Source organism: Salvia splendens, chromosome 9 (genome assembly GCF_004379255.2).
Source record: "Salvia splendens isolate huo1 chromosome 9, SspV2, whole genome shotgun sequence".
Classification (NCBI taxonomy): domain Eukaryota; kingdom Viridiplantae; phylum Streptophyta; class Magnoliopsida; order Lamiales; family Lamiaceae; genus Salvia; species Salvia splendens.
Genome location: NC_056040.1, coordinates 21,180,571 through 21,252,659, shown reverse-complemented (window position 1 = coordinate 21,252,659; position 72,089 = coordinate 21,180,571). Strand labels below are relative to the sequence as shown.

General features: G+C 39.8%; 3 protein-coding genes and 1 long non-coding RNA gene across 4 annotated transcripts; 3 read left to right on the top strand and 1 right to left on the bottom strand.

Moving 5' to 3' along the window:
* The first annotated feature begins 39,050 nt into the window (after positions 1 to 39,050).
* On the top strand, positions 39,051 to 39,496 carry LOC121747836. Its single transcript, XR_006039356.1, has 2 exons — positions 39,051 to 39,165; positions 39,240 to 39,496. It is a non-coding gene; the product is annotated as an uncharacterized LOC121747836 (long non-coding RNA).
* A 1,166-nt stretch (positions 39,497 to 40,662) lies between these two features.
* Positions 40,663 to 44,584, top strand: LOC121749289. Its single transcript, XM_042143873.1, has 6 exons — positions 40,663 to 41,092; positions 41,202 to 41,257; positions 41,345 to 42,025; positions 42,131 to 42,279; positions 43,153 to 43,315; positions 43,445 to 44,584. The coding sequence occupies exons 1-6, from the start codon at positions 40,663 to 40,665 to the stop codon at positions 44,582 to 44,584; spliced, it is 2,619 nt and encodes an 872-aa protein (XP_041999807.1).
* An 18,357-nt stretch (positions 44,585 to 62,941) lies between these two features.
* On the bottom strand, positions 62,942 to 65,009 carry LOC121749288. Its single transcript, XM_042143872.1, has 6 exons — positions 64,797 to 65,009; positions 64,605 to 64,699; positions 64,159 to 64,313; positions 63,877 to 64,021; positions 63,576 to 63,709; positions 62,942 to 63,342 (listed from the first exon to the last, which is right to left on the bottom strand). The coding sequence occupies exons 1-6, from the start codon at positions 65,007 to 65,009 to the stop codon at positions 62,942 to 62,944; spliced, it is 1,143 nt and encodes a 380-aa protein (XP_041999806.1).
* Positions 65,010 to 68,427: 3,418 nt separating this feature from the next.
* LOC121749558 (zinc finger CCCH domain-containing protein 20-like) lies at positions 68,428 to 69,897 on the top strand. The gene has a single exon (XM_042144125.1). It carries the CDS (start codon positions 68,594 to 68,596, stop codon positions 69,554 to 69,556), a length of 963 nt encoding a protein of 320 aa, XP_042000059.1. The 5' UTR covers positions 68,428 to 68,593; the 3' UTR covers positions 69,557 to 69,897.
* The last annotated feature ends 2,192 nt before the right edge of the window (positions 69,898 to 72,089 follow it).

The window sequence follows — 72,089 nt, the reverse complement described above, 5'->3', positions numbered from 1 at the left end:
AATTTTTTTATGTTTTCAAATATGTCATGCAAAATTATAAAAAAAAACATTAAGATTAAAGGCAAATCCTACATTACTAATTAATTTTTTTTTACAAGAGTTAGAAATAAAAAACAAGTTCAGTAAATCCTACATTACTAATCCTTCATTCCCAGCTTGCGGCGCAGATCATCGATCATCCACTTGAGGTATTCGGCTTTGCACGGGTCCTCGCACTGCATGAGGGCGTGGTGCGTGTCCAACAACGTCCTCCGGTTGGCGGCCGCCACCAACTCCGCATAGGCATGTCCCGCAGCCGAAGTCGGGGTCAGGGTCGGGGTCGGGTCCGGGGCAGCGGCCTGTGAGGATGTCGCCTTCGCCTTGCCCTTGTTCTTGGCAGCCTTGACGCCAATGGGATGCCGGGAGGACATCGGTGCGCTAGAACTCTCTTCCTCGTACATCGGCTGGTTGAGATCCATCGGAGGTGCGCCGCTGTCGCTGCTCGTATAATCACCGGCGACGATGTTCTTCGTTCGCTTCGCTGCAGCCGATAGAGGCATAATCCCTCCTTGGAACTTCTGCTTATCCTTCAAGAGGAGCCAGGAGTTGTAATGCTTGAAATCACCGCACAAAGAAATGTACGACGCAAGCGCTTTATCGCACACATCAGTCAAACTCTCGCCACTAACATGCTCCCTCAAGCACTTCTCGTACTCCACCGAGAACAAATTGACCTGCTTCTTCACCTGATCCCAGTGCTTGCGGAGCTGCTCCCTATGGGGCTTGTAGGCGGCCACCGGCTTGGCCTTGTTATAGCGATCAGCGATGCGCTCCCAGTATGCGATTTGCTTTTGGTTGTTGGCAAACACCGGGTCCTCTGAAATATCCATCCAACACCTAACCAAGACGATGGTTTCATCCGGGTTATAGTTCGTCCTCCCTGGGGCGAACTCTTCATTCTTCTCCGAAGGCGGCAACTTTTGGGCCCTTTACCTGTTCCGCTTCTTCTTGGTGGCGGAGCCCGAGGCGGCGGTGCGGCGGGGTGGGGTGTGGGCACGGGTGGGAGACAGCTCCATGTCTGACAGCCCGTACGAATCCGTACTGAAATCAGGATCGTACTGGGTGTTGGAGTCAAAGGGCCGGCATTTATCAGGGTCTGTACCCGGCCACCGTGCACCACCAATGAACATCGGACTATTCAGACTTGGGTAATCACTGGGATTCATTTTTAGTGTATGGAAGAGTGAGAATGGAAAAGTGGAGTGAATGGAAGAGTGAAGTTGGGGTGTATATATACAATAAATTTTGAAGAATAAAAAAAATAAAAAAGGAAAACGCGTTGCATCGTCCGCGTGACCCGCAGTGGGGCGGACGATACCGCGGACGATGCGTGGTCGAAGCCCTATCGTCCGCGGATGAAGCATAGGGCGCGGACGATGGATGTGCCATCGTCCGCATGGCTGCAGATCGGGCGGACTATCGTCCGCCCCACTGTAGATGCCCTTAAGTTACAAAACAATTCTACATAAAATCCCGTGCTGATTCCCAAATGTTTCATTTGAAATGGGACGGAGAAAGTACTATATAGTAAAGTACGAAAAAATAGTTCATTTGAAAATATTATATATAAAGTAGGGCTGACAATTTTTGACACGACAAGAAAAAGCACGAAATTAATGGGTTTGGGTAAGAGCTTATTGGGTTCGTGTCCTTATCGGGTCGACCCATTAAGGACACGAAAAATTCGTGTCGTGTTCGTGTCGGGTTCGTGTTATCCGTTAACAATACGTGTTCGTGTCGTGTTTGTGTCGGGTTCGTGTTATCCGTTAACAAATAATATTTTAATATTATTAATTCTTATTATTTTCATTTTTCAATATTTATTAAATTGACTCTCATAGTCTCATATGGTCATATCTCATTTAAATCATTTAAATATTTAATCACTTTCCAATACGTGTTGTTATCGTGTCGTGTTGACCCGAAGTGGTTCGTGTCGTTAATGGGTTCGTGTCGTGTTCGGGTCTGAGGGTAGCGGGTCGTGTTCGTGTTTGAGATTTTCTTAACAGGTCGTGTTCGTGTTTGTTGTTATCGTGTTCGTGTCGTTATCGTGTCGACACGATAACGACCCGACACGCACGATTTGCCACCCCTAATAAAGTGCAACTTTCGAACTGTAATTACTGAAGTTAATTTAAAATCCACCCCAAAGTTAAACATTTAGTTCAACAAAACAAGAAATTGTAGAGCAATGGGCCACCAATGATGTACTGTTACACATAGCCCATTTCAGCCTTCAAATAACACCCAAAATGTGAAATGTGAAATGTGAAATTTGTGATGTGTGATAACACTGTAAATTTTTTTTAAAGTTAATGGAAACTTGCATAAATTATATACAGTGGCCAGTGGGCATTGGGTAAATCTATGTTGTGTGTAATAATAATACCACTACAAATTATATTTTAGATGTAATAATAATATTATAAATTATATTTTCAAAATTAAATATATTTTGAATACTTTATTGCTAGAATTAAAATATAATCAAGAGTTCACCATATTCCCAATCAATCTATGATATCCTTCACTTTGAACTAAATAGTCATTTTAAAATGAACGATTTGGTAAGGACGTGGACAATAGTTTAGCCCCATTGAATAAATGCCCAATCGAATAAATACTATGGGCTTAATAGTAAATTTTTAAGACACATTTGCTGGGCTTCTAATATTAAATATCATGAAATCAAAGTCCAAGCTTATTCGATCAATCAATCTCGTTCCTATCGCCACGTACAAATCTTAACATATATGCCTAAGTCTTTGTCAAGCTATTTTTAATTTAATGTTTATGTCTAAAGGTATATTTACAGCTATGTCATCAACCGTAATATTTATAGAAATGTTTCGTCACAAAAGTTTCGAAGGCGACAAGTAATCATTTAAATTATAAAACTTCTCGAAACATTCATCAGACATCTATCCGTGTCCTAAATAATTTATATGTTTTCAAGGGTGTAGCAATAAACTGATATGGTGGGGCCCTTGAAACGGGATAAAATTAATTAAGGGATAAATGTATAATAAATGTTTCGAGAAGTTTTATTATTTAAATGAATATTTGTATTCTTGAAACTTATGTGAAATCTAGATACGTATTTAAAAACAACTACGCTTTTCTTTAATTTTTATAAGTCAAACCATTTTTATAACTTACAGGTACGAGATAGTAAGATGACTTGTCAAAAATTACTCCACTTTTTGTTTTACAAAAAAATTTAATCTAATTGGATTGTATATCTATTTTTCTCATTGCATCTGAAGTTTTAGTGTCCAGTCTTGGATTGCAAAAGAAAACTATATGCTATGGTGTCACATTTTAATGTTATTTAAGTTTGTAGGATATATAGATTCGATGTCAACTTAATATTGTGTTCTTGTAGCTAGGATCCTATATTTAACTAAATCAACACAAAATGGGTCATGTTTTATTTAAAAAATGATAATGGACTGGATTATGGTCAGTCATATAATGTGACCATGTAGCATCATCACAATTGTACAAATTGATTATAATAATTTTGAATTTGAATTTGAATTTCACGGTGTTAAATGTGAATAAATCCCTATGATGCAGAGATATCCCTATCCACACTGACATTCAACGATCATAATCTATCTTCTTGTCAAAGTCACTTTGCATTTTGTCAAAACTGTCATCAACTTTTTTCATGCCCCAAAATTGAGGGGAAGTTTGAAAAATGAAATCATAGAGATTGTGATTTGTTATAAATGGCATTGTATCAGTAAACCAATTCACTATATCAATTTATAAAGTCGCCTTCTATTAATTTTGTGATTATGATTGTGATTTATTCTCTAAGAATTTTGTGTTTCTATATATAAACAACATTCTAAATTAATTTTAAGTTGATATTCATAAATTTAAATTTCATTTGCTTCCCAGGCAATACGACAAATAATTTTTTACATTTTGTATTTTAAGTTGCTCTACCCCAACTTTTCTTTATGTACAAGTGCTAACATTATTTACTGCCAAACTAGAGATAGCATAGAGCCACAATATCTTGTTTTTTACACAGATCGAATTTCTTTTACAACTAAAATGCATATTTTTGTGAACACAATCAATAGCTGATGCGCTGTGAGACTCTGCTTATCAAGACGCAACATTCTAAAAAGTAAAAACCATCCCAGCGCATATTTATTTGAATATTCAGAGAATAGTTGATAAAAATTAGTACTAAAATTTTGTAGTTTTGAATGATACCAATAGTTCCATGTTAGCCTGTACTTGAATTTGAAGTATGCTCTGTTATAAATGGAAATGCACGAAAATATATTAAAACTAACCCAAATAGATCAATCCCATATATCAAATCAAATTTGTACGTATTTTGGACTGATTCATTTGTTTGGAAAACTAGTACAGCATCAATTTTTGGGATGGGGTTTGTTTAATCCAAGGGTGGCTACGTGTTTTTAAAAAGTTTGAGATTATTTTTAGTGCAAGAAATGTTTCTACAAGGGATAAATGTATGTCTACTTTATTAGTGTATTATTTTTTATAAAAATATTATTAAGTGTGAATGAAGCTAAAAATAAAAAACTACTACTACTTTTATTACCTTAAAATGTAAACATTATTATGTGGATGTAGCAAAATGGTAATAAGAGTATTTTCATTTTGGAGGAAGTACAAAGATGAAAAAAATAGTGTTTCTAGACAAGATCTCAATATATGAAGACAGCCATTTTCGTGCAAGGTTTATAACATTTTTCGGTTAAGGCCATCCGCAATGGGCGGACGATGGCACGCCCGATGGCGCGCATCGTCCGCGCCATCGATCGTCCGCGCCCATTGCGGATACGGACGATAGGTCGCGGACGATCGTCGCGGCCGATACTAAGGGCGCGGAGGATGGCGCGCCCGATGCCTATCGTCCGCGCCATTGCGGAGGCGGCGGACGATGGGCGCTGACGATGACACACATTTTACTTAAAAAAATGCGTTTGCTGGGATTCGAACCCGGGTCTATTGCTTGGAAGGCAATAATTCTTACCATTGGGCTACAAGCATTAGTTGAGATAACTTGAAAAATAAATAATTTTCTATTATATCTTGAAATTAATCATCTTAATAAATTTGTTTAATTTAATTAAACTCTATTATATATTAAAAGACGTCATTATCAAAATTCATATGCATTATAAATAATCCGGACTTGTTTAATTCAATTTATTTATCATATTTGAAATATTATATACGTATATATTCGTATTGTAATAAAATTTTATTCAAAGTAAATTCGCATTGTAATATATTAATTTTTTTAAATTCGCACTGTAATGTATTAATTTTTATAAATGAAATGAAGTTTTTTTAATTCTTATTGTAATGTATTAATTTTTTTAAATTCGTATGTGTTTTTAAATATTAAAAAAAATGATGATGTGGCGCGCCATAGGGCGCGCCTTAGGGCGCGCCTTAGGGCGCCCCACTGCAGGTGGGGAGGTAGGAGGATAAAACTGCTGACGTGGCGCGCCATAGGGCGCGCCTTAGGGCGCGCCTTAGGGCGCGCCTTAGGGCGCCCCATTGCTAATGCCCTAAAAATATGAGTTCTGTAGCCTAGTAGTACTAATTAAAATGACAAACCTAACCTTGATCACTCATCTAATCAGTAAAAAATATATAAAAAAAAAATTAAATAGGTATGGGCAAACTTCTTAAACGAGGTCCATGCATCTATTTGCTTTTGAAAATGGATCACACTTTATTTTCTTCTGAAATTGAGAATGAGTAACACACTTCAGTAAATTACACAAAACACATTTAATTTATAATGATCATTAATGCTGAGTCGTTTCGTCCAACTTTGAGTCATTTCCATTTTTATGCAAAATCTACTCTACATCTATTTTAGTTTGTTTGTTTTCTTTCTTATTTTATTTTCATCAATCATCTACTTTATTTAAATTCTATTTAAGTCACTAGATCGGACTCGAACCTACATAACGGAATTGCGTCTCTTATAATAATGGGGTTGCCATTGAATCTAACAATCCTCTTATTCTCCAAATCAAAAAACAAAAGAAAAGAAAAAGAAAAGAAAAGAAAAGAAAATAAAAAATAGTATTGTCATGTCATGGGCTCGTGGCCGTCTCTAACATCCGCTTTCACTGCGCATTTTCGTATTTAACCTTATCCTATACTATTAACTAGACACTTTAGTGCACGCGTAACTTTTACCTTACCCTTTGAGAAAAATATTATTAAATTTGCAATTTTATATAATATCAAAGAAAAAATGATATAAATGCTTTAAAATCAACGTATATAGTGCGAGATATGTAATGTAACCATATATTTTCCATTACTCATGTGCCATATGTAACCATAATTAAAATTTACGTAAGAGTGCGAGATATTTGTAACTATATTTTGGCCAATCGGGGAGAGCGTGCCTAGCTTTTACTTTTTCATGACTAATATATAATAGTATTCACTAAATTTTGTTAGTGGCATGGTTGATTTTCTGAGGTTCTGGTGGAAGTTTATGATTTCTTTGATTGAACGGGAAGTTCATTATAATTACTTTAGCTGATTACACTATTATATAAATCAAATTAAATTACCTAACTTCATTTCTATAAAGATATTATTGAACATTTTACTATCAGTAAACATACATAGATAACCAGAAATCCAGAATAGATTGCGACATGCCATGTTATGATACAATAATACTACATACCAAGAAAACTTCCAGAATACTTTTTCTTTTTTTAAAAAATATCTTCTTTAAGATATTTGAGGCATATATATAGTATAATACTAGTATTACTTAGGTTGACCTGAAAGCCTTGTTACACTTAGGTTTGTGCTCACAATTTGGATTTCGAATTTAGGTTCAGATTTTCTTCTTTAAACACACTATGTACTATGAAATAGGAGCTATCTAAGTTGGACATTATTGAAAATGGCCACACATTATTTGTTTGTTTATTGGATTTCACTATCAGTCGAAACTGCCCCAAGATTTTCCAAATCCCACCAACGTAGACAGATCCCTAGTCATTTGATATGACTTCTTGGTGATGGTGATTATGACAATATATTATGGGTTAAATTTTATCACTGGACAATTTAAAGTATAAGAAATCACGCCATGGCTTAGAATTTCATCATATTCTCTTGCTATCTTAGTCAAGATAGAAAATAACCCACTACAAAAAGTAATCCTTCAGTATCGATCCTGTTACAATTACTAATTTACCATTAGAAAGATTTAGAGATGTTAATGTGTGGTTGTAGCTGAAATGAATATATAAGTTTGATATTGTCCGTTTTGAATTAAGTTTGTTCGCATGGATTTGTTTTTGGATCATTATTCAAAGACCTAAAACTAATTGAAGTTGAACAACCCTTATATATAGCTTCTGTTGATTATTGGACTTCATGTTGGGCTGTTACTTAAATATTGGTTTGGGCTGATTTTATTTGAAGCCTACTGGATTTAAATATGGCCCAATCTCTTTGTGGCCCGTCTCATTTTAATCCAACCCTAGACTTCATCGATGGCCGCCACGTGTGCACCTCCACGAGGATCGTGAGTGTGAGTCGTTGGATGAGATGTGTGTTTATTTGTTGAGTTGTGTACTCACCTCTTTCTCACTCTCTCTCATTCCAACCGCTAGACTCACTCTCTCTCTTGTGATTTTCTCTGCCTTCTCTCTACTCTCTCTCTCATCTTTTCGGCGGTTATCGCCAGTCATCTTCTCCGATCTTCTGGTTCTACCAATGATTCTCGGTTCTAGAGAGATCCTTCGGTTTAGACTTTGAGTTAGGCTACCTCTTCGGTATCCTACTCTGATCTAGGGTTAGATCTTGACGTGGTGTTAGATCTGGTTGTGATTGGAGATATTTTTGAGGGTTTTGGTGTCGTGAGGTAGATACTCAAGTGTTTTGTGAAGGTCCGCGCGTGAGAAGGTCGTGGTGTGCGGTAGTCGGTGAAACTTAGGGTTTTCTGGTCTCTGATGGTTAATCTGTTCGACGGTTTCTCCTTTGTGACTTTCGGTTGAGATTTGGGGAGGTCCGAGGCCTGGTGCAGTCATTGCTGTGACCTGAGCCATATCCTTCAATCTCTTTTTTTCTTGTGTTCTTTTGTCTAGTATTAGACTCTGCGGAGTCCTGTGTTGTTATACTAATCACTCTATCTTAGTGTGCAGGTTCCTATTGGCGAGAGTTTGATTCCAGATCGGTTAAGGATCTAGAATTAGCTAGGGTTCCAATTAGGGTTTAAAATCTGTAATAGATAGTTAGTTAGAGTACTAGATTCTTTGTAATCTTGTATTGATCTTTGTACTTGGCTTGTTCTTACTGAGATTAGCCATCTCAATGTTGACCTAATACAAAAGAGATCCCGGTAATTAATGAATCCCGAGTGATCTGATCCCTACAGTGGTATCAGAGGCACGAGGGGATCACTTGGGCACGCCGGGTCACAAATTAAAGGAGGTGGGCTCTTCAGAGTAAAGCTCGGCCTCCGGAATAGGCCCTGAGGTAAGACGGATACACCTTAACGAAGGGTATCCGCTCTGGTAAATTGGCTTGAACCCTAAAACTTTTACAGCTTTCTAGTTTAGATGTGGGGAGTTGTTTCTGGTAGATGCCACTGGCCGTGGCTTAGGACTTCTGTGCTCTGTGTTTTCTGCTTGTTTCTTGGTGCTTTACAGCTTTTTGCTTCCGTTATTGCTTTCTGAGTGCTTGCTTGTGTTCAAACTGTGTATCCCAGAACTTATTTTCTGTGTCTTGAGTGAATTACCTATCCACCATGTGCCTTAACCGCCTTGAATGACCCCATGCGCCCCATACATTGGGTGATTGTGAACTGGGAAATCCTCTTGCCGCGGTACACGTGAAAGATAGGGAGGAACTCATTTTGGACTTGATTCCTGTGTCTGGGATCACTTTAAATTGTCTCATGTGTGTGCGTGTGCGCCTTGCTGTAAGTTGCTTCTGTGATTCTTGCATGAAAAATCCCTGCATAACTGTTCTAAGTGGACTCTCTGATTGTTTTGTGTTTAAGTCCACAATATGTGCTAGCAGGGTTGCTTGTTGTGCCTTCTGTGTTGTTGGTTCTTTTGTGTGTAAAAATCTCTCTCAAAATGTCTCAGCCTGTTGACATTGTTCCCTTCAATGGGAAAAATGATTTTGTTGTTTGGAAACAAAAAATGAAATGTGTGTTAATTCAACATAAAGTTTTTAGATCAGTAGAAGGAACTATTCCTGATACTGAATCTGCTGAGAAAGTGACTGAAATGAATGAGTTAGCTAGGTCTACAATCATTCTCAACCTTTTTGATTCTGTGATTAGAAAGGTTAGGATTGAGTCTGCTTCTGAGATGTGGACTAAGCTGGATACTATGTTTACTGAAACCTCTATATCATCCAAGATGTATCTTCTTTAAAAACTTTTTAAATTCAAACTGGATCTTTCAAAGGACATAGATGATAATATTACAGATTTCAAAAACTTGTCCAATATATTAAAAGGTTTGGGGACAAAACCATTTATGAGTATACCAACATAGTCCTCATGAATGCTATCTCTGATACTTATATTGATGTTAAGGCAACTATAAAGTATGGCAGGGATAGTACCCCTCTAGACCTTATAATCAGTTCTTTAAAATCAAATGAATTGGAAATTAAGGAAAACCTGAAGGGGTTGGCAGCGGAAGCGTGCAACATTTAATGATCACATAAATTTGATCTATTTAGCAGATTATTTAGACAAATTCTATTCGCATAATTATCACATGTATCATGCTCATAACTTGAATTAAAACATGCTTTAGCATATAAAATCCCTAAAACATGCTTACTACGAAATTAGCCAATTTACCTCGTTGATTCAATCAAGAATCGATGATGGCTTGCTCCGTCTCCACGTGAAGATCTTCAATACTCGACCTTGGATCTTCTGACTGGTGTCCCAGACTATACGCTGATATTTGTGTGGGCAAATCTCACCAACGTACTAGGACTTGAATAACGAAGACAGAACTCAGCTCACGGAGGAGGCAAAATTTTGAGCTCTCTCTTTCTTAGAGGGGTACGAAAATTTGATAGAGTAATAATGTGTATTTTCTGTCTCCTTTATTCTCCTATTTATATTAAGTCACATATTGAGCCCAGTCAGAGATCTAAGGAAGAATTTGGAACATGCCTCACCCAATTAGCTTTTTACCAATTAAATTGAACCCACAATTTAATATAAGCTTATATTGGAATATTACAAGCAGCCACTACAGAAGTAATATTGCACTGCCTTCCAAATCCAAAATTACAAGTATCCCGGGTTTCCTGTAATTGCATTTAATTTATTTCTCGCGCTTAAGATAAAAACATCCATTAATTAATTATTGTCTGCTATGGACTTAATTAATTAACATATTTTAATCTCCAAAAGAGGACTTAGCAAAAAACTCTTATTTATTATTCATGGAGTAATTAAACTCCAACTAGCTAGGTTCCGAATAATAAAACCTTGTTTCGAGCTCCTCTTGTGGATGTTATCAAACGAGACTCCCCTCGCGCACGATTCAACGTAATAGCAATCCTAGCACCGCTAGATAATGATCGCCACTACCCAATATACCTGGATCGTTGGGTGACGAAAAACCCACACCTTTGGTAAGTCAAAGTAGTAGATACTCAATATCTTATGCTCAATGCTAACGTACATTGATTAAGAAATTAATTGTCAAGACCTCGTCTTTCAGTAGATAGCATAAAGACTCGTCTTGCTGTTAGATCCATTCAGTGCTATACCACACCAACGTCATCTTATTTCAATAAGGCTTAGAAATAATCGGACTGACATTGCAACCTTTCACGATAGGTAGTCTAGGCCTATCTAGGTTGTGAAATTCTTATTTTTCTTTGTTTAGAACTGATCGTGTTACCTTAAATTAGACGACGCCCACAACCGGTCTACTAAACCAAAGACTTAAACTTTGTTACGTTTGCTTATACATTTAAATATGCAATAAACAACCATTAAATGTAAAACATAACAACATTATGACAAAAAATAATCTGTTGCATTTATTGGAAAATAATAATTAGAGTTTTACAGTATCCAATCACTCGAAAGGTGATTTATAGTATACAAAACCCTAACAAAACCTGGATATTAAGTCTTCTCAAACTAAGGCTCTAAACGTTAGAGGAAGGTCTAAATCTAGGGGGATGGAAAGAACTCTGATGGGAATGGTAAGAAGCATGGTAGAGGCAGGTCTAGATCTAAGAGCAAAGACTTTAAATCAAGAAGAAAATGTTTTAATTGTGGGGAAGTTGGCCATCATAAAGCTGAATGGTAAGTCCACAATAATAACAACCAAATTGAGTCTGTTGCCAATCTAGCTACTGAGAATGGTTCTAATGGGGTTTGCTTTATGAGCCATGATCTGCTGTCTGTTAATACTGCCTCTGATTTGTTCTTTACCCAAAACAACTGGCTAATTGATTCTGGATACACCTTTCATATCTCTCATTTCAAAACTGCTTTCTCAAGTTTCAAACCTGTTGAAAATGCTTTTGTGTCTATGGCAAATGACAAGAAGTGTCAAATTCTTGGCACTAGTACTATGTGTTTGAAGTTTGAAAATGGTTATGTGCTTACTTTGAATAATGTGAGATATGTGCCAGATCTGAGTTATAACTTGGTTTCCTGTTCCTGCCTTGAATCTGATGGTTTTGAGGGTAAGTGGGGGCAAGGGGTTATGAAGATCTGTAAAGATGTTATGTGCCTATTTAGAGCTGTTAAGAAGTGTAATCTCTACGTGTGTTCTGCTCAGTCTGTGGTCAGTGCTGGTAATTCTGCTAATGTGGTCAAGGTTGATAAAACCATGTTGTGTCATAATAGTCTTGGTCATATGAGTGAAAAGGGTCTAAATATTTTGAAGAAAAATGAGCTTTTATGTGAAAATGAGTTTCAAAATAGTCTTCCTTTTTGTGATACTTGTGTTTTGGGCAAACAATATAGAGTCTCCTTCCCTACATTCAGTACTGAACACATCAGTACTAGTGTGTCAAAGTATCTCCACATGGATGTGTGGGGTCCAACCTCTGTTTCTACTCATTCAGGGTCTCTATATTTCTTGTCTGTTGTTGATGATTTTTCCAGAAATGTGTGGTGTTTCCTTTTGAAACAAAAGTCTGAGGTCTTTGAAAAGTTTTTAACTTGGAAAAATCTTGTTGAAAATCAAATTGGAAAAACCATTAAAGCTATTAGGACAGACAATGGTTTATAGTTTTGTAACTCCCAAATGGATGCTTTGTGCTCCAAGTATGGGATTAAGAGACACGAGACAAACCCTTATACCCCTCAGCAAAACGGAGTTGCTGAAAGGATGAACAGAACTGATAAGTCGTATTCTAGGCCTTGGTTACTGGTCAGTATAATGTGCATAATTGGAATATATTCTGCAAAACAGTTGCCAAAGTGTGTAGGGAAGTGTTCTAGCCAGTACGGGAATGTTCGGAGAATTCAGGTGGGCGTCAGGATGTTGTTATCCTGACCAGTATGCATGCCGAAAAGGCTCGAGATGGAAAAGAAGGATAGCTGGGAAGATCAGCCGCAAGCAAGAGGGCAAAAGAGTCATTTCATGTTTGAAGTCTACCCTAAAAATCAAGGGATGCCTCCCTATAAAAGGAAGCCACTTGGAGAGAGAATAATCATCAATTAGTTAGTTAACTCCTACGCTTAGTTAGCAATCTCTCTTCGGTAGATCACTCCTTCAGCATTATCCTTCATAATTCTCGTTCCTCGCCACAGCCATGGTCACTTGAAGATCATCAGTTCGCCGGAGTTCCATTCTCTCGTTCCAGTCAGCGTGTCTCGCAGTGTCAACAGTTTCATCGCCCGGAGTGGCAAACAATCTTTATTGCTTTCTTAGTTAATCACATTCTGTTTTCTTAAGATTGGATTTGTTGCACTTTAAATATTTGCTTACTTTGAAGTATTAGTTGTGATCCAAGCGTTTTATTGAGTATGAAGTTGTTTTCCAGCATCGGTTCATGTTTTTTTTTCGCTTATTTCTGCCTAGATAGCTTAGAACTAGCTGTTACGGTAATTTCCAGTGTGGAATAGCATGTTTTAACTTCTGTAGTTAATTTCTCTGAGTTTGCAAGTCTAGATAGCTGTTAGATTTTAGATCTGAATTAGTTAAGTGCGAAAACCCAGTTTACGTGATTTCTGCCACCCTGCTTGTTGACCAGTAAGCATAATTGCAGTTTCAGTGTTCGATCTTTTGATTTGAAGTTTTAATTGTAGATATGTGTTCTTGAAGTTGTTAATCTGTGTTTTTATGGTGATGAATCTGGTTTTGCTGATCTGATTTGATTTATGTTGAAGAAGACAACATCTCCATCCAAGTTTGGGACCACTTTTTCTTTTTAACAACTTTTTACTTTGGTCCTTACTTTTCAGCTGTTACTTTTCAGATCTGCAGGTCTAGTCACCTAACTATCTCTTTTCCTCTGATATTCCGTTTAGCCTTTTATAGTAAACTCGTACCTTCTACATTTATTTCTAAAACATCATGTTCCCCACTCACACGTACACAGCCGTCTGTTTAACATCTCTCCCGCCTCCTAGTCAGTAGAGTACCACCTTATATTTCAGCCTAGATAAGTCTCAACCCAAAGCGTGGTAGCTAACCAAACTTTTTCAGAATATCACCACAATTCCCAAAACGCATTCATCTCTGTCGGATTCAACCCTTACGTCCACTATACTAGCCAGTAGAAGTGGGTTGAGGATTATTGATACCAGGTTCAGGATTAGCAGGGACTTCCATACTGATCAGTAGGATACACCCTTTGCTTGAAACGACACCTGCACAAACCTGCTCTTTCAAATGGAGCCGTTGTCGGGGATGAATGGCATTATTTATTGTTATTGTGTGTGATGCTTTGGCGTATATATTGTGGATAATTTTTCTCTTTCTTTTTATTGCAGTTTATGAGAAGCAGTTCGGCTCCTGATTAGTGGAGACCGAAGATACTTCAGCGAGGATCTATACTCGTAACCACTCGATCCGGCCTGTCGACGGCTTTGTCTGACTTAGGTTCGAGTAGTGACGAGGAGCAATACACCATAGAAGGGTCAATACCATAAGAGATACCACTGTTGGAAGGCAACCCAAGGGAGATGGCTGCCAACGTAGATGATGATCCAGAGATCAGAACGCTGAATGCGCATACCGAGGGAGAACCACCGCAAGCTATAGTAGTCACCCCGGGGCAGACTGCCTGTGATGTGAGGCCCCATGTTATCGCAATTATGCCTACGTACTGCGGGAAGAGCTATGAAGGCCCTTACGAGTTCCTTCATGAGTTTTGTAAGATTTGTAGGGCGCAGAGGAGGCCAGCAGGGGCAACCGAGGATGACTACAGATTGAAGGCTTTGCCGTTCGTTTTGAAAGGAGAGGCAAACACCTGGTTCATGCGAATGCCTCCTAATTCCATTGAGAGTTGGACAGATTTCAAGCCAGCTTTCCTAGGAGAATTTTTCCCGTCATCAAAGACGAGCGCGCTGAAGAGAGAGATCACTAGTGTGAAGCAAGGGTACGATGAGCCCTTGAGTGATTATTGGGCGAAGTACATGAGCCTCTTGGATGCGTGTCCCAACCATCGCATGGCGGATATAGAGGTACATCATACCTTTTACGAGGGAATGAACAAGGCAACAAAGGACCTAGCAAACTCACGCAGTTGAGGGTCAGCGAAGCTAAGAGGGTCCTAGGGAAACTTTTGAGCGCGAAGAAGGAGTACGACAATTCAAGAGATGGTTACAGCAGAGAAAGGATTGCCAACGCCTTGTCTACTGACCAGGAGCAGAAGATAGAGCAGAAGATGGATTTGAAGATGGACGAATTGAAGAAGACACTCCTGAGCGCAATCGAGAAGAATGCACCACCGACTTCCCCGGCTGGGAACTACAAGGGTGCAGAACAGGGAAACCAAGGACCGAGCTATGATCAGCCTAATGACTTCGTGAATATGGAGCAAGTCAACGCTGCTGGGTATTACAATTCTAGTGGGCATTGGATCTAGGGGAGACAATAGGATGCACCATGGAGGGACCATCCGAACTTTCGATGGGGAGATGGGGGCCAAAATCAAAACCAAGGTCCAAGTCAGAACCAATACCACTCTCACCCGAACCAGAATTTCAACCGGAGCCCAAAAAATCTAAACAACCAGTTCAACTGGTCAGGAAGGAACCAACAATCCCATAGTCAACAACCTCAAAACCAACACCCACAAAACCAGAACCAAAACCTTGTTTATGTACCACCCCACCAGAGAAACTTTCAAAATTACCAGAATCAGCCTAACCAGGGTCCGCAACATCAGCAAAACCAAAACCAGTTCCAAAACCAGAACTAGAACCAATATCACCATGACCAGTACAACCCTCCTGGCCAGTATAACCAATACCCACCTAACCAGAACCAACAAAACTTCTAAAATTTCCATCCCAACCAAAGTTCCCAGTATAACCAGCACCAAGGCCCAAATCAGTCACAATATCCCAACAGGACAAGACGATCCATGGAGGACATGATGAGAGAATTGCTCGCGTCGCAGCAAGGTATCAAGGGCGAGTTGCAATCCCACAACGAAGTAGTGCAGGGGATGCAAAATGCCCAGAAGGAACATAAAGCGAACATGGATATGATGAACAGGCAGTTGGCCCAACTGGCCAGTTCGGTGGGTGATTTGAGAGGAAATTCAGGGAAACTCCCTTCTACAGTCCATATACCCGAAAAAGAGAATGTTAGTAAGGTGACACTAAGGTCCGGCACCACCTATGAAGGACCCCAACCGAAAAAAGCCAATGGAGAACCGAGTGGGATAAAAAAAATGGGCGATACCATTCCATTGGAAGATCTAAAGAAACCCATGCCTCGGATGCAGGATCCGTTTTTCTTTGATGAAGAACCGTCGAGGAACAGTGAAACCGGAGGCATGCAGCCCAAGGTGGACTCATCTAAGGAGAAGGAACTGACAAAGGAAACTCCAACCCAGAAGGCGCCCGAGAAAGACTCCGGGAAGGCTGTTGAGGGACCGACGGAAGGAACTAAAGGGGAGAAGCTATTCCCTTTCCGTTTTGTTACCAAGAGAAAGAAAGAAAACCCAGTGGACATGTCAATTTTTGGGAAGCTGGATGTCACCATACCATTCCTCCAAGCCGTGAAGTTACCCCCGCTTGGGAAGTTCATCAAAGAGTTCATAGCTGGGAAGGTCCAGAAGAATGGCAAAATCATGGTGGAAGGGATAGCGTCAGCAATAGTGCAGGAGAGGCTACCGCCCAAGAGGGCCGATCCAGGTATGTTCACTCTACCTATAATTACAGGAGATGTAAAGGTTGAGCATGCATTGTGTGATCTGGGAGCGTCTATAAATGTCATGCCATTGTCAATCTATAACCGGTTGAAAGGAGTGAAGTTGACAAGTACTAGGGTGTTGATCCAACTGGCTGATAGGTCATGCATAAGTCCTGAGGGTGTTTTAGAGAATGTGTTGGTTAGAGTGCATGATTTTACCAATCCGGCTGACTTTTATGTGATCAAAATGAGTGAGTCTGAGGCTAGGGAGTCTAGCGGTATCTTGTTGGGGAGACCATTTTTGAGAACAACCAAAACAATAATAGACATGGCTGAGGGGACAATTTGTATTGATTTCCATGGGGAGAAATTTACTTTTGATATCAATGAGGCCATGAAGAAGCATATAGACTCTGAAAATTTATGCTATGTTGATGTGATTGACCCCCTAGTCCAAGATTTTCTTGAGACCGAATTATTGCAGGAGAAACTCCAAGCTTTAGATGTGCATGAGCAGGCTGACGTAGAAGCTGCTGCATGGTGTGATCTAATCAGTAGCCAAGGGTTGACTGATGAAGAAATAGAAGGAGCGATCAAGGAATTTTGCCAGAAATCGGAGTTTATAGGACCCGCAGGGGCTCAACTACCGGCCAGTATAGAGGAATTCTTAGGGGGAGAATTAGAAAAAGAAGGTGAAACTGAAAGAAACCCTCTACCCGAAGACACACTTCCACCCCAAGTTGAGCTGAAGAAACTGTCATCGAATCTGAAGTATGCCTTCCTCGGAAAGGAGAACTCATATCCAGTGATCATCAGCAGCAGCCTTACAAAGGAACAAGAGGTTAGGCTACTGACTGTGCTGAGCAAGAACAAGAGAGCAATTGGATGGAGTCTTACAGATTTAGTGGGAATAAGCCCCGACGTCTGCATGCACCACATTAGGCTGGAGGAAGGAGCAAAGGCACACCGAGACGCGCAGAGGAAAGTAAACCCTAACATGCGGGAGGAAATATTGAAGGAAATCCTGAAGTTGTTGTCGCTAGGGATTATCTATTCAGTGCCGGACAGCGAGTGGGTCAGCCCCATTCACATGGTCCCAAAGAAGTCGGGGATCCAAGTCGTTCAAAATGAGAGGAATGAGCTGATTCCAACGAGGCTAGTCACGGGTTGGCGAATGTGCCTAGACTACCGCAAGTTAAACAACGCAACCAGAAAGGACCATTTCCCTTTGCCTTTCATCGACCAAATATTGGAGCGACTAGCTGGAAAGAAGTACTTTTGTTTTCTAGATGGGTACAACGGATATTTCCAAATTTACGTGGATCTTGAGGACCAGGACAAGACCACCTTCACTTGCCCATTCGGAACCTATGCATACAGACGCATGCCTTTCGGCCTATGCAACGCTCCAGGTACGTTTCAACGATGTATGATGAGCATATTCTCCGATTTGATTGAGGACTGTATAGAGATATTAATGGATGACTTCACGGTCTACGGAGACTCTTTCGACTCATGCCTTCATTATTTGGACATAGTTCTAGAGCGGTGTCAAGCAAAAAGTCGGTTTTGAATTTTGAGAAGTGTTATTTTATGGTCACCGAGGGGATTGTTCTAGGACACGTGGTCTCAGATAGAGGAATCCAGGTTGATCGAGCCAAGGTGGATGTTATATCCAAATTGCCGTTCCCTACTGATCAGAAGGGGATAAGGGGTTTTCTGGGGCACGCCGGATTTTATCGAAGATTTATCAAGGATTTCTCCAAGATCGCCCAACCCCTTACCCGACTTCTTCAGAATGAAGTGGAGTTCGTTTTTGATGAGCAATGCAAGGCCGCTTTCAACCTTCTCAAGGAAAAGCTGATATCCGCACCTATCATACGGGCTCCTGACTGGGACTATCCTTTCGAAGTAATGTGTGATGCCAGCGACTATGCAGTGGGAGCCGTACTGGTTCAGAAGATCGATGGGAAGAGGTACGTAATTTTTTATGCATCCAAGACTCTGAATCAAGCCCAACGGAATTACGATACCACTGAAAAGGAGATGCTGGCAGTGGTGTATTCTTTCGAGAAGTTCCGGCCATACTTGTTGGGATCCAAGGTCATCGTATATACTGACCATGCAACGATTAAGTATCTGATTGCCAAGAAAGAATCCAAACCCCGTTTGATCCGATGGGTACTCTTGTTACAAGAATTTGATTGGGAGGTGGAACATAAGAAGGGAGTCGAGAACAAGGTGGCGGACCATTTGAGTAGAATAGTGCAAGATGGAAACGGCGAAGAGGTGCACGACAAGTTTACAGAGGAGCATTTATGTGAGGTAATTTTTGAGGTCAGGAAAATTGACTGGGAAGAAGTGATGAAGCTTACTGGCTAGTACGATACAGCAAAAGGAAACGAAAAGGTAGGGCAAGAACCATGGTATGCAGACCTAGCCAACTACCTAGTGACTGGAGAGCTGCCAGAAGTACCGAGCATTACCAAGGCCCAAAGAATGAAGATCAAGAGTGAAGCAAAATACTACTTTTGGGACGACCCCTATCTGTGGAGAGTGGGATCTGATCAAGTGATAAGGAGATGCGTTCCTGACTGGGAGCAAAGGGACGTATTGAGACATTGCCACTCCTTGGCATGTGGAGGACACTTCGGTCCTAAGAAGACGGCAAGGAAACAAGGACGCGTACGAGTTCTGCAGAAGTTGTGAACGCTGTCAACTGACCGGTGGGATATCTGCAAAAGATGAGATGCCCCAAGTTCCGGTAATTGTCTGTGAGTTATTCGACATATGGGGAATGGACTTCATGGGTCCTTTTCCTTCATCCTATGGCAATTTGTATATCTTAGTTGCAGTGGATTACGTCTCCGAGTGGGTAGAAGTCAAGGCCACAAGCACGTGTGAAGCAAGGGAGGTGGCCAAGTTCCTCAAAAGTAACATTTTCAGTCGATTCGAAGTACCAAGGGCCATAATATCCGATCAAGGCACCCACTTCTATAACCGCACCATCGAAGCCTTGATGAAGAAGTACGGTGTGCATCACAGACTATCAAGCCCCTACCACCCGCAAGCGAAAGGGCAGGCAAAGATCTCTAACCGAGAGATAAAGAAGATTCTGGAGAAGACCGTAAATCCTTCCAGGAAGGACTGGAGTATGAGGTTAGAGGATGCTCTATGGACATATCGCACAGCCTACAAAACCCCCATAGGAATGTCCCCGTACCGAATCGTTTTTGAAAAAATGTGCCACTTACCAGTGGGAATTGAGCACCGAGCATACTGGGCAGTACAACAAGTGAATATGGATGCTACAGCCTGTGAAGAGAAAAGGAAGCTGCAGCTGCAGGAGTTAGAGGAACTCAGATTGGAGTCGTTTGATTCAGCCATGTGGTACAAAGAGCGAACCAAATTGTGGCACGACAGGAATTTGAGGACCAAAGATCTTCATGTTGGGCAGAAAGTACTACTCTTCCAGTCGAGGTTGAAGCTCATGCCTGAAAAACTCAAGTCGAAATGGAGAGGGCCTTATGTCATCACCGCACTCCGTTCTAATGGAGCAGTGGAGATTTCAGGGAGTCTTCCTAACTCTGAACCCTTTATTGTGAATGGGCATAGGCTGAAGGTATTTAGGGCTAATAGTGATGTGGCTGTAGTGGATGAAATCCCACTGCAACCACATACTCAGGTTTCATAATGACCGATAGGATGGGGATTGGAATTCCACTGGGCTAGCTCCTTTTAGCGTAATGTACATATGCTGGCAAAGTAGAATTCCAATTTTCCTAAGGAAAATGTAAATATGGTACATATGTGGTAGTTAATAAATTTGAACCTGCTAGTTAGTTTTAAGAAAAACTGAAAATATTTTTCGGATCTCAAATATTAATTGGGAGTACGTACTGACCATCAGAATACCATTTTGGTGAAACTCCTATTTTATTTAAGTGTCCTTTTTACCTTATTTCTATTCTAGGAAAATATAGGGGAAAATCATTAAGGGACGAATTTGAATTTGTAGACTTTTGCAGTTTTTACAGGGTGGCAGCGGCTGGAAGGGGCGCGTGAGCAGAGAGAGTGGACACGCCGACCAATCAAGAGTCGGTATTCTCAACCGCCTCTCCCTTGAAAAGACGCGATTTGGAACCGCCTATAACCGGTCGTAAAGCCACAACTGCCCTATTCCAACCCAAAACCAACCATCTCCCCCATTTTTCACTTCACAATTTCACTCTACAATTTTTCTCTCTGCAAAATTTCCACCGTCACTCCACAAACACCAACCCCCACAGTATACCCGGAATTTCACAGATCTAAGCCATGGGAAAGAAAGCATGGGCAACAAAAATCAAACCCACTTCAAACCGCCGGAAAGAGGTCCCAGAAACACAACAGCCGCGAGAAGAACCACCGTCCACCCAACCACCGCCAAACCCACAACCATTAGAGCCGACTCCGCAAGCACCAGCGATGATCTCTTTAGACGCAATGGCGGAGTTTCTTAGGCTGCAAGATCCGACCAAAAATTGGGCGGCGGAGTTGGCAAATTTCAGCCGAATCAGAGGACAGGGGAGCGTGACCGGAGCAAGCCTGGCAGTAACCGCATCAGAGACAAGCGCGCAGCCCACGACACAACCTCCATCTACCATGCCGACTTCCCCAACGACTCCACAAGAAGAGGAATCTCCCACTAAAGCCGCACCGTCAGAACCCTCAGAACCCTCTCCGAGCCACCAAGAGACAGAGCCCATGGATGTTAACCCTATTGCGGCCTATTACGATTCTGATCCAGAAGAAAGGAAGGAAAGGCTGAGGAAGGAGAAGCAAGGCCAAGAGGGAAGAAGTGCAGCTGAGGAGACGCCAGTCGCAGAAACCGTCCATCACGAAGTGGCTAGAGGGGAGATAGATCTGAATGAGACGGCCAAGAAGCAGGGCCTAATGACCGATGAGGAATTTCAGGCTATTTTAGATGATGTCAATCGGATGGAAGATGACAATGCCGTGGTGGATGAGGGGCTAGACCTCGCATCACGAGCAGTAGGAGAGAGTAAAGAAGCCGAAGAAGGAAACCGCTCGGAAAGCCAAGCTAGGGAAGAAGAGATAATGCTGGAATCACCCCAGCCAGAAGCAAATAGGGGTGATACATCTATTGAAGAACAGGAAACAGAAGCAAAAGAAACAGAAGCAAGACCAGAAGTACCCAACCCAGTGGCACCTCCAGTGACAAAACCGAAGGCCGTCAAGAGGAAGTTGGTGTTGAAGGGCGAACCTAAGGCTAGTCGGCCAAAGCCGCAAAGGGTATCTCAACGATGCTTAGGAAAGTGGGCAGCTAGTAAGGCGAAGAGGAGAGGACCCCTCCCACAAAACCTGGGGAGGAGTCTTTACCTGTTACTGACCTAGAGGATACTTCAATGGAAACCGAAGCGGTCTCTCCAACACTGAGTGGCCAAGGTGAAGAGGCTGACGGGATGGCTGAGGGTCTGGACCTCGCATCCAGGTCAGTAGGCCACAAGGAGACCGACCCTACTACCCAGGATCCACTTTCGACACAAGCTGAGAAGGAACCCGAAGAAGAGAAAGACAAGGATGACGGAGAAGAAGTTAGATACCGTGAAGAGAGAAAACGAAAGGAGAAGGCCCCTATGAAGAAGAAGTCCAGCAACAAGAAGCCACGCACAGTGAACATAGGCATCGTTATCACAAATCCAGCTCAGAGAACCCCACCGCACCGTCAGGAGACAGACGACAGTGAGTATACGGCCAGTGCCGAATCAGCCTCCGAAAGCAATGTTTCTTTGGAGGATGAGGAGTACGCCGAACAATAGCTTTTGGATGATCATTGGGAGCTAGTACATCCCCCGGTAGAGAGACTTAGGTACCGGTGCTGGACAGTGGACCTTACTGATGATCTGGTGGAAGAGATGAAGCTTTTCGACTCGAAGGAGCTACAAAAAGTTTTCGATAGTAAGGATGAAGGGAGTAAGCAAGTGAAGAGCGGAAAAGTACTTCATATTCCTTCTTTAGATGAATTGGGTGCCCCCGAGCAGTTTCTCTCTTATTTGCATGCGTTAGGATTCACATGGTTGTTGGAGAATGGGGATCCGAGTGTCCCGGTTAGATTAGCGAAGGAGTTTTTCACGACCTTTAGGTTTAAGGTCACCACTGATCTAGATGAGGAATGTATCAGTTTTAGGCTGTTTGGCGGAGAGATACGGATGAGCTTGATTGAGTGGACCGTGCGTCTGGGAATGTGCAGTTTAGAGGAGGCCATAGGGCCTGAGTGGAGAAGTAGGGAGCGGAGAATTCCCCGCGACAAGTGGAATTTGAGCCCCAGGAAGCCTGGGAGGAGCTTACTCACCCTGATGCAGGAGAATTTGCATCCACTCTCTCTCGCTCAAATCATTTCAATAACCCAATCTTACGCCTAGTCTAGCTTCACTTGGACTTCAATTTGTTGGGGCAGTCGAACTTTGCGGTAAGAACATCAATGACAGAGTTATACCTTCTGTGGTGCGCGAAGCGCGGAAGGAAATTACATCTAGGATTCTGGACAGCGTACCAATGCCATCTAATTGCCACCCACCCAGCGAGAAACCTCACTATCTGCCATATCTTGGGAGTGTTTGTCAGAAACAACATCATCATCACGGAGGCTGCAGACTTATCCGACCAGATCATGGTGGATCCTCCTGGTCTCTTTGATACATCTTTGTTCATCCGAACGAACACCGTTTACAAGAGCTAGGGCGTACCACGTTTCTATGCAATGGAGAAGAAGCTATGCCTACAGGGAGAGCGACAGCAGCCCAGGGAACACCAAGCAGGAGCAGAGACAGGGGAGGTTGGAAAAAGCAGTGGAAGAGTTAGCGGAAGAGAATTGAAAAGCAAGAGCAGAGTTAAGCCGTTTGGCAACTGTGATGGAAGGAATCTTGAACGAGTTGGGAACCGGGAAGTTGGTCCGTAAATCTGGACCGAGTGGCTACGGAGGCTGAACTAATGAACCATGAGTATCAGAGGAGGTAGTACCCGAGATGAAAGAAGCAGAGCAGAAAGAAGAAGCGGAACAAGAGGAAGGAGATGCCGAAGAGTCGGCAGAATCTGAGAACAAGCAGTCCGAGAATGAGGAGGAACAACCGGAAGAACCACCTGCACCACAACCTGCCCCGCGAAGGAGCAGGAGGAACAAGTGACCACCACCCCACCTGACCAGTTAGTTTTCTTTTTATTTTCAGTTTTTAGTTTTTCGTATTTTAATTGTGTTTTGCTGTTTTTTTAGGTAGTATAATTTGTGTAGTACGTGAGCAAACCCCTTTCATAACACTTAGCATACGCAATAGTCTAAGTGTGAGAAGTAAAGGGTTTGCTATTTTGGCGCATGTGTTTGTATTTTCTGTTTTCTTTTCGTATGCATGTCAACTCACACTTAGCCTATTATATAGTGTAAGTGTGAGGAGTTTGTTGTATATACATGTTTCGTTTTGTTGGTTTCTCCCACTTAGCCTATTATATAGTCTAAGTGTGAGAAGTTTTTAGTATAAGTATGTTTTGTTGTGTTTTGGTATTTCTGTGCGTCAACCATATTGGCCATTACCTTTTTCCACTTCACAGCCCCATCTGAGGACAAACATTGTGAAGTGGGAGGGGGGAATGCACTGGCCAGTATGACATGTGTACATATGTGTTATCTATGTTTAAGTGTTTGCGTAGTGTCTAGGTCTAGTTTTTATTTGATTGGGCTTAAAACTCAACTGTCTTAAGCTGACGGTAACGGGAATTGAGAGAGATACGACATGCTGGAAAATGGAAACCACCCCCCTTAGTATCTCCTAGTCAGTATGGATGATTCGAGTATGAGAGAAAAGCCCACACTTAGAGCCAAAAGACAAAAGCCCTCTTTAAATGTGAGTAAAAGCCTAAAGTGGAACCACTTTCCAATAATTCAGAAAAGAAAAGAGTGGCTGCCACAAGGTGCCTAGGGTGAAGTGACTGCGTGTAGCAACACTGTAGGTAGTAGGAAACCCCCCCCCAAAAAAATATTTATTTTCCAACCCTTAGAACCCCACTTTCTAGCCATACACATACCCAGATATAACCCCTAGCCCCTGGAATTGTGTGTGCAAGGCATAAGGCAAGAAGACAACTGACCAGAAGGACATACAATAAAGAAACCAACTGGAGCGAAAGAATTGAGAAGCAAGGAAAAAAATCGACCAGGAAGTCATTCCAGGTCTAAAAAAACAATAAGAAGGGAAGAAGAAAAATGTAAAGAAAATGGTCTAAAACACTTGACCACAAAAAGAATGAGAAGGACTAAGGGTGGCGAAGCCACAAGATGCTACTGACCAGTTGGGAAGCAACTTCAGAAAAAGTCCAGCCAAGCCGAGGTGACAGCCAAGAGCCCGAGTACACACAGTTCTCACGCACCAAATAAAGTGGAAAATTTTGAACCTTAGAGCCTTAGGAACATCCACCCCAAACACTACAACCAATAGCCCCATTACAAACCTTAAAGCCCTTCAGTAGCTGCACGTGAGATCTAAGTCCGAAGCATCTGTGGTCTAGCGTTTAGAGAGAACAGTCCTAACATTCTCGGAGAGGTATGAGTTACTGAGTGAACCTAGTGTTTGGCCAAAAGTTTGAGCGATCTTGACGAGCGGATATACTGACTGGGAGGAGAGGAAAGGGGGCGGCGAAAGTTCAAGGCTGTCTAAGGCCGGATTGCACCTGATCCCGAGGGGAGGGATGGTTGAAAATATAGCCCAATTACTGTGTTAATGTGTCTAAGTGTTTTAGTTTTCTTTTATGTGTTTTCTTTGCGTCATAGTTAGAGTCTAGGGTAGGATAGAGTCGGTCAGGGGAGTAACCAGGCTAGAATTCGACTTACTTCTTTTTGTCTGTTCTTCACGCTTCAGGACAAGCATGTGGTAAGTGAGCAGTTTGATAAGTCATATTCTAGGCCTTGGTTACTGGTCAGTATAATTAGATCTGAATTAGTTAAGTGCGAAAACCCAGTTTACGTGATTTTTGCCACCCTGCACAAACCAGCTCTTTCAAATAGCGCCGTTGCCGGGGAAATCGACTATACGGGTGTATGATTTTACCTATCCCCGGCAACGACGCCATTTGAAATCATTAAGGGACGAATTTGAATTTATGGATTTTTTGCAGCTTTTGCAGGGTGACAGCGGCTGGAAGGGGCGCGTGAGCAGAGAGAGTGGACACGCCGACCAATTAAGAGTCGGTATTCTCAACTGCCTCTCCCTCGAAACGACACGATTTGGAACCGCCTATAACCGGTCGCAAACCCACAACTGCCCTATACCAACCCATAACCAGCAGTCTCCCCCATTTTTCACTTCACAATTTCACTCTGCAATTTTTCCCTCTGCAAAATTTCCACCGTCACTCCACAAACACCAACCCCCACATTATACCCGGAATTTCACAGATCTAAGCCATGGGAAAGAAAACATGGGCAACAAAAATCAAACCCACTTCAAACCGCCGGGAAGAGGTCCCAGAAACACAACAGCCGCGAGAAGAACCACCGTCCACCCAACCACCGCCAAACCCACAACCGTCAGAGCCGACTCCGCAAGCACCAGCGATGATCTCTTTAGACGCAATGGCAGAGTTTCTTAGGCTACAAGATCCGACCAGAAATTGGGCGGCGGAGTTGGCAAATTTCAGCCGAATCGGAGGATAGGGGAGCGTGACCGGAGCAAGCCCGGCAGTAACCGCATCAGAGACAAGCGTGCAGCCCACGACACAACCTCCATCTACCATGCCGACTTCCCCAACGACTCCACAAGAAGAGGAATCTCCCACTGAAGCCGCACCGTCAGAACCCTCGGAACCCTCTCCGAGCCACCAAGAGACAGAGCCCATGGATGTTAACCCTATTGCGGCTTATTACGATTCTGATCCAGAAGAAAGGAAGAAAAGGCTGAGGAAGGAGAAGCAAGGCCAAGAGGGAAGAAGTGCAGCTGAGGAGACGCCGGTCGCAGAAACCGTCCATCACGAAGTGGCTAGAGGGGAGATAGATTTGAATGAGACGGCCAAGAAGTAGGGCCTAATGACCGATGAAGAATTTCAGGCTATTTTAGATGATGTCAATCGGATGGAAGATGACACTGCCGTGGTGGCTGAGGGGCTAGACCTCGCATCACGAGCAGTAGGAGAGAGTGAAGAAGCCGAAGAAGGAAACCGCTCCGAAAGCCAAGCTAGGGAAGAAGAGATAATGCTGGAATCACCCCAACCAGAAACAGAAATGGGTGATATATCTATTGAAGAACAGGAAACGGAAGCAAAGGAAGCAGAGCCAGAAATTGAAGTACCCGTCCCAATAGCGCCTCCAGTAGTAAAACCAAAGGCAGTCAAGAGGCAGTTGATTTTGGAAGGCGATCCAACGGCAAACCGGCCTAAACCAACAAGGGTGTCACAGAGATGCCTGGGAAAATGGGCAGCTAGCAAAGCCGAGGCAAACACAGCGGAAACTCCGGTAGAAATTGAAAGTGAAGGGGAACGGCCCACTCCCACAAAACCTGGGGATGAGCTTCTACCTGCTACTGACCTGGAGTACGCTGATATGGAAATCGATGAAGCCCCTCAGGCACAAGGTGGCCAAGGCGAAGAAGCTGAGTCAAGTTCTACTGCCCAGGATGAGTCCTTAACTCAAGCGGAGGAGGAAGCTAGATATCAACAAGCAAGAAAGAGGAAGGGGAAGGCCCCAATTCAGAAGAAATCGGTCACCAAGAAGACTCGAGTAGTAAATACTGAAATAGTCATCAGGGAAGCTGCTCAGAGAACTCCGCCGAGCCGAAGGGGGTTGAGCGACAACGAGTATACGGCCAGTGCCGAATCAGCCTCCGAAAGCGATGTTTCTTTGGAGGATGAGGAGTACGCCGAACAACAGCTTCTGGATGATCATCGGGAGTTAGTCCACCCACCGGTAGAGAGATTAAGGTACCGGAGGTGGACGGTGGACTTCACTGACGAGATAGCGGAGGAGATGAAGCTTTTTGAATCAAAGAAGCTGCAGGATGTTTTCGACAACATGGATGATGGGAATAAGGACGTCATGCGGAAAGGTAATGCATTATCCCTCTTTGGATGAGTAGGGTGTCCGAGAGAAGTTTCTAGCCTATTTGCAGGCATTAGGATTTGAATGGTTGTTGCCGAATGGAAACCCAGATATCTGTGTTAGGCTCGCAAAGGAATTCTTTACCACATTTCGGTTTAGGGTGACTATGTATTTGGATGTGGTTTCTATAAGTTTTAGGTTGTTTGGAGGAGACATAAGTATGAGTCTGATTGAGTGGACGGTTCGGCTGTGGATGTGCAGTCTTGAGGAGGCCATAGGGCCAGATTGGAGAAGTCGGGAACGGGGAATCCCCCGTAGACATGTCAATTTTGACCCACATGAGGCTTGGGCAGAGTTAACTCATCCAGGTGCTGGGGAGTTTGTTTCAACCATCTCTCGCTCAATCCATTTCAATGACCTCATTTTACGTCTAGTGCAACTCCATCTAGATTTCAACTTGTTGGGCCAGTCAAACTCAGTCGTTTGTACCTCAATGACGGAGTTATATCTGCTTTGGTGTGCAAAGCATGGACGGAGATTGCATCTAGGTTTCTGGACTGCGTACCAATGCCATTTGATCGCAACCCATCGTGCCCGAAATCTCACCCTATGCAATATTTTGGGAGTATTTGTCAGGAACAACATCCTCGTCACAAAGGCTGAGGACTTATCCCATCTGACTATGGAAACCCCCCTGGGTTGTTTGACATACCATTCTTCGTCCGCACAAATGCCGTGTACATGAGGGAAGGTGTCCCGCATTTCTACGCAATGGGACAAGAGGCTATACCAGCTGGTAGAGCTTCTGCAGGACAGAGAATGCAAGCTCAGAGGCAGGCGACTTTGGAGAGGACAGTGGCAGAGATGGGAGAGGAAAACCAACAGATGCGATCGGAGTTGACCAGGATAGCGTCCGTGATGGAGGAAATACTGAGGGAAGTAACCAAGGAAAAACAGGAAGGAGCAATCGGAGCCAAGGGCCATGAAGGCCAGTATACTGAACCAAATATGCAAGAGGAAACAGAATCGGGGAACAAGAGTGCCGTGGTGCCGGCAGAAGCCGAGGAGCCGGCAAAGTCTGATGAGAACCAGTCTGAGAATATAGAGGAACAACCGGAAGAACCACCTGTACCACAACCTGCCCCGTGAAGGAGCAGGAGGAATAAGTGACCACCACCCCACCTGACCAGTTAGTTTTCTTTTTATTTTCAGTTTTTAGTTTATCGTATTTTAATTGTGTTTTGCTATTTTTTTAGGTAGTATAATCTGTGTAAGACGTGAGCAAACCCCTTTCATAACACTTAGCATACGCAATAGTCTAAGTGTGAGAAGTAAAGGGTTTGCTAGTTTGGCGCATGTGTTTGTATTTTCTGTTTTCTTTTTCGTATGCATGTCAACTCACACTTAGCCTATTATATAGTCTAAGTGTGAGGAGTTTGTTGTATATACATGTTTCGTTTTGTTGGTTTCTCCCACTTAGCCTATTATATAGTCTAAGTGTGAGAAGTTTTTAGTATAAGTATGTTTTGTTGTGTTTTGGTATTTCTGTGCGTCAACCATACTGGCCATTACCTTTTTCCACTTCACAGCCCCATCTGAGGACAGACATTGTGAAGTGGGAGGGGGGGAATGCACTGGCCAGTATGACATGTGTACAGGGAAGTGTTCTAGCCAGTACGGGAATGTTCGGAGAATTCAGGTAAAAAGGGCGTCAGGATGTTGTTATCCTGACCAGTGTGCATGCCGAAAAGGCTCGAGATGAAGAAGAAGGATAGCTGGGAAGATCAGCCGCAAGCAAGGGGGCAAAAGAGTCATTTCTTGTTTGAAGTCTACCCTAAAAATCAAGGGAGGCCTCCCTATAAAAGGAAGCCACTTGGAGAGAGAATAATCATCAATTAGTTAGTTAACTCCTACGCTTAGTTAGCAATCTCTCTTCGGTAGATCACTCTTTCAGCATTATCCTTCGTAATTCTCGTTCCTCGCCACAACCATGGTCACTTGAAGATCATCAGTTCACCGGAGTTCCATTCTCTCGTTCCAGTCAGCGTGTCTCACAGTGTCAACAGTTTCATCGCCCGGAGTGGCAAACAATCTTTATTGCTTTCTTAGTTAATCGCATTCTATTTTCTAAAGATTGGATTTGTTGCACTTTAAATATTTGCTTACTTTGAAGTATTAGTTGTGATCCAAACGTTTTATTGAGTATGAAGTTATTTTCCAGCATCTGTTCATGTTTGTTTTCGCTTCTTTCTCCCTAGATAGCTTAGATCTAGCTGTTACGGTAATTTCCAGTGTGGAATCGCATGTTTTAACTTCTATAGTTAATTTCTCTGAGTTTGCAAGTCTAGATAGCTGTTAGATTTTAGATCTGAATTAGTTAAGTGCGCAGTTTACGTGATTTCTGCCACCCTGCATGTTGACCAGTAAGCATAATTGCAGTTTCAGTGTTCGATCTTTTGATTTGAAGTTTTAATTGTAGATCTGTGTTCTTGAAGTTGATAATTTGTATTTTTATGGTGATGAATATGGTTTTGCTGATCTGATTTTATTTATGTTGAAGAAGACAACATCTCCATCCAAGTTTGGGACCACTTTTGCTTTTTAACAACTTTTTACTTTTGTCCTTACTTTTCAGCTGTTACTTTTCTTATCTGCAGGTCTAGTCATCTAACTACCTCTTTTCCTCTGATATTCCGTTTAGCCTTTTATAGTAAACTAGTACCTTCTACATTTATTTCTGAAACATCATGTTCCCCACTCACACGTACACAGCCGTCTGTTTAACATCTCTCCCGCCTTCTAGTCAGTAGAGTACCACCTTATATTACAGCTTAGATAAGTCTCAACCCAAAGCGTGGTAGCTAACCAAACTTTTCCATAATATCACCACAACTCCAAAAACACATTCATCTCTGTGGGATTCGACCCGTACGTCCACTATACTAACCAGTAGAAGTGGGTTGAGGATTATTGATACCAGGTTCAGGATTAGCAGGGACTTCCATACTGATCAGTAGGATACACCCTTGGCTTGAAACGACACATGCACAAACCTGCTCTTTCAAGAACCCTTTTAGAAAAGTTAGGTGTCTTTTGTCTAAAAGTGGTTTGTCTAAAAATTTTTGAGGTGAATCCCTTCTGACTCCAGCCTACCTTGTGAATAGGTCACCATCAATCCCTCTCAAGGGTAAATGTCTTGAGTCTATATTCACAAGTAGAAAAATTTCTTTATCCCATTTAAGAGTCTTTGGTTGTAGTGCCTTTATGCATTCCAAAACTGACAAGCTGGATCCCAAATCCAAGAAAGGGGTGTTTCTTGGATATCCTGAGGGTGTAAAGGGTTATAGGATTTGGAATAGGAGTGAACAAGGGTTTAGGGTCACAATAAGTAGGGATGTGGTCTTCAATGAGGATGAGTTCCCCTGCCTTAAAACTGTCCCTGATCCCTCTCCAATGTGTTGACATTGAGCCTCTTAGTGAGGTGGAGTCCACTGACACTCTCACTGAGGTGGAGTCATCTAATGATACTCCAAGTGAGGTGGAACCCTTCTGGAATACAAATTCTATAGCCCCTGACCCTGAACTAGAGCCTGAACCTCAACCTGAGCCCCAAAACATGACTCATCATGATGACCAAGTTGTTGAGCCTCAACATGAACCTAACCTTATTTCAGATTTGAAGGATTGCCTCCTATCTAGAGATAGAGTCTGAAGGAATCCTAATCCTCATGTTAGGTACTTAGGTCTTGTAAATTTAATTGCTTTTGCTTTTAATATGCAAGAATCTGATGGGGATGAACCTCAGTTTTATAAGCAGGCACTTAACTCTAAGTTTTGGAATATGTGGCACAAAACCATGGAAGATGAAATGCTATCTCTAAAAGTTAATTGTACTTGGTTACTTGTTCCCCTCCCTGTTGGTGCCTCCATTGTTGATTGCAAGTGGCTTTATAAGATTAAAAATGTTTAAGGTTGATAAGGCTAATTTCATGCATTGATTAAGGGGTTAAATTCATGCATTTACGTGGTCTAACACATCTTTTTAAGCCAGGTGTGTAGAGAGTTCTCCAGGTCTAGGAAGAAGAAAAGGACATTTGCATGGCGCAAGGAAATGGCGATAAAAGTGAGCATTGTGGAGAAAATGACTAGACGGAGGAGATCACGGATGCTGAAGGGCGGAATAGAAATTTCTGCGAAAGCTTCTAGAAGATCAAACTCGTACCTATATAAGGAAGAGAGCATGCATTTTAGAAAAAAAGGACTTTAGACAGGGAGCTCTCGTCTCTCGGCACTTTTGTCTCTCTTAGCTCACTCGCCATACTCTGCACACTTGTTTTACCGGGAACTTGAGGGGTTTTTGGGTTCATTTTCATTTTGCTGTTAAGTAGTTGGGTAACACCGTCCTCGTAGAGGGCGAAGATACAATTATTGCATTCGTTTTATTTTGCAGTCATGAATTTCACCGAGCTTTGCTGTTCGAAGCTCGGCTCTGTTTTCTGTTGAATTTCCGTTATCTATGCAATTTTCTGTTTCTGAATTTACCTTGCTGCTGTTGATTTCGATTATGGATGCAATTGGTTTTGAATTTATCATAGTTACTGCACTGGATGTTTGATTTCTGCGTTGGTTTACTGAGTTTGAGTGGAAGTATTGGAAGTTTGTGTTGATCAGAGCATATCTGTTGAATCAAAAGTTATGGAGTTGATTTTGTTGGTTGTTGGGTTCAGAATGCTTGGATCCGGAGTGGATTAAGCATCCGACGTCTGGATCTGAAACAGAGTTGATCGTGGTTGATGCCTAGTTTACGTGTTTTCGTTTCATTCCGTCTAGCATATGTAGATATGTTTTATTTTCGGCTAATAGCAAGTTTCCGACGTCCGCACTTTTACATTCTGTTTGAATATGGAAATGTGATCTGTTCTCTTCATGTTCGCGTGTGATTCAGGTAATGAAATGCAGGTAGTTGTTAGTTAAATCCTTAGTTTGTTATTTGCAGCCTTTATTCCGTACTTGCTGTTTCTGGACGATGGTCCCCGCTGTTTACTCATTTTCTCTCTAGCTAGATTATGAAGCTATTTGCTTGGTCTAAGAAGTTAGTTTAATATCTCGCAGTTATGAGAAAGTTCAATGTCAGCATGATGTTTTCAGTTTCCTAGGTCCAGAGTTTAATTCGTTCTTAGGTCTAGTAGTAGTTACACCTCAACCCAAATTTGCGTGGCAACCGACATTCATCTTTCTAAAGTTTTCTAAATACTTTCTTACGCGTCCATCTTCGTGGGATCGATCCCTGCTTCCCTGTACTAATTCATAGTATAGCGGGTTGAGGGTTTTTTTGAACGTGGAATCAGTGTGTCCAACGACTGAGATTTCTGATATCCTCTGAGTTCCTAGACCTCGTGATCTAGCGAATTCTCTGGATCTGATAAGCTTGACCTAGCATTAAAAGCACACACGTTTCTAGAAGAGCTGAAGAGCGAGTTTCAAAGGTACATGGCCAGACTTGTGGCCAAAGGGTTTACTCAACAAGAGGGGGTAGATTATATATAGAAATATTTGCTCTTGTTGTTAAATTTACTACTGTTAGACTTTTTTTTTAAAGAAACTCCTTTATTATGAAGGAAATTACAAATAAACTCCTATAGAAAGGAGGAAATTACAATTGATGTCAAGAGGGCTCGAACTCGACACCTCTTACAACAATGTCTAAGCTCATTACCGCTAGGACAAAGGCTCTGGACTTTACTACTATTAGACTTATGTTTGCTCTATGTGCTCACTTTGATCGGGAGTTGAAACAAATGGATGTTAAAAGTGCTTTCTTGTATGGTGACCTAGATAAACCTATCTACATGAGAAAACCTGAAGGTTTTGTGGATCCTAAGTACCCCAATCATGTTTGCTTGCTCAAAAAAGCTTTGTATGGTTTAAAGCAATCCCCTACACAATGAAGTATTAAGTTTAATTCTTGTATGCAAAAAACTTGGGTTTGTGCGAAGTACCTTTGATGCTTGCCTATATGTAAAAAATCTTGATAAGGTTACTGTGTTCTTATTGCTATATGTTGATGATATGTTGATTATGGGACCCTTCCTTAAATCTATCAAGCATGTGCAAGCTCCTCTGTGTGATAACTTTGATACGATGGATCTTAGTGATGCTCAAAAAATATTGGTATCAATATCTTTAGGAACAGAAGGGAGTCTGTCCTTTTACTTCACCAAGAACCCTATGTGCTTAAGATCTTGCATAAGTTTAACATGTCTGCTGCTAAAACTGCTTCTATACCTTTAGCTGCTCATTTTTTGTTGAGTAAAGATATGTGTCCAAGGTCTGATGCTGATATTGTTGCTATGAAAAAGGTGTCTTATGCCAATGCTATAGGTTCTGTTATGTACTTGATGGTCAGTACTAGACCTGACATTGCTTATGCTGTTTATTGCTTGAGTAGATATATGTCTAACCCTAGACCTGTGCACGGGGAGGCCCTGAAATGGCTTCTTAGATATCTGAAACATACTGCAAAGCATGGTCTGTATTTTTCTATGTGGTTTTGTTGATTCTAATTATGCTAATGACAATAACAAGAGAAAGACCACTACTTCCTATGTGTTTACTGTGGGTAGGTCTTGTATAAGTTGGAAATCACAACTGCAACACATAGTTGCTCTCTCCACTACTGAGTCAGAATATATGGCCATGACAGAGGCTATGAAGGAGGCTATATGGTTGAAGGGAGTTCTCTCTGAACTTAAATTCTTGAAAAATACTCCTACTGTGTATTCTGATAGTCAGTCTGCTATTCAATTATGCAAAAACCCTGTGTTTCATGATAGGACCAAGCATATAGATGTTAGGTTCCATTTCATTAGAGATGTTGTTGAAAAAGGTGAGGTTTTGTTGCATAAGGTGCATACTGATAAAAACTCTACTGACATGGGTACTAAGTGTTTGCCTGTTGATAAATTGCTCACTTGCATTAGAAGTTTGCATTTTGATTGTAGCTAGCATGTGCATGTCCCGGGGGAAGACCTTGCTGATTCTTTGAGCTTTGGCTTATTGAAATCATAAGGAAACTAAAGTCCTACATGACTAATTGACTTGCCATCTGGTGTCATGTTAGGCAACCTGGTATTCCAAATCTAATAAACTTTGTGTTATTTGGTGATTAGGAAATCCTTGTAGGCAATGATGAAGCAGCAGTGGACCAAGGCTCTCCCATGTATCTCCCGATGTAGTCCAAAGGTGGAGAATGTTAATTATTGGACTCCATGTTGGGTTGTTACTTAAATATTGGTTTGGGCTGATTTTATTTGAAGCCTGCTGGATTTAAATGTGGCCCAATTTGTTTGTGGCCCGTCTCTTTTTAATCCAACCCTAGGCTTCACCGATGGCCGCCACGTGTGCACATCCACGCGGATCGTGAGTGTAAGCCGTTGGATGAGATGTGTGTTTGTTTGTTGAGTTGTGTAGTCACGTCATTCTCACCCTCTCTCATTCCAACTGCTAGACTCACACTCTCTCTCTTGCGATTCTCTCTACTCTCTCTCTCTCATCTTTTCGGCGGTTATCGCCGATCATCTTCTCCGATCTTCTGGTTCTACCGATGATTCTCGGTTCTAGAGAGATCCTTCGGTTTAGATTTTGAGATAGGCTACCTCTTCGGTATCCTACTCTGATCTAGGGTTAGATCTTGCTGTGGTGTTAGATCTGGTTGTGATTGGAGATATTCTTGAGGGTTTTGGTGTCGTGAGGCAGATACTCAAGTGTTTTGTGAATGTCCGCGTGTGAGAAGGTCGTGGTGTGCAGTAGTCGGTGAGACCTAGGGTTTTATGGTCTCTGATGGTTAATCCGTTCGACAGTTTCTCCTTTGTGACTTTCGGTTGAGATTTGGGGAGGTCCGAGGCCTAGTGCAGTCACTGCTGTGACCTGAGCCATATCCTTCTATCTCTGTTTTTCTTGTGTTCTTTTGTCTAGTATTAGACTTTGCGGAGTCCTGTGTTGTTATGCTAATCGCTCTATCTTAGTGTGCATGTTCCTATTGGCGAGAGCTTTGATTCCAGATTGGTTAAGGATCTAGAATTAGCTAGGGTTCCAATTAGGGTTTAAAATATGTAATAGATAGTTAGTTAGAGTACTAGATTCTTTGTAATCTTGTATTGATCTTTGTACTTGGCTTGTTCTTATTGAGATTAGTCATCTCAGTGTTGACCTAATACAAAAGAGGTCCCGATAATTAGTAAATCCCGAGTGATCTGATCCCTACAGCTTCAAACTTCACTTACTCATCCAAAGCCTTTCAGTCCACGCGGATGTATTTTTGGATCACTCCCAACAGGTTCCAAACTAATTGAAGAAAAACAATACTCAACTTCATATAGAGTAGAAAATAGACCATCCACCCCTTAATAGATAGGGGAGGGTTATCCGACTTACTATATAAATGAGACATGATCATTACCAAGATGATACAAAGACAACAAGATTTAGAAACTTTAACACTAAATTTAAGGATACAACAAGATTTAGAAACTTTAACACTAAATTTAAGGATACTTTGGCTGTTTCATTACTGCCCAACTAAAACGTTGAAGAAAAATTCGATGATAATTAGATCTATTAGTATGTCAACTTTTTTAGATTTTATATACTCTTTATTGTCGAAAATATTTCTAAGTGTGCTCGCCAATATTTTCCCACAGCATCCCCTGGTTCACTTTGAGGTAAATTAAAGCAACTCAATTTGTTTTTGGTCATTAGAGTTGAATGTGTATATATTATATTATTGAAGAAGATAAGGGAATTCAGGGCCCTCCATAACTTAATTTATTTCGCTATTTTGCTAGAGTTTTCATGTATAGATGAGATGGCGACTAAATCGATATTATACTACTTTTCGAACTTCAGTTTTTTGCATTTTCTTAGATAAGCCAGCATTTGTCATGTGGCAATTTAGAAAAAGATTTATCTATAATTAAATTAACTAAGAAAGAGTATTGATGTAACCTACTTCCATCCGGTTATACCATATCCTAATTTTGAAGCATGCCATTCATTTTTTTCATAGGTAAGTTAATTTTTCGCTAATTTTGGATGGATTATATTATTTCAATGATGATAACTTCGTAGTTTATTGCAACATTATAGAGACTGCATTACGTACAATCTGCTATTGCAATAAACATAAACAATCTTTATAGTACTTATAGAGGCTGCGTTAAATAGAAACTGGTATTGCAATAAAAATATCATAAGCTAATATACATAAATAATGTCGAAAGAAATACTATAATTTTAAGTGTATTTTCGAATGTGCAAGCAGCCGTGGTTTAATGAAGCATGTGGCATTGCTGGTGTTCGATCCACGTGCAAAAATAATAATGCATGTTGCATTGATGTAATGAACAAGGTGCATTGGTGCAACCTATATTATGGCCTAAGTGCAGTCTGTACAATATAAAAGGCCAGTTGTGAGCATGTAATTTAGGCAGCCAAGGAAGAATGTAAATGCTATTAATACTCCCTAAATTCACGAAATATTGTCCATGTTTAACTTGATGGCTTTAATAATTGTGAAGAAAAATGAGTTGAAAACAGTGGAATGTAGATTCATATTTATATAATTATTTTATAATAGAATGTGAGTGTAATGAGTTAGTGGAAAGTATGGCCCATTTACCAAAAATGGAAAAAAATCAAAGCGGACAACATTTTAGAGACGGACCGAAATAGCAAAACTGGACAACATTTCACGGACGGAGAGAGTATATATTAGGAACGACTTATCAAAACATGGTGTAACCAATTTTTCTGAATAATTATTGAAACGGTTACATCATCTATACAATACTTCATCTGACCACAAAAATATGCACTCTTTTATTTTTAGTCTGTCCCAATAATATGCACTTTCTTAAGTTAGAAATTCTTTTATCTCTAATGAGGTGGACTCATTCTCCAATAACAATCTTTAATTACTTTTTATTACTTTATCAATTGTGTATTAAAATTCGTGTCAAACTAAAAGTGTATATTCTTATGGGATGAAAAGAGTAGACAAGTTGTGGAGATGTAAAGATTGTAAATGGAGTAATATATTTTAGGAACCGCTGATCAAACGTGATAGTAACCAATTTTTCTCAGTAATTATTGAAACGGTTCTCCATTAATAAAAATAAGTGAAATCATATTACAATATAAATGATGTAACCGTTATTATATGAAGGTTGTATTTTTAAGAGAAATATGAGAGAATGAAGGTTGTATTGTTAAGAGAAAATTTACATAAAGTAAATGTTTCTTTAAATTGAAAAATAGCAAAATGATTCTTTAAGAGAGAGTGATATATGGAGTAGCATATAATTTCTCCTCTTATCCATAATATTTTATATTTCTGTTGTCTACAGTAACATATATCTCAAGTGTCAGTATCCAAATTATGGAAAATCATAGTCTGACACTACTAGAAAATTAGCCTAAGACTACACTAAATTTGTGGCACTTTTTTTAAACTGTCACTACAGATAGTCACTCAATACACCAACCTTTAGCCACACTTATATCCTAAACTAATATTGCATCTCCAAATAAATGCCATGAAGAGATTCATGTAGTGGCACTTGTGCCAAGTGTCATACCAATAAATAAGAAAAGAAATTAGAGATGGAAAGGGGATAAAAATGCCTCCCTTCTAGAATTTACGGGAGTTCTATCTCCCTTCTTCACAAAAAGAAAAATTCCCAAATTAAGGAAGAAGAAATCCCTAAATCTCGATCCCTCTCCTTCCACTCGGCGACAACACAGGGCAGCCGCCCTTGTCGCGCCACACGGAGGCGCCCTCTCTTCCCGTCGTCTCTCCCTCTGGTCGGCGTATCGCGTCTCCCGTGCAGACGCTGTTCGTCCGCTCCAGCGGACCAGCCGTCGCCGCCCCCGTGACTCCCTCTCTGCTCCGATAACCACGCAGCACCGCCGCCGTCGGGCATGCACAGGCGGTGCTCTCGCCGTTGACGCCTCGGCGTCGCACCGAGGCTGTCTCCTTTCTGCCGGAAAAGCCGCTGCTTCGAGGACAGTTCTCGGCATCCGCTCCTCTGTGGGCTAGGCTCGGAGACTCCGGACAGCTTCCTCCTTAAGCTAAGTCTTCTATTTTATCCTATTTCAGTTAGGCCTCTCGGGGCAGTAGCTATGAAGGGTCTCTAAATTGGGGTTGGGAGTATTTGGGTTCTCTATAAAAGCATGCTCTTATCCCAAATTCTCTTATCATTTATTATGTTAAAAAAAATAAAACTTGGATAGTCGTTTTTGTCAAGTTGGGGTTCTGGTGCTTACTGTGAAGAAATCATACTGCTTAATTCGGCAATTTTATTTTTTAAGAACCGATTAGTCGCTTTTAGTGTAGTTATGAAATTGCTTGAATGGAAGATCGTTTAGATTGATAGTTGAATGTGTTATCATAGTTCTAACCTTTGTTTGGCAAGTCAAAAATCAAAGCCCTGACCCCGACTGAACAATGGATAACCTTTGCTTGGTGAGCCATCCGGCGTTCTCTGTCAGACCCCAGGACTCGATGGCATCATAGTTGTCGGTTTTGGCTTGGCTGGCGCCCATCGCCGCTCGCCACAGGCTTACCATTAATGCAAATACAGAAGTTTGGGGTTGTGGATGAAGCAAATGGGATAAAAAGTGGTGAGTGGAGATTTTTCTATGGATGTGATGATTTCTCCTTTATTAACTTGAAATTTTAAACTGAAATGTTGTAGGTCGCGTGGCGTGGGAGAGGTACTTGGCCCTTTTAGGCAGGCATGAGAGGCTCACATTCTAAAGAAACAATTTCAAATATGTTGAGCACTTTTGGAATAGATTAGCACTTTATAATTTTTAGTACTAGTATTGTTTGTGTAGTTTAAGTCAAAGATGACCAACACTTAATATTGTTTAGTTTGTGTGTTCAAACACGTTACATTTTTGTGTAAAATCATTTGATGGTTTGAATATTATTCAAATAGTTGTCATTTTATTTGAGTGGGTAGTTTATTAAATTTGAAGGATTAAAATGAATTTATAAATATTTGAAGGATAAAAATATAAATTACAGAAATATGTAGGTGAAAAAAGTAAATTAAATAAAATTAGGGATGATTGTAATAATAAATATTTATTGGGGTATATTGTATATTTTTCCAAAAGTTAATGTAGTTTAAGAAAATATATCGTGGCATTTTCTAGTGACATTACACGTCATGTTTCATGGCACTTTTTGATTGCCATAATACAAGACCTATCCTTACACGTTACCTATAACTACAACTACCGATAATGCACTTGCATGAAGTGCCATTACAGGCAAAGTGCCATAACAATAGTTTTCTAGTGGCAATTTTAGGTGTCATTAAAGGCTCATTTTCTAGTAGTGTGAAGTATAAATTTTTTTAAATATTAGTTCTAAACAGGTAAATTATGTGACGACATCTTCCAAAAGATAGGCGAAGTATATGTTTTTGTTTAGCAGAGCACAACCTGTCGTTATCATCATGTGCGCAATGACTGAAAGAGTAAAAAAAACCGAACAGCACTTACAATTTGTTGAAATGAGCTGACTGAGCTAAGAGTCGAAGACCGTTGGATGAGCTGGAAGTTATAGCCGTTGGAATTAGTTATAGATATTTTCTGTTAGTTAGGTTAGTTAGTTGAGAAATGATAGAGTGTGAGCTAGCACACGTGCTCCCTACTTCCTCATGTATAAATATGAAGCTAGCGATTGTAATCTCCCAATTTTAGTAGTATGAAATAAAATTCTCTCTTCATAATTTTTCTCTCTTCTCTCTTCTTTGTATGGTTTGGTATAGTTTGTTGTGATCTAATATAGTTCGTGTATCACTTTGGTTTCTTTGGTTTCTACATGGTATCAGAGCAGGCCCAAGTCGATGATGGATTTTATTTCTTTATCTCTTCTCTTGCCTACTCATGTGATGGAAGTCCGATGTGTCATTCCTGCCCACACGTGAGGGGGCGTGTTGAAATTCATAATTCTTGTCCCACATCGACTTGGTAACGATCCTAGCTCACCTATATAAGTGTGGATAACCCTCCCCCTTATGAGGCATTTTAAGGGGTGAGTGACTCATTTCTAATATGGTATCAGTTTGAACATTCCGCTGCATTTCTCTTCTCTGGTCTCTCATCATGGATCGTCCTTCTCGAGAAAACCGTGTTGCTGATGCTATTGTTCCGGTTGAAGATAACACCAGCCCCTATTATCTTCATGCTAGTGATAATCCAAGCCTTCAACTAGTTCCTCAGCTATTGATCGGCTCTAAGTACATTAATTGGAGCAGATCTGTGGTCACAGCTTTGATTGCTAAGAACAAACTTCCTTTTGTCAATGGATCTCTCCCTCGACCTCCGATTGATGATCTTCTATCCTCAGCCTGGATTAGATGCAACAGCATGGTGATTTCATGGCTGCGAAATTCGGTTTCTCCTCAGATCTGTTCGAGTATAATGTACATTGAAGATGCTCATGAGCTTTGGTTGGATCTATGCGATCGATTTTCTCAGATAGATTCTGCTCGATCCTACCAACTCAAGCAACAACTTATGTTACTCACACAAGGTAGCTCCGATGTGAACACTTATTTTACCAATCTCAGGATCGTTTGGGATTAGTTTAAACACTCACAACCCCTTGTTTGGTGTACTTGTACCACATGCCGATGTGATAGTGCTGCAAAATGGCATAAACACCAAGAGGATGACTGCACAATGCAGTTCCTCATCGGTTTGAATCCTTCATTTTCTCATATCAGATCTAGCATTCTGTCCACAGTTCCTTTACCTTCTCTATCTAAGGTATTCTCAATGGTAGTTCAAGAAGAGAGGCAAAAGAGTATTGAAGGTTGGTTTACCCTCATCCAATGGTGTTATACCAAGTGAACAACCATATGCCAATGCTGCTTCAATAAATTTTGGCAGAGGCAAACTTCTATGTTCTCATTGTGGTAGAACAAATCATACAGTGGATAGATGCTTCTCTTTGCATGGTTTCCCTCAGAGTTATGGCAGAGGCCGAGGAAAACCTCATTTTAAGGAATACAACTCTTCAAAATCAGTCAATTATGTGGATAATCATACACCTGATACTGGAGTTGACAAAGCAGTATCCTCACAGTCATCAACTGTCTTTCCTTTTTCAGATCAATGTCAACAACTTATTTCACTATTGCAGTCACAGCTTGCAGCTATATCATCCCCAAACACTTTATCTTCATCCACTCCTTCAGCCGCACTCATCAACTCACCATCTACATCCACTCAAATTTCATTCACTGGTACAACTCTATTCTCCCCTTTTATTCCTTCCATTTCTGCTTCTAGTCATATGTGGCTACTTGATACTAGTGTCACTCATCATGTATGTTGTGATATTAACCTCTTTACTTCATCATCTCCTGTTGATAACTCCTCTGTGAATTTACCTAATGGAGCTACAACCACTGTTACTCACATAGGATCTGTCTATCTTACTCCCACCATTACACTTCACTCTGTGCTTTGTGTTCCCTCTTTCACATTTAATCTCATATCCATCAGTTCCCTCACATCATCCTTATCATGTGTTGTGAATTTTACTCATGATTCGATACATATTCAGGGAACTTCTCAGGGGATTGTGATTGGGAAGGGTAACCGAGTGGGGAATCTCTACATGCTTGATGTTGATTCTGATTCAACTTCAGGTTCTGCTCCTTTCTCTTGTATAAATTCTGTTGTTTCTGTTGATCTTTGGCATAAAAGGCTTGGGCATTTATCTTTCAATAAGCTCAAGACCATGTCATCTTTTATACCTTTCTCCAATAAAACTCACAGTTTTTGTGAAATCTTCCCTTTGGCCAAACAAAAACATCTGCCTTTTCACTCTTCAGATTCCATAGCCACTGATATTTTCGACCTTATACACTGTGACATATGGGGTCCCTTCTCACCATGCACTTCCCAAGGTTTCTCATACTTCTTGACTATTGTTGATGATAAATCCAGATTTGTGTGGACTTTCTTGATGTAACACAAATTTGATGTTAAAAGTGTCTTGACTCAGTTTTTTTAACACCATTCACACTCAATTTTCCAATAAAATAAAAGCTATCAGATCTGATAATGGCCCTGAGTTCCATCTACCCAACCTATACTATTCTTTTGGTACCATTACACAACATTCTTGTGTGGAAACACCACAGCAAAATGCCCGGGTAGAAAAGAAACATCAGCATGTACTAAATGTGGGTAGAAGTCTGTTATTTCAGTCTCATCTACCAAATACTTTCTGGGGTGATTGTATCCTTGCAGCTTCCTATCTCATCAATAGACCCCATCTTCTGTCCTACCAGAAGCCATTTCCCCCTTTCAAGCTCTCTTCCACAAACCACCTTCTTACTCCCATCTCAAGGTGTTTAGTTGTTTGTGTTATGCTTCCACTCTCAGCAGACACAGAGACAAGTTCTCCCCTAGAGCATCCAAATGCATTTTTCTGGGATATCCTTCCGGGTATAAGGGGTACAAACTGCTTGAGCTTGATTCAATGCAAGATATTATCACTCGAAATGTCATATTTCATGAAGACACCTTTCCTTTCAATCACTTATCTCCATCTGTTTTTCCTATATCTCTCAACTCCAGATCCCATACTTCTGATATACTCCAGCCTACTCCATCTCCCACATCTGATCATCCTCACACTCTTTCTAACACCTCACAACCTCAACCACCTCCAAATCAGATCACTAGAGCTGGTAGACAAACCAAATCCCCAGCTCATCTCACTGATTTCCTCTGCAACTCGGTCTCATTCTCAACTCCATATCCCATATCAGCTTATTTTTCTTTATCCAAACTCTCTCCACCTCATCTTAAATACATTGTACTGATGACTGCTGTTTTTGAGCCTAAATCATACACTCAAGCTGCTTAGTATCCTGAATGGCAACAAGCTATACAAGCTGAACTCTCTGCCCTCCTTAAGAATGATACTTGGAAAATTCTACCACTTCCTGATGGGAAAATTCCCATAGACTGCAAATGGGTTTTCAAGGTTAAGTTCAAACCTGATGCTTCAGTTGAAAGATACAAAGCTCGTTTGGTGGCCAAGGGTTTTACTCAGCTTGAAGGCATTGATTTCTTTGATACATTTTCACCAGTAGCTAAACTTACAACTATCAAGTTCATTCTTGCTCTAGCTGCTATTCATGGTTGGTCTTTATATCATCTTGATATTAATAATGCCTTCTTATATGGAGATTTGAAAGAGGAAATCTACATGAACATTCCACCTGGGCTCCTTGGTGAGGGGGGCACTCCAAATGGTCCAAGAATGGTTTGTAAACTCAACAAGTCTCTATATGGTTTGAAACAAGCATCAAGACAATGGTACTTGAAACTCACTGAAGTGTTGGCAAAATTTGGTCTACAACAATCAGCCTCGGACCATTCCTTTTTCTTAAAAAATGAAGATTCAGTCTTTTTTGCTGTGGTAGTATATGTGGATGACTTAATGGCAGTCACCAACAAACCTGAGGTGATGAAAAGCTTCAAAGAATTTCTGAGCCAATTCTTCAAGTTCAAGGATTTGGGACATCCGAAATACTTTCTTGGCTTAGAAATAGCCAGAAGTGATCAAGGGATTATGGTCTCTCAAAGAAAGTATGCAATGGCCTTAATTAGAGATGCAGGATTGCTTGGCTGCAAACCATCCTTTGTACATATGGATCCTACAAAAAGGTTACAGCAGGAAGCAGGAGATGCTATGGAAGACTCCTCTAAGTATAGAAGGCAGATAGGGAGGCTGTTGTGTCTCTGCATCACCAGACCAGACATCACATTTGTTGTACACAATTTGAGCCAGTATGTTTCAAGACCGTGTGTTGAGCATTGGGAAGCAAGTGAAAGAATATTGAGATATCTAAAGGCTACACCGGGCCATGGGCTGTTCTATTCAAGCAAGGCTGCTCCAACACTTAGTATTTTTTCAGATGCTAACTGGGCAGCATGTCCAGATACACGAAGGTCTATAATTGGCTATTGTTTGTTTCTTGGATCATCCTTGGTGTCTTGAAAATCTAAAAAGCAGCAGACCAACTCAAGATCCTCAGCCGAAGCTGAATATCGAGCAATGGCTCAAGCAACGTGTGAAGTGATTTGGGCAATTGCATTACTTAAAGATTTTAGAGTCAAAGTTGAAAAGGATGTTCCTCTCTTCTGTGACAACCAAGCTGCTGTGCATATCAGTGTTAATCCAGTATTCCATGAACGTACAAACCATATTGAGATCGATCATCAAACCAATGCATATTAAAAATGATTTGCAATTGGCAGATATTTTCACTAAGCCGCTTGGAGTTGCAGCATTTGAGAAGATTCTGAGCAAGATGAGTTTCAGTAGTTTATACACTCCATCTTGAGGAGGGGTGTTGAAATGAGCTGACTGAGCTAAGAGTCGAAGACCGTTGGATGAGCTGGAAGTTATAGCCGTTGGAATTAGTTATAGATATTTTCTGTTAGTTAGGTTAGTTAGTTGAGAAATGATAGAGTGTGAGCTAGCACACGTGCTCCCTACTTCCTCATGTATAAATATGAAGCTAGCGATTGTAATCTCCCAATTTAATAGTATGAAATAAAATTCTCTCTTCATAATTTTTCTCTCTTCTCTCTTCTCGTGTGGGTATATGTTTTGTATGGTTTGGTATAGTTTGTTGTGATCTGATATAGTTCTTGTATCACTTTGGTTTCTTTGGTTTCTACACAATTTACTCCCTCCGTCCGCGAATAAGAGTCCTGTTTTTCTATTCTAGTCCGTCCGTGAATAGGAGTCCAGGTTCACTTTTACCATAAATGGTAATAGAGTCTCACCTTCCACTAACTCATTCCACTCACATTTTATTTAAAACTAATATACAAGTGGGATCTCTATTCCACTAACTTTTTCCACCCACTTTTCTTAACGTTTCTTAAAACTCGTGCCGCCCATAAATGAGACTCCTAATGGCGGACGGAGGGAGTACTTAAATAAAAAATTAACCAAGTAATATTACATTAGCCAATAAAATAAACGAATGTTATCATTTTTGGGTATTAATTAAAATTAGATTAATTCTAAATATGAAAAGTTTTAAACAAATATTAATCCAACACATCATTTTAAATTTGGACCACACAATCTATTAATACTACTTTCATTACCTTTTTCCGTCCCCTCTCTTACTTTATCAATTGCGCATTAAAAATCATATCATTTATAACTTTTATTTTTTTTGGACGAAGGTAGTAGTAAATTTTTATCTGATAAAAGCATGAAGTCTTCAAACATGGGAAGTAAATCTTAGTTTGGAGTATGAGATTGGGACCTTTGAAGTTTATAGCAGTAATTCTTTATTGGCTGCTCAAACCATAGCATTCCCGAAAAATAGAGGGGCCAAGGATCCCTTGTTGTGCATAGCAGGGGCCGTGCCTTGAAGCGCAGCTTTCAAAGAACCAAACATAGGTATTGTTTTTTTTTTTTCTTTTTCTTTTAGATTATTGTGTGTGTATAAGCCACAACCCTTACTGTGCACAGCAGGGGATCTTTGCCCGAGTAGAGGATATATATATAGGCGTGTAATCAAATACTAACTTTTTACAGTAATAACTAATAACTAAATATCAATTTTGTATGTTATAAATATCAACACAAAGACATAAATTTATCAATCTTTCTTGTGTTGATAAATTATGTCTTTGTATTGATATTTAAATTTACATATTGTATTGATATAATTATGTCTTTGTGTTGATGATTTTAATACACATAATTGAAAGTTATTAGTTATTACTGTAAATTAGTTAACACACTAACGCAACCATATACATTATATATATATATATATATAATGTATATGGTTGCGTTAGTGTGTTAACTAATTTACAGATATATATATATAGTTTTGATCAATGTCGAACCAATACACCGAATTAGAGACCAAATATTGTCCATCCATTTTCTTAATCTTGTGGTTAGGATTAATTTACCATTATTTCAATATTTTATTCCAAAAATATTTGCTAAAGGGTATTTTGGGAAGTCAGTTTATTGATAATCATAAAATACGTGATTCTTACTTTCTCTCAATTTGTTGATCGCGGATCTCACACAATCACAATCTCCTTCAATCTTCTTCCTGTAATCTCCTTCAATCTTCATTGATCTCAATCGCCGGACAATTGTGCTGCCTCAATTCACGATCGTTTTGCAATTGCGTCAGTTCACGATCTGCATCGCCGGACAATCGCGATCTGCATCAAATCCACGATCTGCCTCAATTTCGTATCTTTTGAATCTCATCCATGGAGAATTCCACACGTGAAAATCATCAACATCTCGATGGACTAGGAACGACACTGACAAATCCTGCAGTTGAAGATGGATCTACATCGACCAATGATGAAGAAGGTAGTATTGGATCAATTATGGATGATCTACAAAATCAAGGAGGCACTCTTTTTTATACAGATTTAGATTCAGTTCAAAGCTAGAAGGAGAAAATAACGTAGTTGAAGGAAAAACAAGTGATGAGGTGGCTGGCCTAACGATCGCGGTCTTTTTCTCTTGGATTCAAGTTATATGGAAGAGATAACTGAACCGGATGGATCAGTTAGCAAATGTCGTTGCCACTTGATCAAGTTGATCTCGCTATCGCACGCTACCAATGTAATTTATAAACTCTCAATTTTGCACTACTTTAATAGTAAAGCGGCAAGTTCGGGGTCGATCCCACAGAGAAGCTAGTGTATCAAGTGTGTGAGTAGTGAACAGGGGGTTGGCTGCTGCCACGCTTTAACTTGGGAGTTTTTAACTACTGATTTATACTTTAGACAGAATTTAAATCACTAACTTGATCAAGGAAATTTTAACTACTGGGTCAAGTGAATTTCAGACTGGAATGAAAATTAACTACGTGAAACAGTAAACACCATGATGAAAACGAAAACAGCTTTGATTAAAACTAAAACTCAGAACAGTACATCGTGAAATTTAAACTAAGCTAACACTTCGGAAATACAAAAGCAAGTAAAACCGGGGAGATCCTCGGAGGGAAACTTAAGAATACGCCGACAGATATCAAGTATTCTGCAGCGCTCCTTCGATTGCCCTTTCTAACTATGCGTTACTTTATCTAAGCTATCTAGAGAACTGAACTAGACTATAGAGCTAAACTAAACTAAACTAAAGACGGAAAGTAAATGATCGGATCTGTTTGTGTGATGGCGCATCCTCTATTTATAGGCTCGGCACAACTTCCAGCTGGATAACGATCTTGGCAGGGAATATTCGCTCATGCTGAGGGTGAGCGACTCATTGATTGCTACGTGCTTTCCTTCTAGAATGACGAAGCTTTTCTGTAACAGATTCGTGACTCAGCTCCGTCCTTGCGTCTCATATATCAGCACGTGTCCCCTTCTAGAACGTTGTCCTTGATAACAGAATGCTGTACACATCCAGCTCATAGCCTCATGTGCCCTTCTTCTGAAAGCATGTGGTCCCCTCCTTGCCTGCTTGGTTACTCCCCTTAATCAACTCCCCCGATTTCTGGCCTCTTTTCGCCTATTGTACTTGCTTGATCAGTTTGTCTTTGTTGCCTTGGTCAAGCGGCATTCCTGCATTTATTACTTCATTCGAATATGTTATGTTCTTCATTCTTTTAGTTATGTACTTCAGTCTTGTAGTTTATTACTTCATTTACACTTTGAATTTGAATTTGTTTAAACTTTTTACAAGCTTAAAGAGAATAGACTGTGTGAAGTATTTTTATAATGATGTATTTGTTCTTTATTACGATGTTTTTCTTATGTCGAGGCTGAAATATTTTATAGTTCTGTAGTTAGTTTATTAATTGACATAAACTAAAATCTCTTTTTTTCATTTGTTTCATTAAGTGTTAACCTTTCAATCTCTTACCAGAAAAAGTATATAGTAGATTATTAATCTTAGTTTGATATATTTTCCATTTGTCAATCATCTATCAATAGTCAATAGATATGCGAAATGAACTAAATTTGTTACCCAATGAAGTATTTCAGGCTAATAATGAACAATATTAAAAGCAGTAGAACTTAATTCTCAATTGCTTAAAACAGATGTATGTCTATTCCAAAACTTGATCTCCTAAAATTATTATTTCTTCTTTAAATATCCTGCTATCATTTTCTCAATATCGATTACACTGTGTTTGCTTTCCTCCTCGTAGTATGCTTCTATAACGATTTTGTTGTTGAAGTTTTCATGGCTGTTTTCTGCTAACATCAACGCTGAACTATACTTGGCTTTCAAGCTCTGAAGTACACCCGAACTTGACTTTTTCAGGCCACAATTCCAATAACCTTCGCGCTCACCCTTGTATGTTTCCATGTGGCGCATTAGAAATACTCCACAATCATAAACATTATCAGATGTCCTCCGTGGCATTTTCAACCTTTGTATTTTGGTATTGGACACTGTATTGAACTATTAATTTTATGAAGTTAATTAGATGAAGAATTATAATTGTAATGAACTAAATAATGCACTTGATGAAGTTATAACCTTAAGTAATGAAGTAATATGAATTGAACTGTGTTGTATGCATAGTTTGCGAAGAATTATAATTGTAATAAACTAAATAACATACTCGATAAAGTTATAACCACACGTAATGAAGTAATATGAACTAAATTGTGTTTATGTATAAGTGTGCAGTTGGACTTGTACCTGTATTGACTAAATAACCTAATTGATGAAGTTATAATCTCATTTAATAAGGTAGTGAGCTGAAGTAATAACCCACTTGAAGTTTGATGAAGTAAAAAGCTATTGTGATGAAGTGATATACTTGTTGAATGAAGTAAATGCACGTACGAATGAAGTAGTGAACACTATTCCTCATCTGCTCTTGAATCCTTTATGGCATTGGTTTATAAACTTCATCTCGTAAATGATTTAGTTTATTTCGTCCATTCATTGGTTTATAAACAAGACAAGAACTATTGATAAATGATTGTCCAACAGAACATTTATCACGATAATCCTAATCATATGCTATATATTTTGTTTGGTAAGAGATTGAAAGGTTAACAAATAATAAAACAAAATGCAAAAAAAAGTACTTCATTAGTAGAGTTATTATGTGCTTTTGAAATGAGATTTTATTTTACCTCAAAAAATTTAAACAACAACAAACCATACGAATACATCATAATAAATACCGAGGATGCAAAAATACCTAAATAATGCAGGCACATATAGTTATCTTTAAATGAATAGGTTCAACATTAACATATGAATACATCATAATAAAGATGAAGTACTTCATTGTTAAAACACTTCATGCAGTCTATTCACTTTAAAGTTTGCAAAAAGTTTAAACAAATTCAAATTCAAAGTAGAATGAAGTAAAAAAGTACCGAAATGAAGTTATAATCTAATTGACTAAATAACCTAATTGATGAAGTTATAATCTCATTTAATAAGGTAGTGAGCTGAAGTAATAACCCACTTGAAGTTTGATGAAGTAAAAAGCTATTGTGATGAAGTGATATACTTGTTGAATGAAGTAAATGCACGTACGAAAGAAGTAGTGAACACTATTCCTCATCTGCTCTTGAATCCTTTATGGCATTGGTTTATAAACTTCATCTCGTAAATGATTTAGTTTATTTCGTCCATTCATTGGTTTATAAACAAGACAAGAACTATTGATAAATGATTGTCCAACAGAACATTTATCACGATAATCCTAATCATATGCTATATATTTTGTTTGGTAAGAGATTGAAAGGTTAACAAATAATAAAACAAAATGCAAAAAAAAAGTACTTCATTAGTAGAGTTATTATGTGCTTTTGAAATGAGATTTTATTTTACCTCAAAAAATTTAAACAACAACAAACCATACGAATACATCATAATAAATACCGAGGATGCAAAAATACCTAAATAATGCAGGCACATATAGTTATCTTTAAATGAATAGGTTCAACATTAACATATGAATACATCATAATAAAGATGAAGTACTTCATTGTTAAAACACTTCATGCAGTCTATTCACTTTAAAGTTTGCAAAAAGTTTAAACAAATTCAAATTCAAAGTAGAATGAAGTAAAAAAGTACCGAAATGAAGTAGTTAACTACTGGAATGAAGTATCAAACCTATTGGAATGAAGTATCAAACCTATTGGAATGAAGTAATAAATTACAAACAAATAAATGTATCACAACATTTTCAGAAAATCAAAATGCTAACAAAAGAATATCAATAAAACACCTCTTAACTTATATTTTCTTCTTCTTCTCATATGTTTTGTCGCAATTCCTTGAATCATGCCGACCAACCACGTGGCATTTGGCACATCTACGACTAAGCTTGGACAAATCCTTAATTTCTTCATTTGGCGTATCTACGACCAGGCTTGGACATATACTTTATTTGGCAAATAAAACAAGACACTGGTATAAAACATAAAAACTAACTGTTGTTAGTCAAAAATCATAACTAACACAAATCATTCTAGTATGTAATAAATTGAAAATGAATAGATATTTACTTCATTCCAGTAGGATTTTACTTCATTAAAAAATATTATTACTTCATTGGATTACAGTTTTACTTCATTCCAGTATTTGATCAAACAAATGCTATATACATTCGAAAAACCAAGTTTCCCTACGTTTTCACTGTTTATGAATTAATTAATAATGATATGTTTAAAATTAGACCATTTGCTATAGTTTTGGTTGAGCAAGCATATTCAAATCCCCTAGTCGAGTCGACATGACCATCAAGCATAATAGATTCATCTCTACAAGAGCAAGCTTCCCAAAACAGTAGTCACGTCAGAAACCTAAAGCAAAGCTCACAAAGTGATGAAGCAAGAAACATGATTGATAGGCCATATCATTATCTTCACTCTCTGTGTTCACTTCATCTTCACTAAAATCATAAACCTTAGGCTTAATATTCAGCAAATTTTTTCATTATACTGAGGTCCAGAACGCCTGACATAAATAACAAAAACACACACAACTTAATCATCAAACCTCTACATTCTTTGAAACATTTCTACAAACACATCAAAGGCACAACTCCAAGCAACCATCTCTTACCTCTGACTACTTTCCTCTTCTACTATGTCTCTTCATGCGCGAATCACAATTCAAACCCCACAGATACTGCAGCGAATTTAATTACAATTGAGTCATTTTTGAATCGTCATCGGATTTGAACTCGTCGGCTGTATATATCGAACTCGTCGGTTGTAGATGTTGAACTCGGCGACTCGAGATGCTGAATCGTTGGTGAAATTGATTTCAACTGATGAAATCGATTGGAGTGAGATGAATCGGCTGGAGATTTGGAGATTACAGAGATGAAGATGTTGAATCGATTACTGAGATGAAGATTGTCGTAATCGCGATTCAGTGCCTAGCTCGGTGATTCTATCCTAGAAGAGTCAAACTCAATGCATGTTACCTATCCCTAGGTCTTTAGGCCATCCGCAACGCTGTCTCTTATCCCTCTCTTAACCGTCTCATCTCTTAACTATTCATGGGCCCCACTGTACTTTTCACTCCATCTCTTAACTAAGAGACAGAACTTGCAACCCTCCATCTCTTATCCGTCTCTTAACTATCTCATCCCTTAACTATACATTCAATTTCATTTTTTCTTTTTATTTCCAACAAATTCAATTAATAAAAACACACTTTATTAAATAAAATATAAATTACAACTTAAAATCCTAAAACAAATACATAATTAAATTCGTGGCATAATAAATTAAAAAAAGACATAACTTAAAATACAATTTTATAGAAATTATAAAAACTACTCCGCCGGCGAATCATCCCCCAGAGGCGGTGGAGGCGGAATACCAAGTTGTCCCGCCAGATACACAATGCCGGCATGATGGGCTTAAATTGGGCAGGCGTCATGCGAGAAGTGTCCGCCATCGTGGCGGTGAAGTACATGGACATTAAGGAGGAGGGCGGCCTTTGGGAGCCCACCTGACTTGATTCGCCTTGTCCCCTCCTCCCTCTAGCCGCCTTTGCCGCCTTGGTCCCTTGCGGTCGACGGCGCCCACGGGAGGACCCCCCTGCATCGTCCGTCGTGCCCTCCACCTCCTGCGAGGCAACCTCTTGTGCGGCGCTGCCTGAACCGCCCCAACTAGACGAGTATTGGCCACCCGACGTGTGCTTCGTACGCTTCGAGGTTGAGCCCTTGCTGGACTGGACACCATCGGCCCACCTTGCCTCTTCTTTGACAACCTCCCAAACATCGACATGTTTGAATGCTTTGCCGGTGTCGTCGAAATAGACTCGCAAAGCCGATCTCAGAATGTCGGCTCCCGTGGCTCCGCTTTGGTAATGAGCCGCTTCAGGCTTGTAGATGCCGCAGAATTTTTGACCTCTTTGTCGACTCTGTCAAAGTGAGCGCGGAGCATCTTCAATGTGCAGCGGCGGGATCCCTTAGGCTTAATCTCGTTGTAGGCCTCGATGACCTTTTCCCAGAAGCACTTCCGGGTTTGTTGATTCCCGACGATGGGATCGTACGAGACGCTGATCCAGGCGTTGTACACAGCCATCGTGTCCTTGCGGCTGTATGGATGCCAGCCTACATGCTCATCCTCCTCGGCCGCCTCCGCCTCTTCCTCCACGGGTCGAATGCCCTAGAGCTTCCACCGCCCCATCCTCCTTCCAGAGTGGGTTCATCCGGATAATCCTCCTTAATTTGAGATAATCCCTGCTAATACCTCAGGGAGGAGGGACGAGCGTATGCATCCACATCAAAATGGGGTGGTTGGTACCCCGCTGGTGTCGACGAGCCTTGGGTGCCCGACGTCGACGAACCGGAACCCGAACCACCCAATACATTGTACATGCCCCCCAGTCGCCAAACGCGTTGATGTCAAACCCGCCGGAGCCGCCCTCGTTTCCGTCTCCGGACATTTTGTGATAAAAATTGGAGAGGTTAGACGAAAATTGGAGAGGAAATGGAGATGATTTGGGAAGAATAGATGTGTGTTTGTGTGTGTAATGAGGATGAAATATGAGTATTTATAGAGTAAAAAATAAAAAATAAAAAAAAAACGGCCGAAAACGGTAATATTACCGTTTGATTATTTTTTTATTAAATTCTAATTTTTTTAAAAAAAATGATTTATTGCGTCAGCGTGACGAAGCCCACTCGCGGGCCGGCGAGTGGGTGTCACGCGTGGCACCAGCGCGTGGCGAGCTGGCTCACCATCCGTCTTGGTGGGACGGGCGTCTCGGCGGGATGGTGACGAGATGGAACTCTGCAACGCGTCCCACGCAAGTCTCGTCTCGGAGGGACGAGATAAGAGACACCCGCGAGATGCGTTGCGTGTGCTCTTAGAAATGCCCAACAAATCATATCACCATTACATAGTACTCCTCTCTTGTCAAATACGTCATCCCACTTTCCATCCGAGCAGCATTGGCCTTTGCATCTCCCAATTTTCCTGCCTATTTGTTGTTAATTAACCATTATTTATGAATTTGTTGATTGCTTGGTAATAGTAAACAAAGATCCGAGAATGAAAATAAAAGAGAAAAACAAAAACAAAATCTTCATTGACATTATTACCCCATCGCTCCTATTTTAAGTAATTTTTTTTGAGTTAAGTGTAAAAAAAAGTAAAAAATAATATTTTTATTTTAAAAATATGTCATTGAATGTGGAATATTACAAAAATAAAATATGTCACTTAAAGTGGGAACATATAAATTATTAAATTGAAATGTAAAATAATTCCAATTAATTAAATTTTTTAAATAGTCATTAACATTAAACCACATACCGCCAAATCGTTCTAAAAACATTTCAAAATCTTTCGTTCCCAAAAGAAGCAAGATCTTATATTAATGATTTATAAGCTCGAATATTGAAACTAGAAAATGAAATTTACCTACGCCACATGCTAAAAGAGGTAAAAAAAAAGAAAAATTTAATTAGAAGCTGCAAGGTGTCCCGAAATGGGTGGGGGCAGTGTTGGACAATTGGAGATTGCCAGGACCGTGGAAATCAAATGGGCCCCACCCATGAGAGAAAAAGAAGAGAGGCGTCACGTGGGCGAAGGGATACGTGGGATGCCTCATCGTACGGCGTCCACATCATTTATTGTTGTGTCGTCGTTTTGCATGTGTCCCCTCCTTTACTGGCAACATTCCTCCTCGATTTATCACGTGACACCGACTCCCCTTAAACCATTTTTGACCAATCTTTCTCCCCCCTCAAACTTCTCTTTAATTCCTTTTCTAATCCCACCAATTACCCCTATTTTTGACCAATTCTCCCCACAACGCCCCTCTGCTTCTCCTTATTTAACCCAGCATGCCCCCTTTGTAAGCCAATTATTCCACGCGATACCCCTCAACTTTTTCGAATCCCATGTTCCACCCAGCACTAAGTCCGTAATTATGAAGTTGTCCTTGGACATTATTTTAACGATTTTGTCGTGCTGCACACGATCATCATCCCACCATTTTATTATTTGAGAGATTAAGTTGGATTGTAATATCACTTTCTACTTTAGTTGAAACTCAACACAAATATACACAAAATTAATTAATTTAGGTCATGTTTTAGTGAGTTTATGTCTTCCTCGGGTTGACTCAATAGGAAACTAATAATTACGGATTGAGTTTGGATATAACCTGCTCAAAAATAATTCTCCATCCCTTTCATAAAAATAGAAATGGTTTCCATTTTGGAACATTCAATAAAAATAATCTACTTCTATTTTTGGTAATATTCTCTTTAATGTAGTGAGGCTCATTTTCAACTAATAATACTTCAATAATTATTTCTTTTTATCTCTCTCATTTTAGCAATAACTATATATTAAAACTCATCATGTTGCCCTAAAAGTATCTATTTTTATGGGACGGATGAATTATTATTATTTAAATATTTTTTTACAAATAAAAATATACTATTTTATTGTCTAGCTTTGTGTAAATGGGATTTAGATTATGCAAATGAGGTTCAAATAATGTAAATCGGATTTCTATCATGTTAATTAGGGGGAAAAATTTGTTTTAATCGTGCGAATTTAGTTTGATTGTTTATATTGAGTTTTAATCATGAAAATCAAGTTTGTGATGTTATCATGTCATATCAACAAATATTAGAATGTGTACTTAAAAGATTGGGTTAGTTATCAGATTGATCCGATATCGATCCAACCCATAAATATGAAGTTAAGGTTAGGCTTTATTAGATTTAGTTGTTATCAAGTTTAACCAAAAAAATTATTAATCGCGATATCCATATAGTATGTCTTTTTATTTTCACAAATTTAGATTGATGTTCGAGTCATCTGCATTTTGTTTTATCTTGCAACTTTATATAGTCAAATAAAACCAAATGGACAAAGATTTAATGATTCCATTCGATTATTCGTCTCGCTCTGATTTTGCTCACAATCAATTACTCCTGTATGTATACTCTGCGCTTGTAACAGAAAAACAAAGTGATAACATTCACAATCTGCATCCGCAAGCTTGACAATAAAGATATTTTATGTACATTATCGTTCGAGTAAAATATTTTACTAAACTACTATCGAATAAATTGATTTTTATATAAATTGAAATTATATTAGTCCATATTATAGCTGAATGCATCGCTCTATCGAGAATGGGACTAGCTAGGTTGTGCAAAAAGAACCTTAATGTACCATAAATATGGAACTATAAAGTTTGGTGCTAAAGCCTGTAAAGATATAGATTCTGCTGTCTACTTGTTGGATTGGGCACATGCCTCTATTAGTGGCAACCTAAATAAGTTGTATGTGGACACTCTTTATGTCTATTCTGGTTAAAATAGGGGCAAACTGCCTTAAAAGTCATTAACTTTTGTCAACTTTCGATTTTTCCCATGAATTAAAAAATTAGCGTATAATGTCACGAACTTTATCGGGTTGCTGGTATTTCCCATTTGACCCGACCCTGTAGTTTTTCCGGTTGAAAACTAGCTTACGTGGCAAGCCGGAAAGATGACTTGGAGATCGCAGGAAATTCTTAAAATGATGTCGTTTTCTACAGCTAAAACGACGTCGTATTATGTGTTGACCAATTGTGGTGGTAAAAATTTTCCCGTAGAACCGATGGCACCGTCGCCGCCGGAGGAGGTTGTGAAGAGGGTGGTGAGCGAAGGTGCAACTTTGAGAGAAGGGAGATCGAGCAGGAGATTTTACAAAGATTTGGGTTTGATGAAACCCAGCTCCGAAGCCGCCTCTGTCGCCGGCAGAGAAAGCTCCGCTGCCGGAATTTGAAGAAAGTGAGAAACGGGAAAGAGGGGGTCGGAAAAAGGAAAGGTCGAGTAGAAGGAAAATTTATAAATAGAATCGAAGCTTTTATTGGAGCATAACAAACACATCAATAGTTAATCGTTTCTTTTTTAATTGTGGTGGCAATGAGGAGAAATTTGAGAAATGGAAGGGTGTTTGCTATGATGTTGTTGGTTGGGTTGTTTGCTTTGCCGACGGTAGGAGGCTTGAGAAATGGAGGGGTTGTTTGCTGAAGGTAGGAGGCTTGAGAAGGACACGTTTGGTGGCGGCAGAGGGCTTGGTGGTGGAGGTGGCCTTGGCGGCGGCGGTGGACTTGGGGGAGGTGCTGGTTGAGGGCTAGGTGGCGGGGGCAGAGCTAGTGGTGGACTTGAGTTTATACAATTTGTCTCTATGGGATACAATACTCTTTCTTGCTTGATATTGTATACTGTTGACATAGTGTATGCTTGTTTGGATGGCTGTTGACATAGTCATATTTACATTATAAACTTTAACTATTGAAATAATAGTAATAAGATAATTGTTCTTGCTTTAAACAGGATATACTTTTTATTGACATGATATTGCATACTATTGACATAGTGTATACTTATTAGAGTTCCTATTGACATAGTCATATTGACATTATGAAATTTAATTATTGACATAATAGTAACCAGATAATTGTGCATGCTATATATGGGACATACTTGTTATTGACATTGATTTATTATGTTCTTTATCTATTGACATAATTTTAATAATATACATACACTTGTTGTGAACAGGGCATACTTGTTGACATCATATTGTGTATAATTGATATTGATTTATTAAGTTTGATTTTAAACCAGAAAAGAAAAAAATATCAAAGCGAACAAGGAGTACTACAATATCTCAGAAAGATTTAAGATTATTGAGATTAGCAGCAAAAGAAAATTTGACAAGGACACTTGTGTAGATCAAACAAAAAAATCGAAAAAACAAAAGAAATGTCTAGAGGAAATAAGAATAGACAGTGAAGATGAAGAGATGCACAATGAGGATGAAGAACAGAATGAGGGTGCTGAAAATTTATCTAAAAGGCTACTAGTGACAAGAAAGCCATAGTTTTTTGTAAGAAAGCCGTAGTTTTTTGTTGATGCCATGAGCAAACTGAATGAGGCACAAATTAATGATGGTAAGGAGTTGGGTTTTGAAAATGTTCTACATTTCAGCATTGATTACATTCCCAGCAGATTGACGTTCTCATTGTTAAAGAATTTTAATGAAAAAAAGTCCAGGTTAAAGCTTTATAATGGGAAGAAAATTCATATCACTGAAGAGGATGTGGAGCTAGTGTATGGATTTCCAAGAGGTGACATAATTTACTACAAAGATAAGTGGAAAAGTAATGCACCTTTCATGAGAGAGATAGCAGAAAATGGTGACGTGAAACCAGGAAATGTTAACCATAAAATTGTTGTAGAGCTTATGTTAGTAGATGGTGAAGGAAGATCATGGTTCAAGAGAATGTTCATAGTTCTTTTAGAATCAGCGTTGATTGAGACATCAACATGTGGAATGATCAAATCTAAGATTGGGCATATAATTGAAGATCTGGACAATGTGAGAAATGTCAACTGGTGTTTGTATACAATGTCTGTTCTCAAGTTGGGAATGGAAAACTGGTCGAAAACGGAGAAGAATGCTTTTGCAGGACCACTTCCCTTCCTTATGGTAGGTTTTACATTTTTCATTAAATATAGGTAAATGTGTTAACTTGTATTAGTTATTTAAGTGGCTTGTATATAGAGTTGACACTATACACTAGTAATTGACATTCATTTTTTAACATATGCAGCTCTGCTACTTAGACAGAGTTATACAAGGCAAGCGTCCAGTTCCACGCACATTTCCGTTAATGAAAGGATGGAAAAGTAACATCTGCAGACTAGAGAAGATGAAGTGACCAATGCAGGAATATTTGGTTTTGGACGTATAAAGAAAAGATATATTCGTAATGTGGAGCAACAACAAGCGAATGTAGAACAAAATCTTGATGTAGATGACAGTGGAGTTGGGTCTTCTCAGAACATACTCCCAACAAATATGGTGATTAATGTAGTAAAATACATTAAGCAGATAAATGATGGCATGTCCAATCTTGTCAGAGTCCTCAAAGAAGCTTCTTCACAAATCAATAATAATGATTTATTCAGAATTGTTTGTGATATTGCTAGAAGCGCAATTGGTAGCCAAAAATCTCCAGTTGAATCTGTGAGTGATACATTTCTGCATTTGTCCCAGTCATTACATATAGACAACACTGTTGTTGTTGATTACTGGAAGGCAGTCTTTGACTCAATACTGAATGGTGAAAAAGAAAAGGAAACACTTGAAGATTTGAATGAATTTCCAACTTTCTGATTGGGAGATTCCTTCGATAAAGTAAGTACATAAATAACCTATAATGAGATTAATACATCATTTTGTTGATATATGTTTCTCTTAGTTGACATTGGATTACTCCTACAGTTTAGAAAGTAATATTGTTGAACTAATTTATGAATAGGCTGTAGAATAAAGAAACAGAGATAATTTCCATACCTCGCCAGTATGTAATCCTGAAGTGGCCAGACACATCCTATCTATTGTTTTTTTAAATTATTTGAAATTAACTTTATATTAATAATACATTATTAATTCAACAGACTGTTGAAGAAGACGAACGAAGTAAGGAGAACATAATGTGTGATGATAATAACGAATCAAACTCTCCTATCTCAACAGCTGTACTAGGATCTCCACATCCAGCATCCCCATATCTCCGACCACAAGAAGTCAATGCTTCAGAGCATACCAACACACTGGCATCACCAACAACTGAATCTGCTGGACATATCAATACTGAAGCATCACAGGATGTTGTAGGATCTGAGAACAAGGGAAGTGAGTTGGAAATTCAAGCAGAAGTTGAGGCTGATAGAGAGTTAATAACACAAGATGCATTGAACATTAATATATCAAAAGCATGTGGTGACTATGAAATCAGAAACAATGAAGAAGCAATCAAGGCAACAAACATCATTGTTGATATCATAAATGAACAGGTACAATTTATAATAATTATCTTAAACTCTAGAAGCTTTGTATATAAATTTTATAGATTTTATATAAGTAATTGACATTGTGCATATCGTAGTTGACATAGATAAATATATAATTGACATGGTATAGCTTGGAGTTTCAGTAGTAAATACAAATTGTACATATGTTGTTAATAAAAATACAAGAAGACATGGAGGATGCAGCTGCATACTCAATGGTTGAGTATATAATGCGAGAGGATCTTGAAACACTGTATCACACACCTCCTGAAATGAACATACAAAAACAAGGATATAAAGGGAAAGAGAAGATGCATGAGGAAAAACAAAAAACTCTTGAAAACACAGAGAGAAGAATGACTGTCTACCAGGTAAAATAAGTAAAACTAACCTTATTATTTTTAAAAATTGACTGAATTGTTGTTGACATTGTTTGTAATTGTTGTTAACATGGCTTGTATGTGTAGTTGACATGACTCGTAATTGTTCTTGACATAGCTTGTATGTGTAGTTGACATGACATGTATGTGCAGCTGACACGATATGTATCGTAGTTGACATAATTATATTAGTTATTGACATGGTTAGTATAATATAGTTGACATGATTTTTAATTTTAAGTAACATTAAATTCATGACTTGTAATTTAACTAACCTAAATTTTACATGCACGCACTGACAACAGAATCCAGTTCCGATCTCTGAGATTCCACTGGCTGAAGCTAGAGAGAGAGACGGGTCCTAGCCCGGTACTACGCTTACCATTTGAAATACGAGCTATGCATATGAAACCAAACCTAAACCCGGATGAAAGAGATATCTACTACTACATAGTAGAAACTGAAGGAACAAACGAGTATGCATAATTTAATTCTTTGAATAATCTATACAATACTTTTAGATTTCTATGTAGTTGACATAATTTATGAATGATGATTAAATGTTGTCTGCATGCTTTGCTTTCATTTTAGTGATACATGTGTTTACACTAATGGTTTTGTTTGGGCAAGCAAATGAGTGTTTTCATCTCTGAAACCCCACACAGAAATCAGGATAGGTGTAATTGATGTATGGGCAGTACACATGAACTTCAGAGAAAAAGAAAGGGCAGCAACGTCACCTCCACGCCTGTTTCTAACAACATCCCCATGCGTGAGTAATCTAAATTTTTATGAAAAGTATTTGAATGATAGATTTCACTAACAAAAAATGTTAAATGCAGTATTTGAATATAACAAATCGGCAGCCTCATTGGAATCCATTACAATCCAAGAAAAACTTTGTGTTACTAATGGAACAAGAGATTAGAAGAATACTAGATTTCGATCTGAGAAAAATTAATTTGGTAAAAAATTTATTTTTGTACAAAGATCTCACAATGTCGCCTACATAAATTTTGAAAGGTGTTGTCAAATTCTTTTCTCTAATTTTGTCTCTCGTGTAATACAGGTCTTCTTCCCCGTTTTTACAAGTGTCTATTACTACCGTGTGGTATTTTGTATGAAGATCAACAAAATTGAGATAATCGATAGTGTCAAACCACCTAAAGACAAGGATCCATTGGAAAATATAGCCTTGATGTTGGAATACTGGTATGCTTTTTTCAATATAATTGACATTATATTTACATTTTATTGACATAATTTATGTATCTTGTTGAAATACTTTGTATGCATAGTTTAATTTAGTTTTTTATATATTTTCAGAAAGATATGTTTGAGGCATACTTCATAGAGAAGAACATATCAGAGCTATCAGAAAATATAAAAAAGTCTCCATACAAAGTTGTTCCTTTAGATTGGGCCACAAGCACCAATAAAGAAGACAGTGGTATTTATTTGATGAGACACATGGAGACTTACTTTGGCAGAGAGGGAAGGGAATGGTATATCGGCTTTTCTCCATGTGGCATAAAGATTCTACAGATACTCAAAGGAAGATATTGCGAAGCGATGCTTGTATCAGGAAGTAACAAGAAGTGCATGGATATGATACAAGACGCTGAAGACTGGATGAATGCAAACAAGCACAGATTGCATGAGTTACAAAACAAGTACAAGGTATTGTTTAGCCATAGAAGCAAGAAGTAAACAACTGTCTTATACTGATTTCAACAAAAAGTGGTTTGAATATTTGATCTTAACATGTTTTTTAGATGGATATGTAAAATAATTATCACATCTGATTTTTAAACTATGCAGTTTATAACATATATCAAATGTCAATCAGTTCAACAACTTGAATTGAAATGTCAACAACTTGTATTAAATGTCAACAACTCAAAAACAATCCTTGTAACTAAAAAAATATACAACTTTTTTTTCTTATTTTTTTAATTTGACACAAGTTCTGGCACCATTATCATACAATACATGTCAATAGCTTGCATATCAAATCACATCAACTTATAACAAAAACTCAACAGTTTGTCGATAGCCTGAATATCAAATGTCAACAACTTATAGCAAATATATCAATAACTTATAGCAAAAATGTCAAATGTCAACAACTTATATAAAAATGTCAACAGTTTGTCAATAGCTTGTACATTAAAATGTCAACATAGCAGTATGTAATATATATCACATGTCAATCAGTTCAACAACTTGTATTAAAAATATCAACTACTTGTATAAAGTGTCAACAACTCATAAACAATTATTGCAATTAAAAACTAACAACTATTTTATCTTAATTTTTTTATTTGACACAAGTTCTGGCATCATGATCATACAACACATGTCAATAGTCTGCATATCAAATGTCAACAACTTATAGCAAAATGTCAACAGCTTGTCAACAACTTGTATAAAGTGTGAAAAAATAAAAAAACAAATCTTTTAAATAAAAAAGAACAAGTATTTTTCCTTTTTTTGCTCTTTACCACAAGTTCTGGCATGATGATCATACAATACATGTCAATAGAGAGCAAAATCAAATATCAAAAACTAATAAGATAATGTCAATAACCTGTAGTATATGTCAACTACTAAAAAACAACTCTGATTGTTAAAAAAGATCAATTATGTTTGCTTTTTGCCACAACTTCTGGCATTATGATCAGTCACTTTATGACACTTTGCACAACGCCTATGAAGTTTATTTGCTTTTTCAATTGCTTTCTCTATGCTTGACTTAATCATGCTTTTCTTGTCACTTGCACCTCCCTTTGAACTAACCACATCTGGAGCATGTGCAGTTATTTCTTCAGGTACAACAACACCATATATGTTCATGATTGAATCATTTTTATCAACTAACGACGATCCAGTAGTGTCATCGGTAAAAATTTGAGGACCAATACCCGCAAGCACATTATCCAAAGCAATCAGATGATTTTTATTCCTAAAAGCGCGTTGATGTAGACCAAAGTAACGTCCATGACACCTGTTACCAATATGTAGTTTGTCATCTTTGTTTGAACCTGCAAACATATAACATGTCAATAGTTTATATAAGTTATGTGAACAGTAAATATATAACATGTCAACAACCTATATAGTTTATGTTAACAAAACTGAAATATACAAAACAAGAGTCTTTTGTTAAATACATTTTTTAGATAAAAAAACCCATGTCAACAACCTATATAAGATATGTTAACAGCCTATACAACGTATGCCAAATAAACTGAAATATAGGAAATAGTTCACATACCTTTGTCAGACGCACTTTCATCACTCGTGAGACCATGAACTGCCTTCAATAATTCACTTTTCAGCCACCGGTTACCAACATATTTCTCTGGAATATTGTTGACATCTTTCTTTCTGAGGACGAAGAAAAGGTGGCTGCATAGATAACCACACCTTACAAATAGTTTACATTCACACTCATATGACTCAGCCTCTTTCTAGCATCATAAAGTTTAAAGACCTCGATGTTCTTCAAAGTGGACATGCTAATCATCTGACAACACTTATCAGCCTCAGAAATTAATTCTTATACTACTCTAAACATCCTATCCGTGTATACAGATGTCAATTGCTTCTCAAATGCTAAATCAATGACATATTTTGGAGAGATTATAGAATCATAATAGTCAAGCCTTTCAGTTTGATTCCTTTGAGCATCAATGGCATTATTATACTGAAGAGTGAAGTCTGCAAAATTAAACAACGGTATTGAGTACCTCTTAAAAAAACTGTTTTTAGATTCTGAGAAAGATGTTGTCCTCATCAAAGAACCCATAGGAACATCCCTAAAGTAGGCTGGGATCCACAAATGTCTAGTAGCAAACATGTCCTTAAACCATTTATGATCTCCACACCATATTTTTCAACAATATCAGTCCATAATATGTCAATGTCATCTAACAATTCTGACCAAACACAAGACCTAAACTCCTTAATAAAATTGTCTTTCCCAGTAAATGGACCTAACACCATACGATACCTGTTGAACAAATAGATCAACTCAAAACATCAACAAATATTTAATAATAACCAATGTCAACTACAGATATATCCTATGTCAACTACTATGTCAACTACTATGTCAACTAATACGTCAACTACAAATGTATACTATGTCAACTACTAAGTCATCTACGATGCAAAGTACAAATGTATCATATGTCAACTACCATGTCAACTACCATGTCAACTACCATGTCAACTATCATGTCAACTACTATGTCTGTCAACTACACTGTCTGTCAACTACTAAGTATAATAAATAAACTACCTGTTTGTCGAATATGTTGTATCAAATGCTACAACATCTCCAAACATATGGTAATGTTTCCGAGACTCAGCATCAGACCAAAATAAGCTCACTAACTTATTATCATCAAGTGATAATTGATATTTGTAAAAAAAAAGCCTTCACAATTTCTCTTATTCTCTTGCATCTGATTAATATCATTTGAACATCCACTTGTTTCAGTTTCTCTTTTATATCACGAGAACAATTCCTAACATCATTCAACGTACACCCAACAACATCATAACCACCAAAAAACTCCTTTAATAAGTTGAAAGTTGAAGTAGGACCAATGTTAGCTTTGGTGCAATCTTCAACAAACCTGTGATGAACATCATTTATACTACGATTTCCTTTCATAAATCTCTTATGATCTTTGTCAACCATAGCATGATTATGTCCCTCAATGATGCCCAGCCATAGCCTAGCCACATCATAAATAGTCCAGTCACATCAATAGCCACGTCACTAATAACAATTATATAAAATGACATAATTAACAATCACACAATATACGGAATTTAATTTACGAGACATATACGGGAAACATTAATAATACTATTAAAAATTTAAAAAGTACAATAATTTAAAAATATTACAATAATTAAAAAAAAGTACAATAATTAAAAAAAGTACAATAATTCACTCCTCGTCGCCGTCGTCGTCTCCTCCGTCGCTGTCGCCACCATCGCCTCCGCCTCCGTCGTCGTCGCCTCTACTCCAGGCAGCTTCCCTCCGTGCCGCCTCCAAATCCTCCTGCATGCTCAGGAGCAATGTTTTAAGCAAACTCTTCTCCACGGGGTCCACCGCCGCCCGCCATTCGGCCATCGTCTTGACCATTTGAGCGCGCGTTTGTTGATGCGCGAAGAATTTGAGATCCGCTGTGGATTGGCCAAGGGGGGATGCCGACTGGACCTCCTGTGAACCCCCGGCGACCCCCCTGTGCCCAACCGGGCGAGTACGGCGAGCAAACGAACGAGGGGTCGGGACCTCCTGGGCCGTCTCAGGGAGGTCGTGGGAACCACCGCTACTGCCGCTGAAATCACCGGAATAGTTCAGTCGTTGCTTTTTCGGCCAGCCAGAGTCGACACCTACTCGGAACTTCTCGGAGTCGTTCAGCACAAGATAACAGTTCCAGTAGGTGAAGTCCTTGTACACCCCCTTCAGAGGGGAGGCTTTCTCCGCTATCCTCCTGCAGTCGTCCTCAGTTTGCCCACTGCTCATCATGCGGAGGGCGTTGGTGTACAAGCCCGAAAATCGGGAGACAGCAAACCTGATTCGGTCCCACGCCTTCCGGCAATCCTCCCCATTGCGTGGCCTCCCCTCCGGGCAAAACCTCTGGTAGGCTGCTGCTATCTTGCCCCACAAGTTGACGATCCTCTGATTGTTCGAAACGAGAGGATCTTCGCAAACACTCACCCACGCCTTGGACAGCGCGACGTTCTTCGCGTCCGTCCACCTCCTCCGTACCGAGTTGTCGTCCTCACCCGGCTGCGAGGACTCGCCGACCCTTTTCCCCTTGCCTTTCTTCTTTGGGGCGCCCCGACCCCGCTCTGCACCCCCCGTTTGAACGGGAGCATCCGGAACACCGGAAAGATCTAACCCCAACTCATCGAAGGAGAAAGTGTCAAACTGGGCCGGAGGCGCAGCCTCCGTTGGCGTCGATGTGTGCGACGAACCAGTCGAAAAATCAATACTGGGGCGATAGACGTCCCCCGGCGTCCCCTGTGTCGCGGGCGTCCCCTGCGTCGCCGGTACCCCCCCGGGCATCATCTGCATGCCGGGTGCCCACCCCTGCATCTGGACACTGGGTGCCCACCCCGACATCGCCGGAAACGCCCCCGGCGGACTCCCCCCCGCTGCCATCCCAGGCATCATCTGCTGCCACGGGTACATGTTGTAGTATGGGGGCATCTGACTCCATCCACCTCCCACGGGGATCGGGGGAGTTTGAGACGCGCTACTCCCTGAAGTAGGCTCGTTGTTGAGATCCATTTACCGTTGTTGATCTTGTATAGAAATTTAGATAGAGAGAGTACTTGTTAATACAAGTGGTGCGAATGAAAATGACAGGCAAGTCGCGTATATATAGTGTTTCGGAAAAAAAAAATTTCGCGCTAGGCGGTGCGCTAGGCGATCCGGACGCTGCAATAGCGCCTAGCGGATCGCCTAGCGCACCGCCTAGCGCCGCGGAACCACCGAGCGCTAGGCGGTTTTTTATCGCGAAATCCGCTAGGCGGTTGCAATAGATCGCCTAGCGCACCGCCTAGCGCCGGCGCTCGGCTAGGCGGTGCGCTAGGCGCTATTGTGGATGCTCTTATATTCTCTATCACAAAGGGGAGCGAAACAAAATTTATACTATGAATAACTAAGTTGGAACTAGCAAGATTCATCTCTTTCTTGTTCTCTTGAAAACTTTAGTCATATCTAAGTAATAAAATAGTTGAGCAGATACATGCAAAGCGAGTAAGATCCCGCCATCTTTGAATGCTTTAACGGGATCATGGCTGTGATTTTGGCGTTCTGTGATTCTATCAATATTTTCGACATTCGAAATAAAATCTTCATGTAAATCATAACAAATTTTATATTCATAATAGTTATGAAGAATTTCAGGAAGTTTGAGCATAGGAGGTTTTATTTTGATAATATAATCCTTAGTTCATGATTTATAGTCTCCATATTTCTTCATGCACGGATGCACCATATTTCAATCACATCATCATCTGCATCATTGGTGAAGTAGTCATGTATTTTCATGATAAACGCCTTATGCATACAGATTTAAAACCTGAAAATATCTTATTAGTCTCGAGGTCTTCCTCAACTATCAAATTGCCCGACTTTGGTCTTGCAACACATATCAAATACTGTAACATTCCATTGGATGCTTTATTCAGAATCTTTAGCTTCTCTACTAACAGGAAACGCACCTAAGTGCATTTTTTTCCATCATTCTCATAAAAATATGTGCACTTTTCATTTTCGTCCATCCCATAAAAATATGTGCATTCTACTTTTAAAAAATTATATCAATTTAATAATATAGATTTCACTATCTACTAATACTACTTTAACTCTCATTCTCCACATCTCTCTTACCTTACTTTACTACTATTCTCCTTCCTCTCTTCTACTTTACCAATTTAGTTTTAATTCTCGTGTCATATAAATGAAACGTTTTTATTTTTGGTTTGTCCCATTAAAAATGAAACGTTTCTAAAAATGGAAATAATACTCTCTCTACTTTTTCTTCTCTATTACTTTATTCTCTCTTCATTAACTCACAAAACAACACTACATAAAATCCTGTGCCGAAAAGTAAATGTTGCATATTTAATAAGACGGAGGGAGTATTATATTCTATTTTTAGAAAGTTATATTAATTTAATAATATGGGGCATAGTCCTCTGGTTAAATGTCTTTGTATTTCATAAAATCCTTGTACTACTAATAAAAGATTCGTACCACGACAAGAAAAGGAACATATTTCAATTTCCATAAACGATAATATATAAAGGGTAAAAGAGTAACGCAATATTTGAAAGGTCCCAAAAATTGTCAAATCGAGTGGGATAATAATTCAATTTCACTTTCATCTAATCTAAACAGTTTATGCATTTTCTATTCATTATATGACGCTCCACCGCCTCTCGCCATCGGTTAAAAATCTAGTACAGTAATTGCAAAAATTAACCACTCACTAACCACATAATTAATAACAGACCAATCTTATTAAAGTAAACTACACGTGTCGATATCACGTTCCGCCTTCTTAGTTTAGTCCACGAATGGTGTCTTACTGAAGAATCCCCCATTTTTTAAAACTATGGTACGGTTATATCCTAACCACGGTTTAGCCCCACTTCTGGAGCAGTTTATATACAAACTCAACCACTCCATTTCACTTATTAGCAACAAAAACAAACCCCAATCTCCCACCACCAAAAACATTGCAGATAAACGAAGAAATGATGGTAGGAGAGAGAAGCTTTGGGCATACTCCACCGTGGGCAGATGATCCGACCACCGCGATGAATGCCATCGACGACTACTCTTTATTCTTCCAGACCGACTCCTTGAAGGCGCTGCAGCGCTACTTACCTTCCAACTCAAGCGACGTCGTTCCGGATGCTGACTCGGACGGCGCAGACTTCGTTCCCGTGGACGCGCACTCATGCGATAACTTCCGCATGTTCGAGTTCAAGGTCCGCAAGTGCGCCCGCGGCCGTTCCCACGACTGGACCGAGTGCCCCTTCGCCCACCCCGGCGAGAAGGCCCGCCGCCGCGACCCCCGCAAGTTCCACTACTCCGGCACCGCCTGCCCGGAGTTCCGGAAGGGAACCTGCCGGAAGTTCGACGCCTGCGAGTTCTCTCACGGCGTCTTCGAGTGCTGGCTCCACCCGGCGCGTTACCGCACGCAGCCATGCAAGGACGGGATGAGCTGCAAGCGCCGCGTCTGCTTCTTCGCCCACGCGCCAGACCAGCTCCGCGTCCTCAGTCCACGCGCCGACTCCTCAACCTCCCCACACGGCCGATTCGCCTTCATCGCGTCGCCGGAGTCGGTTTCCCCGCCGATGACGGAGTCGCCGCCGATGTCGCCGACGGTGAGCGAGATGGTGGCGTCGCTGCGGCAGCTGCAGCTGAGCAAGGTGAATTCGATGCCGTCGTCGTGGCTCGGGGGATGTCCTTCGCCGCGGGTGAAGGTCGTGCCGCCCGGGTATTTCAGCGTGCCCACGACCCCGACGAGGGCCGTGGCCCTGGCCCGGCCGGGGCTCGCGTGGGAGACCGAGGAGGGGCCGATGGAGCGGGTCGAGTCAGGGAGAAAGTTGCGGGACAAGATGTTTGAGAAATTAAGCAAGGAGAATCCGTTGGATCGGGTCGATCCGGATCCAAACCCGGATGTGGACTGGGTGGCGGACCTGATCAATTGAAGGAAGGGCTTGTAGTGAATATGTGAGGAGGTTAGAGGGGCAGATATGTCTTTTTCGGTGGGAAATTGTAAATAGTGATGGATGGAAATTGGAAATTTTCTCTAGACTACTTTGGAGGGTTATATTTTATACGGAAATTACAAAATTAGGGCTCAAGGATGGAAGCATCTGGAGAATGGAGCTCGCCGTGTTTTAGTGCTTAATGGTCTCCCCTAATTGCTCTACCTTTATTAGCTTTAATGCGATGCAGTATTCTCTATTTACTTTTAAGTTTCTCCCAAACCTACCTATTATTGTAAATTATGAGGTTGTGGTAATTAATGAATGTCTATTTCTTGTTACTTTGTCAATAATTTATAATTTATTGATTATCCGTCTATATCACAATTAGAATTATATTTTGTTATTTTGGTCTATCCATGATAAGAATCATACTACCTTCGTCACATAATATATACTCCCTCCGTCATAGTTTAAGAGTCACATTTTACCCTTTAAGTCCGTCTCAGTTTAAGAGTTACATTTAGAATCTATCATATTTCGACATAAAATTTAACCTCATTATTTATCAAATTTACACTCAAATACCATTACTTTTATAAAAATAAAACAAAATTCTAAACATACAAAAAGTCAAAATGGTTCTACTATCTCACTTCAATTATTACTCACTCCAACAACCACTACCTCACTTCAATTATTACACACTCCAACAATTTATTTTAACCCGTGCCATAACTAAATCTTAATCTTAAACTGGGACGGAGGGAGTATTTTGCTATTTCAGTCTGTCCCACAATAAGAGTCACATTTCACTTACCATAAATTATAAGTAGATCTCACATTCTACCAACTTATTTCACTCATATTTTATTATAAAATTAATATATATAAATGAGACTTATAATTCACTAATTTATTCAATTTACATTTTTTTACATTTATTAAAACTTGTGTCCACATAAAATGGGACTCCTAATATGGAACGAGGGTAGTATTTTATTTTTATCATGAATGATAATTAGCTCTTAATTTCCACTAACTCATTTCACTCACATTTAATTATACTCCATCCGTCACATGTTACTTGCACTGTTGCTTTTCGGCTCATTGAAAGCTTGGTATTAGAGAAAGTGTGTGTGCTTTTGTGCTAGGTCAAGCCTCTCAAGCCCAGAGAATCCGCTAGATCACTTGGTCTATGAATTCAGAGGATCCTGGGAGTCTCGGTCGTCGGACACACAATTTCCGCTTTCAAAACCCTCAACCCTATATACTATGAATTAGCACAGGGAAGTAGGGATCGATCCCACGAAGACGGATGCGTAAGAAGACATTTAAGAGACTCTGGAAAGTGGGTTGGCTGCTGCCACGCAATTTTGGGTTGAGAAAATTATAACTAGGCTGGGGAATGAAAATTGGCTGACACTAGACCTAGGAAACAGAGAACCTCATGCAAACATGAAACATCGTCACGACTTCAATAACTCAAACGAACTTCCTCGATCTAGTAAACAACTTCCTAATCTAGCTAAACAGAGATCAAACGAGCAGTGGGGACCATTTCCCAAAACAGTAAAGTACAGATGAAAAGCTGCAAATAACTAATTCTGAAATTAACAAACAACGATCTGCATCTTATCACCTGATTCAAGCTAGAACATGGAGAAGACAGAGTAACAACAGATTCAAACAGAATGACATAATTCGGACGTCGGAAACTGGCGATTAATCGGAAATCGAACAGATCTACATCTACTAGACTAAGTAAACAGAAACACAGAAACGAGCCATCAGATTCATGCACAATCAACCAACTCTGCTTCAGATCCACACGTCGGACGCTTAATCCACTCCGGATTCAAGCAATCCGAACCAAACTACAACCAAAAACAACTCCATGAGCTCCGATTCAACAAATCCACTCCGATCAACGACAATATAACCACGATTCAACTCCAATCCACCAGATCAAGTGCAAAAAGCATCCATTCAAGTAAACAACCACAAACTCAGAATCAAACACAAACAAACCTCAACATCAGCATCATTCATGACAGAAAATAGAAATTCCATAGATAGCTAAACGAGATTTCAACAACACAACGAAAGCCGAGCTTCGAACAGCGAAGACTCGGTAGAAATCTGAACAGAAAACTAAAACGAAAGCAGATAAATTGTTTCTTCGCCCTACACGAGGACGGTGGTGCACAACAGCCAACAGAAAACGAACCTAAAACCACTAGACTTCCGATTACCCCAAGTGTGTGTAGATGTGTGTGAAAAAATTGAGCTCCGAGCCAAAAGTCATAAGTCCCCCGTCGTATGTCGCATGCTCTCTCTTTTATAGACGTGGAGGCGATCTTCTAGAAGTTTTCTCTTGAATTCTCCGTTCTGCTCTCCAGCTGATGATCTCATCCGTCTGGCAATTCTTCTTCATTCTGCTCATTTTCTCGCCAATTTCCTTCGCCAAACGATTATCTTCCTTCCTTCCTGGACCTGACGATTTCTTCTACACACCTGGCTTAAAAGATGT

Excerpts from the sequence above, each read along its gene's own strand:
- LOC121749289 (XM_042143873.1), top strand. The coding sequence starts at position 40,663 with ATGGATCGTCCTTCTCGAGAAAACCGTGTTGCTGATGCTATTGTTCCG. Across the intron at positions 41,093-41,201 it reads ACTTATGTTACTCACACAAG|TGCTGCAAAATGGCATAAAC; the intron begins GTAGCTCCGATG and ends CCGATGTGATAG. Across the intron at positions 41,258-41,344 it reads CACAATGCAGTTCCTCATCG|TTCAAGAAGAGAGGCAAAAG; the intron begins GTTTGAATCCTT and ends TCTCAATGGTAG.
- LOC121749288 (XM_042143872.1), bottom strand. The coding sequence starts at position 65,009 with ATGGTTGACAAAGATCATAAGAGATTTATGAAAGGAAATCGTAGTATA. Across the intron at positions 64,700-64,796 it reads TAAAAGAGAAACTGAAACAA|TTAGTGAGCTTATTTTGGTC; the intron begins GTGGATGTTCAA and ends GATGATAATAAG. Across the intron at positions 63,343-63,575 it reads TGAAAGTGCGTCTGACAAAG|GTTCAAACAAAGATGACAAA; the intron begins GTATGTGAACTA and ends ATATGTTTGCAG.
- LOC121749558 (XM_042144125.1), top strand. The coding sequence starts at position 68,594 with ATGATGGTAGGAGAGAGAAGCTTTGGGCATACTCCACCGTGGGCAGAT.